Source organism: Amblyomma maculatum, chromosome 10, assembly GCF_055883805.1.
Source record: "Amblyomma maculatum isolate TAMU_Amacu chromosome 10, ASM5588380v1, whole genome shotgun sequence".
Lineage (NCBI taxonomy): Eukaryota > Metazoa > Arthropoda > Arachnida > Ixodida > Ixodidae > Amblyomma > Amblyomma maculatum.
Genome location: NC_139353.1, coordinates 84561839 through 84633927, shown reverse-complemented (window position 1 = coordinate 84633927; position 72089 = coordinate 84561839). Strand labels below are relative to the sequence as shown.

The following is a 72089-nucleotide window of genomic DNA, read 5'->3' as shown; positions in this document are numbered from 1 at the left end:
TGACAGGTTGGTCACCGCCGCTGGCGGCGGCGCCTAGCCTGTCACTGATTTTTATCTGTTGTAGGCCGTCGTTGCACCCGCCACCGATTGGGTGGTAGTGGGCGACGGCTGTTGTTGCGGCGCGCGTCTTTCTCTCCCTCCTCTTTTTTTTCCTTGTCTATTGTCTCTTCTGTCCGCACGAGGCAGCGAAGGTGGCACAGCTACAGAGCCAGTAGCAGGCCCGTGCAGTTCCTTTTCTTTTCTCCTACAGCCACAACTACAACAACCCTTTTTTAGGGTGGTGCCAGCCTTTTTAAGGGTCAGTGCCGCCGCCCGCTAGATCGCCGATAAAAACCAGCGTTGCTAACATATGCAGTCCCCATTTTGTTTCTTACGTCTCACAAGTCAGCTTCCCCTTGAGGCAGGAATTGATACACGAAGACGACACAACCTGACTGAGGGATAATATTTAGGTGCAGTGCATGCATCCACTACAGTTCACTCTGCTGCGGATGTAGTTCCCGTCGCACAGGCCATTGTGAGAGAACAGGTTTCCGGGCATTCTTAACGCGGGAATAAAGGGGGAAGCTTTGTCACCCTGGTGGTGAGGAAAGAAGATTAAGAAAAGGGGACCCTAACCGGATAAGGTAATAGTGGGGTGAAAATGCGCACGCGCGGAATACTGCGACGAATGGACGAGGGCGCGGGCAATACCCTACCCGCCAGACAACGTTCCAGCACTGCACCCAACTATTACCCCAAATTAAGTCTATGCCACCATTTTGCAGGAATTTCTGCCGCACAGGGAAGCTGACTTGTAGGTTTTGCAAAACCCATACCCGTAGTAGTTGTCGCTGCTTGTGTTTCTTCTGCTTGTTGTGTTCAGTTGCCCACTACACGCTTCGGTTGACATTCAACAGTATACTTACGTCCCACGTCGCGAAAGCAAGTGCAATGGTCTTTCAACATACGAAACTATGCCTGCCGCGCCGCCTGTGTCTGCTGTCGGGCTGAGGAAGCACTACGCTGAGGACACAGCACATCAGCGTGCGCGCACCTTGACATCAGGAAGATATCACCAGGCGCTGCGTTCCGCAAAGCACCAACAACGGCCCGGAAAGGTTGTAGAATGTACCGCATTACAGAGCCCTTCCCGAAGAAAGCACTGACTGGTTCAAATGAAATTAGATGGAGGCCGTCGACATCGTCGTGTGTCTGCAATGTCAGTAATAACCTCGCAGCCTGAACTCAGCGCTACATATCTTTTTTTTTGTGACAGCTTAAAGCGGTATTCCCGACGTGTATTTGTACATGGACATGCACAAACGTGTGGCATATCCATACCATCTACCAGGCGATATAAAAATGCTCGGAATATAACCAGCTCTTATACATAGTATTCATTGATTACGAAAAAGCATTTGTCTCAGTTAAAACCTCGGCGGTGATGCAGGTATTGCGAAATCAGGGGGTAGACGAGCCGTACGTAAAAGTGCTGGACGATATAATATAGTGGCTGCACAGCAACCATAGTTCTGCATAAAGAAAGTAACAAAATTCCAATAAAGAAAGGTGTTCGGCAAGGGGACACAATCTCGCCAATACTATTCACTGCTTGCTTAGAGGAAGTATTCAGAGACGTGGAATGAGAGCAGTTAGGGATAAGTGTAGATAGAGAATACCTGAGCAATCTGCGATTTGCTGATGACATTGCCTTGCTAAGTAACTCGGGGATGAACTGCGAATAACGATGACCTAGACAGGAAACGTAGAAAGGTAGGCTTAAAAATGAATCGGGAAGGAACAGCGAATTACTGGAAGTAGTAGGCGAATATGTCTATTTAGGACAGGTAGTAACCGCAGATCCGGACCATGAAAAGAAAATAACAAGAAGAATAAGATTGGGATGGAGCGCATTTGGTAAGCCCTCGCAAATTGTGACTATCAGCTTACCGATATCGCTAAAGAGGAAGGTATACAACAGTTGCATCTTACCTGTACTCACCTATGGGGCTAAAACGTGGAGGCTAACCAAGTGGGTTCTACTTAAGTTGAAGACACCTCAGAGGGCTATGGAACGAAAACTAGTAGGGGTAACATTAAGATATACGAAGCGTGCAGAGTGGGTCAGAGAAATAACTCAAGTTACTGACATTCTAATGGAAATTAAGAAGAAATGGGCATGGGTAGTACATTTAGTGCGAAGAGAGTATAACCGATGGTCGCTTAGGGTAACAAACTGGATTCCATGAAGGAAAGAAGCCAACAGTCGGCGAGGCCAAGGAAAGCGTAGGGGATGTTACTTTATGTATAGTGTTCTAGAATTGAGAAGTGTGCCGTCTGCCGCCGGCAAGCTGGTCGTTTCAGCGATGACAGGAGAGAGGGCGCTTTGTGCAGGAGGAGCGCAGTGAGCGCGGAGCAGACAGCTAGGTGAACCGCCTTCGTCACCGCTAGTTCAATCGGACTCCGGAGGCGCGTAGCAATAAATTGTGTCGCTTTAGCTCCCACACGCTTGTCTAAATGTATTAAAACGGTTATGTTCATGAACAAAACAACTAGTTCCCTATAAAATAAGCGGCCGTCGTCAGGGAACGGCAATACAAATACAGGCAATGTAAGATACAGATTGCCGACGAACTGACAAGCAACGGCAAAATATATTTCCTGAACGTATTGGGTGCTTTATTTCTCGAACACTAGCGGGAGGTTCAATGACAAATGTCTAACGTATTTCTATGATCATGTAAATTTTTAATATTGGATGCACCGGTTTATGCGGGCTAGACTGAAGTCACATGTACTGAAAACGCAGTGAATGGAGTTTTAGGCTAGGCTAGCGTACTTTTTGCGCCACATCTAAATAGAGGTATGCGAAGATTGCTTGAAGACAGAAATTATGCCAGCGCTTACTGATGACTTTATTTAAATGTGGGCGAATACATATGAACTGGCAGTCCTACTCAAAACGAAATGAATGAATGAGAGCACATAGCAATGAACGAAACCACATAATGGACGACGTGAAAAAAAAAATCGCGACTTAGTGCAAGAATATGGCACAAACGTATAAAACTGTACAGAACACTATGACAATATTAATGAGCTGTTCTAGGCCGTGAATAAATTAGGCTGCTAAATTCGAAAACACACAAGAGAAAGGCAGAATGATTAAAATCCTCAAACACGATTACTTGCGCCTCCTCAGCTTTAGGTGCTTTACCTGCTCTGCTTTAGAGGTCTGCTCTTGGTTTAGCGACTTGGCATAAACACGCAATCGCATGAGGAAGTAGAACTTCACTATGTTAAGTGTCATTTCTTTGTCATGAGTAGGGCAACCAAACTTGGAAACCTCTGCGCTTTGCAAAAAACAAAGCAAATTCACGCATGCTATTTGCGTTAATTTTTCTTGAACTAAAAAAAACAACCGTGAAAGACTCTTCCAGCGTGTGCACGAGCTTTGCAAGCTCCGAGGACGGATAAAGGAGACCTCCGTGGTCGAATTTTGAGATAAATTGATTTTCTTCTTTTTGTGCCGCGCACGATTTACTTGAAATAAGATAAGCGGAGCAAGTACTGCATTTTGACTTCTTCATGAACCTTCTAGCTACATATCCTGCAATATAAGCTATGAGACGGCTAGAACTGTGCCTATGTGACGTATATCTGTGGTCATCTGAAGGAAGGGAATTCAAAGTAGCTTCGACGTCCTCGAGCCTTCTCTCGTCAACCAAACGGTCAAGCTCATCAATAGAATTTGAAAGAAGCTGAGTAGGTCTCTCGCTTATACGGCTAATTCCAAGTAAGGCATTTACAATTTCAGTATTACAATTTCCTGTCTTTGGGGGCTTCGCTAAGTTGTAAAATGCCAGGGCATTAACTGTCACTAAAAATTGAGCCGGCGTGGGATGATCGTTGAAGCCATTAAATTGCCTCACGATGCTGAAGAGGTTTTCTTGTTTGTCTTGGCTTAGTCTCAATGTGATAATGTATGTAAAACCGTATTTTGCAGATAAGTATAGTCAACGAGGTCGACTGTAGACTGCAAAGTTACCCGAAGGCCTTCCGCGGTGCTGTTGCTTAGGAAACCATGCTTTGAGTCAACCATATTTTGAGTGTATTTCGAGAAGGGAAGGGTTCGAATAGGGCAGGCAGCAGAAAGAGCGCGCAATGAGCAAGAAAAAAGAAGGAAAGGCAGGAAAAGAGCATTCAGTAAAAGAAGGGGGGGGGGGGGGGGCGAAAGTCATACGAGACGGACGGAACTGTTACTGTGTTCTCTGCAAACATAGGTTTTCCTGCATGACCAATCATCGCTCTTCACTCAACAACGCGCCATAGTACAACAGCCAGAAAAGCAATGCGATGCAACAAAATTCACGCAGGAAACGAGCCGCAGAAGCAGACGCCCCAAGCGTTTCCTCTGCGGCGCGCGCGCTTGTGATGCGCTCCTACGGCTGACAGCGCCACCTACGCTTTTCATCGCTCCGGCGACCACGTCGCTTCCATTGCCGCGCGCCGAAGACGGCACACTTCCCAATTCTAGAACACTATACTTTATGTTTTTTTTATGTTTACTTGGATGAAGGCAGTGGCAAAGATTGTTCCAACTATCGCACGATCGCGCTTATTTCGCATGCTAGCAAGGTGAAGTTGAAAATCCTCCACGTCAACATTTTTTACCTCTACGTTTTGTACAAAAATAAATTTACCAGGCTATGCAATGTGCCTTTGAATATTTTAAGCAAGTGTAGCGCGCCCTGACGTGAGTGCATGGTGAACTGTTGGGTGGAGATTCTGTCAACCGCTACCGTTTTCGTTCAGAGCAAAAGAGGACCGGCGAAAATTATGGCGCGTCTTAGATTCAAAGTAAGTGTAAGGGGTTTATTGGAGCACCAAGACCGCAAGCAACGTCCGCAAACCAAAGCGACGGGGGTAGCGTTCGAATCAACAGTGCAGTGCCAACAAGGCTCCGGCTCCACTTCGTCTACCTCTTCGGGTTGGCGCGCGAGCTGATGGCGATCGAGATTACTACAATACCCCCCGGCGGAAAAGGAGCCATCCTGGCGACTCATGGTGAGGAAAGGGTAGGGGGATCATAATACGGCTTGAGGCGGTCGACATGTACAGTTTCTCGGCCGCGGCGGCGATGATCTGGAGATGGGTTCAAGGGCTCTACTACGTAATTGACGGGAGAAGATTGTTCGAGAATGCGGTAAGGTCCATGATAGCGCGATAGGAGTTTGGATGAGAGGCCGGGTGCAGAGGAAGGCACCCAGAGCCAAACGAGGGCACCTGAGGGATATGAAGGCGCTGGATTTGTAGGGTCCCGGTTATGCTTTTGTTGAGCCTGGTTCTCCGTTGTGAAGGAGCGCGCCAATTGTCGGCATTCTTCGGCAAATGTGTGCGCTTCAGACAGTAGAGTGGTCTCTGAAGCGTCGGGGTGGTAAGGCAGGATAGTATCCATGATGGACGTGGGTTCACGACCATATAAAAAAAGAAGGGGGAGAACCCAGTCGTAGTGTGCGTAGCCGTATTGTAGGCGTACGTTACGAAAGGCAGCACTTGGTCCCAATTAGAGTGAGCGCTATCAACGTACATGGCTAGCATGTCACTAAGAGTGCGATTAAATCGCTCAGTCATGCCGTTCGTTTGGGGGTGATACGCTGTGGTGCTCCGGTGAATGATCTGGCACTGTTTGAGGAGGGCTTCGACAGTGTCGGAAAGAAACGCACGTCCGCGGTCACTGATCAATTCTTTCGGTGCGCCGTGACGAAGAACGAGGCGATGCAGAATGAACGAAGCAACATCCCGTGCGGTGGCGACTGCAAGGCCGATGTTTCCACGTAACCGGTTAGGTGGTCAACGGCTACGATGACCCAGCGGTTGTTAGCCGACGTGATCGGAAGCGGGCCATACAGATCGATACCGACACGGTCAAAAGGGCGGCTGAGGCAAGGCAATGGCTGCAACGGAGCGGCTGGCTGAGGGGATGGATTCTTGCGACGTTGGCAGGCGGTACAGGATCGGATGTACTGACGGATGAAGCGGTACATGCCGCGCCAGCAATATCTCATACGCAGTCGAGAATAGGTTTTAGTGACACCTGCATGGCCGCACTGGGGATCGGCGTGGAAAGAGGCGCAGATTTCAGCACGGAGATGTCGCGGAATTACGAGAAGCCACTTTCGCCCTGTATGATGGTAATTGTGGCGGTATAAAAGTCCATCACGAGTGGCGAAGTGGTGGGCCTGACGACGAAGTGCAGGTGAAGGAGACAGCTCTGCGGGCGTAGACAGGAATGTTAAGAGGGGGGATATCCATGGATCCTTCTGCTGCTCAGATTTCATTTTGGTAATGTTGAGCGGCGACATATCGTAGGCACAAACGAAGCCAGTCGTCGAGTCGTTAGGAAGCGGTGAACGGGAAAGGGCATCTGCGTCGGTGTGCTTGCGTCCAGATCGATAGATGACGTGGATATCGTACTCCTGAAGACGTAACGCCCAGCGGGCGAGGCGGCCGGAGGGGTCTTTGAGGGAGGATAGCCAACAGAGCGCGTGGTGGTCGGTAACAACGTAGAATGGGCGACCGTAAATATAAGGACGAAACTTGGTAATGGCCCATATGATGGCCAGACACTCCTTTTCGGTCACAGAATAGTTCGATTCCGCTTTCGTGAGGGTACGACTAGCGTACGCGACGACATACTCGGAATATCCAGATTTCCGTTGAGCAAGAACAGCGCTCAGACCTACGCCGCTTGCATCAGTGTGTATTTCGGTCGAGCAGGCAGGGTCAAAATAGCGGAGTATAGGGGGAGAGACCAGTAGACGGAGTAGTGTACTGAACGCAGCATCACAGGCTGGTGACCAAGAGGAGAGGTTCGGGCCTCCGGCGAGAAGTTGCGTTAAAGGGGTGATGATACTGGCGAAGTTGCGGATAAAACGACGGAAATACGAACATAGACCGATAAAACTTCGAAGTTCTTTCAAGGTTGTGGGCTTGGGGAAGTCTGCGACGGCACGAAGTTTGGTAGGATCCGGTAGAACGCCATCCTTGGATATGACATGACCAAGAATTGTGAGCTTGGTAGCGGCAAAGTGACATTTCTTCAAGTTGAGCTGTAGGCCTGCTTCAGTAAGGCACGTAAGGACACGCTGAAGGCGCAGAAGGTGGGAAGGGAAATCTTTCAAGAAAACGACAATGTCATCTAGGAACAAAGACGTTTCCCATTTGAGCCCACTGAGAATGTAATCTATCATTCTCTCGAAGGTGGCGGGGCGTTGCACAGTCCGAACGGCATCACATTGAATTCATACAAGCTATCAGGAGTGATGAAGGCTGTGTTCGGGCGGTCAGCGGAGGCCATCGGTACTTGCCAATAGCCAGAGCGCAAATCTAGCGAAGAAAAGAACTCCGCTCCTTGCAAACAATCTAGCGCGTCGTCAATTCGTGGTAGTGGGTAAATATCTTTGCTGGTTATCTTATTCAGACGCCGGTAGTCCACACAGAAGCGGATCGTGCCATCTTTCTTCGTCACCAACACTACGGGGGAGGCCCAAGGGCTCTGAGATGGTCGTATGATGCCCCGTTGAAGCATATCGGCGACATTGTCACGAATGACGCGGAGCTCAGTGGGCGACACGCGATATGGTCACTGACGCCGGGGAGCATGAGGACCAGTGTCCATTGCATGAGAAACGGTCAAGGCGCAGCCCAAGGAAGGCTGGGACACATCAAAAGATTCACTGAAGCGCTGAAGGAGGGCGACTATTTCGTCCCGTTGGGCGGACGGAAGGTCGGTCGCGATAGCGCGATGAAGGGCGTCGACAGGAAGCTCATCACTCGTAGCAGCACAAGACGTCAGGGCAGCGATGTGAGGAAAAATTTCAGGTTCGGAGAACATGTAAGTGCGATCAGGGTCCAGCTCTTCAATGTAGCCGACGCACTCCCCGCGAAGAACACCGTCGGACAGGGAAAAGGTTTGGAAGCATAGATGACACAGCTGCCATCAGAAATCGTTAGAACGGTGAAAGGAAGAAGGAGGCGGTTATGGTGGACGGAGGCGAGTTTGGGCGTAAAGAGAACAGGACTAGGAAGGGCAGATGCCGAAATAAGGGGAACGAGAACAGAAGCAAAGGGAGGAATGTCGGTGTCTGCAGCTACAAGGAGTTTAGCAGGGCGCGGAGGCGGGTCACAGAGAGAAATATTACACACAGGGGAAAGCTCAACTTCAGCACGGGCACGATCAATCACAGCACTTTGAGTCGACAGAAAGTCGTAGCCGATGATGATGTCATGGGAGCAGGCGTAAAGCACCACCATCTCGACTAGATATGTATTGTCTTTGATGCAAACTCGTACTGTGCACGCTGCCACAGGGGTGATGCGCTCTGAACTGGCCGTACGAAGCGAAAAGGCAGAAAGCGGCATCGTGACCTTGCGAATTTTGCGGCGAAGGGCATCACTTATTACGGAAACGGCAGCACCTGTATCAACCAGCGCAAGAACGCGAAAACCTTTTACGAACACTTCAATGACGTTGGCGGGAGAAGGCGGACGACTTAACGAGTTCGTCAAACGCGCAGTTCTTGCCTCCAGAACTGCGGGATTTAGTTTTCCCCTTGCGTAGAGCCCTGTCGCCGGAGCATCGCCGAAATGGAACGTCGGCGAGGCGAAGGCGAACGGCGTGTCGAGTACAGAGCCCGAGGTGGAGACGATCCAGCCGAGACGTTGCTCAAGGGCGGCTAGGGATCGTAGTGGTACTGACGGACTGCGTTCTTAGGATGAAGCGGGCACTGACGGCAAAGGCGAGCGACGTGACCCGGGAGCCCGCAAGCATAGCAAATTGGGCGATTGTCGGCGGTTCGCCATGGGTTCGTAATGCGGCGTCGAGGTCGATGGATCGGAGACTGAGGGACCATGAAACGAGGTGGAGCATAAAATGTAGGGCAGTGCTGATAAGATGATGTAGGAAGCGGACCGCGCGTTCCTGCGGTTACTTGAGCGTAAGTGAGTGGGGCTTGCAGAGGAGCGATAAGAACACTAGAAGGCAGCGCTTCGGCGACTTTCTCCTCGATAACTTGGCGGATAGCCAGCGAGATGGATGGCGCGTTGGCCAGGCACTAATTGCAAAGTGCAGACGGTCGGCTGAACTGGATGGAAGAGGGACAGCTGGCATGCAACTTCTTCGCGGATGAAGTCTTGGATATTCTGCATAAATTGAAACTGTTCCGCAGACGACGTAGCCAGTGCCAAGACAGCAATGCTGGCAGGTGCGGCAGCCCACCGCGTAGAAGCGCGTTGCTTTCGTAGCTCGTCAAACCTCTGGCACAGGGTTATAATGTCGGATACGGAAGTAGGGTTCCTGGCCGGCATCATATAGTACGCATAATCTGTGAGATCTTTTAGAACATGTTTGACTCGGGCTCGGGCATAGACGGATTGACCCGCTTGCAGAGGTCAACCACGTCCTCAATGTAGCTGGTAAACGTTTCCTCGGGAAGTTCAAGCCGTGCATGGAGGCGTTGTTCGGCGCGGCGTTTGCGTACCGCAGGACGGCCGAAGACATCCGCGAAGTTCTTGAAGACAGACCACGTCGAAAGATCGGCTTCGTGGTTTTAAACCACAGATTTGCCACGTCCGTTAGGGAGAAGAGGACGTTGCTCAGTTTTATGGAATCGTCCCAGCGGTTGTAAGTGCTGATGCGCTCGAAAGAGGCCAGCCAGTCGTCAACGTCATGGTCGTCGTTACCACTGAAGAAAGGTGGGTCACGGAGGTGTTGTGCCCCGGGACAGAAGATGGTGGCAGGAGTGGCAGGGATGGGCGCCGATGGTTGGCTGGGAGCGTCCTGCATGGTTGTGACCGAAGGCGGTATAGCGTGCGGTACCGTAGTTCCAGGGTGAAATTTGCGAGGAGGACTGAGGCGACCACCGACACACCTCCACCAAGTGTAGGGTATTTATTGGAGCACCAAGACCGTAGGCAACGTCCGCAAACCAAAGCGACGGAGGTAGCGTTCGAACCAACAGTGCACTGCCAACAAGGCTCCGGCTCCACTTCGTCTACCTCTTCGGGTTGGCGCGCGAGCTGATGGCAATCGGGATTACTACAAAAAAATATGGACCTTCAAAGTTACACATTGTACTGCCTATTCATCAATTCATCAAAATGCGACTTGAAAATTTGCAGTCTCAAAATCTTCCTGTATGAATTGTGCACATAAGGATTTGGCCTCTCACTCCTGTCTGTCACTTTCTTGGCATAATTAATTGACACGAAGGATTCTGCAATTTTTTTCAGATACTGGAAGTGGACCTTATAACATGACTGTTGTAAATTCCTTTCGGGCAACGCAATGGTGGATTCTCAAGTGCTGACTGAATTAGGATCTTTAGTAGTTCGAGAGCATTTGTGTGTAGTAGGTGCACGGCAGCTTTTTCAAAAAAAAAGTTTGTCCAATAGGGCAACAAGCTCTGGTTTCGGATAATGCCGCCCACTAGAATATTGTCCTCGTAGAAGAGTCTACATGGGGCTGCTTCTTTCGCCAGTTTCAAGAAGAATAGCGCAAGCGTCACACCGGAAGTTGATTGACTTAACGATATATCCAGCGACGTAAGATAAACCGGAATATGTGGTAGTGGGTTGTGGGATGGCAGGAGATGCCATCACTTCCTTCAGTTCCTCGGTTACTGATTGCGGCATGGAAGAAATGATTTTTTAGGCATCGACGCAAGGTGCCTTCCTTTTGCTCTCAGATAAAACATCCGTCTTGACAATGTAGTCAAGTGCCCCTAGCTGTTATGGCCCTCGCATCTAGCACTTCGTTTAATTCCGCACCTTACCCTTACTTTTCCAAAGAGAGCCTCAATGGGGTCGCCATAATGATTAAAATGTGTCTTCAGTGAGAGTCCTCCTTTAACGCTTTAGACATTTCTTGCATACTTTCGATATAGCAGGTGAACTCATTTGTAAGCCACTGCATCGAGTATCACCTGCGTCATTTATTGGCCTCTTTTTACCACTTCCAGCACAAGTGATGTCATGAATATCAAAGCATTTTTATTGTTTGCATAATAAGCTTAATATCATGTAAAAAATTTCATTAAAAGAATGTTTATTTGAAAAGAAAATAAACATTATATTACAACACATTTGCTAATATATGAATTATAATAACATTTAAAACTCAACCTTACAACATTTACTTTGACTGCATACTAACACTTTATATCATGTAAGAATTCTGCAATTAATATTACATTTTTATAAAATTATTTTCATCTTCGGTGCTACATGGATGGTTTCGCATCTAGCGCTGAAAGACGGTTTTGCTGTTGCAGACGAGTTGCAGTCCTGTTAGCCTTGAAGAAGCTTCTATGTGATCACTGCTCATTGTTTTTTTAATCCTTATTCTTGTACAGGCTTGGGAAAAATTCGTGTTAAAAGGGATAAAAGTAGCTACCATGCCGCAATGTATGTCATATGCTTGTCAAACGTTTGCTGAGTGACAGTGTTTTTTATATAAAGGCTCCGTTCACGTGTGTAGTACGTTGACGACATGCCGCTGCATCATCTACCCTTTGTGTTCTTTCATTTTGGGGCTGCGCTCACCAAGAAACCCGCGAGCGACAGCGCGAAACCAGGCAAAAGCCACGCGCCGCCGCTGAAGCAGATGCGGAGCGAACAGTGAGCAGGTCGCGCCCCTTGCGGCGGCGGAGAGCTTGACTCAAGGAGAAACGTTCCCACTGTTCCCGCGGCGATTGAGAAGGCCGTAAGAAAGAGCGGCGCTCTCCCTCGAGACCGGCCGTGGTTCAACACAGCTTAAAGCTTTCACGAATAACATTTGGTTCGACACGTTACAGCCTTATCATTTCTGAGGGGAAATTTCACTGCAAAATCTGCAGGAAACATTTTGTATGAGAAATGTTATATTACACACTATTTCAGCTTCAATTATCGGCATAGAAAATACCTACAAAATGCCACGCAGTCAAAGACATCAGTAGGCGAAACTTGAGTACTATAGAGCATTCCCCTTTGTGTTCGAGGCCATGCCACATTCTATGTTTGGGGGTTCTAACATTGGCCCGTTTTTTCACTAACCCAAGGGAGTTCTTACATCCAGTGGTGATTGCTATGTGGAGGTAAGACGTTTCCTTGTAATTAAACGAAGCATTTTGTTTTTAATTTCTTAGCAGCAATAACTGTTAATGGCCAGAGAGAATGCATGAGCATGCCAGAATTGCTCAACTACCTAACAGCGTAAATAGAGTATTTTCTAGTAAAACAGTTTAATATAGGTATTTTACTGGGCACCGGGCTGGAAAGGTTTTTAAATAGATTGCTTAAAATTATTCTGAGAATTCTTTCACAGCCGCTGAAAGGTGCATATAACAATGGCTGGTAAATTGATGCCAACACGATGCACGCGAAGATTCTGCTTCATACTAATGACAAGTAATTCTCACATAACCTGTAAAGACACGGCGAAAGAATGCAAAAAATGACCGAGCAACTATGACAATTCAAGAATAGTATCTGAAACAGCGTTCACAAGGACGGTTTTAGATCACAAGGAAACTCGCAGGAAATAACAAACAATAACAGCGTCGAGAACGAAATTATAAAGGCTCCGTTTAGTTATTCGCAATTCACATGAATATGTGCTCCAACACACTCCGGCCTGCGATGGAAGCTTTCTGTCGTGTTGGGTGGAGCCGCTTTCTAGTTAGCCACCAATTGCTGATTCCGGATCGTGCAGGGGTAATTTTTCGGCAGAAGGCCTTTTGATTTTTATGCCAAGGAGGCTGCCCCCGCTAATGCAGAATACGGAAAACCAATTGAACTGGACCCAGTGGCAGCCTTTGGGAAGCTCGATGTAGACGTCTGTTCCGTTGTAGCTCCCGATCTCACCGACCCTGCAAACATAAAAAGCCATTTACACGTAAATCTGGAAACACTCCGCACCTGAGGTTAAAAAAGGAACTCTTACAGACTCTTCTCTCAACTGTGGAATTCTAGCCAAAACAAGTCTCAGGCTTCTCTGCCGTTTTTATATAACTGGCTTAGGCTGAAAATGTTTTCATAAAACACACAGCTAAACACGCACACACACCATTTTTAAACCTGTAACATTAACCTGCATAAATACGCGAGTTGAGAATATAGAGTTCTGCCTCTGCATATGCGAAGGTTATGCCGGTATGCATGATATCTCATAACCAGCACACGCTGTCATAACTACCTTCTACCACGGAAATATCCTTTGAAACTAGCATAGACTGGCCTGTAATCAAAACTACCTTATGAATCCGCAAACTTCAGATGACAGACGACCTCCGCAAACCTTCGAGCGCCTGAACTAGAAAGCGAAGGTTTACCCTATCACGACAACGCGATAAGCCTGAAGCTATCAAGTAAAGTCTGAGAGCGATTCTTGATGAGGGAAAGAATGTTAGAGACAAAGACATTTTGGATCAAGTTAAGGGTTTTATATTTAAGAATTCCACAAATATTAACAAGTACACAAAAATTAAGTGTCTGCAACCTACGACAAAATAATAAAGAAACATTTGTAAAGATATGTGCAGAAATCAGACAGCATTACTTCTTTGTTCTGCCGAGGTTCGTTCATTGAGGTCGTTTTCGCGAGATGATCGCAGGCTAGCCTGCCATATGAGATAAATGCTTCGTGCATAGATAAAATTATATGATGGCACAAAATTCTCTATGCCAAGATGGTTGTGTGAAAACATTAAAACCTATTTCGAAGAAGCATACTTTTTGTGGTATAGATGTCCGTTAGGAACACAGTGGCGAACCAACCTATAAATATACAAGCAAATGCATGCTATGTATGCGAAAAAATACAGCAAGAAAACAAAACGAGAAACAGCTGTATAACCCGCGCCACATGAGGCGCAAGGGGCAATGAGAAATTTTATTTCATCCTTTAGAACGCATAAAAAAGAAAGCTTGCGTCACAATGTATGTGAGCTATAATTGCAGATTCGATAAATCATATCATTGGGCTGCCTAATGATTCTGACGGCCTTCTATTTCTAAAAATAGCCTTTTATATGACGATGGCTATAGAACTGTTGCAATGACTACCATCGAGTGTACAGAACAAGACAGACGTTTATGAGTAATGGGGCTAGTGATGTCATCTTTTTAATCCGCGGAAACTTCCAGACCCTTAACAGGGAACCGAATGCCTTGGTAGACATGCATAGATGTAAAATGCCTTCGAAGCTACAGATGTTAAGAAGAAATCGAGGGCTCTGATAGTCAACGGCGATGGTAATTCTACCAGAATGCTAAAGAACTAGCGAACACTTTGTCCCACTTCGGGCAGAAACACGTTATTAAAATCCACGACCGCTTTTGCACTCTATGAAAAAGGTATTTGGCCTTCAATAATTCATAATGCAAGCACAAAAATGTCTAATTGGAGCAGTGGTGTTTTATCAGTCTTATGAAAATTAACAAGAGATAAAAGAGGAGTTCAATACAAGAAGAGGCATAAAGAGATCGACGTAAGTACCCGATCACGTCTGACCATGTATTCGAATCCGAAAGCTGCATATGTTTGCAATCAGAATACAAGACAGATAAGACAGTACTCCCTTGCTGGTGTAATATGAAGTTCGCCTCAACTGCATGCTCTTTTATAACTTTTGTCAACATAAGACTAAACCATTCTTCAACAAAAAAGCAGAAAGGTGAAGTTTGGAAAATAAATCAATATTGTTTTTGAAGCTGGTTCTTTTCTGCACATTCCTCAAAGCCGAATCATGTAAAAGAGTAATTACTATTCAGAAATAAGGTGTGTTCAATTTTTCTTACACTGATCATTAAACCAATAACACCATTACGGCAAAACAATACCAAAAGATTTTATAAATTTTAGATACATATATGCATATATAAAAGGCTTTATTAATAGAAGGCCGTTGGAGTCAATTAGCAGCCCAGTTATAGATGCAGCTTTAGCCCACGTACAGAGAGTCCAACGAGCAAGCATTTGTTCTTGAATGGTTTTGCTCGATTTGCTCTTTGGTTCAGCAAAACAACACCGGCACAAAATTTTGCAACATCTTAAACGTCTTTGTTCGGTTCGTCTTTAGGGCAATAGTAAACTGTTATGCTTTAATTGCGACAATGAGTATGCAAAAAGCAAAGTATTCAATTTATTGCTAGCACGAGGAAGAAGCGGGCAGAGCGCGTGCAGGCGCGCTTGCGCTAGGCCCGCAAACATTTCATTAAACGTCATCAAACGGTCATGGAATATCATTTCTCAGTTTTCTTTCTCCTGTGTTCACCAGCTTGCCGCCACGTAAATTTGGTTGGAGGTGCTGGGTAAGTCACCATCACCCCTCATGCTGGCCCGGAGCTTCGGCGCCCTGCTTCTTCTGGCGCAGTCGGCAGAACGTTAGTAGGCATCCTGTGGCTGATCCCCAGCTTGCCGGACCCTGCAAGACCTCGCCGTTTCTCCGCCCCGTCCTCCGTCAGACACGACGGAGAGACTGACCCGAGACGTCACCCACACGACCACAACACACTACGAGAGAACCGAAGGCCATGTGACCCGACTAACCGATGTGCAGACCAAAGACCCCACCACCCATGACGCTGATACACTCGCAGTCGTCACTCGTGCCCATGCCATGCGGTGCATGCCGGGGCCTTCACCATCGGGGCATGGCGACCTGTGGCCTTAAAGCGTCCTCGACCAGGTTTCATCCGAGAATCAACGTGGTGGCCAGCCGCCGTCTTCTTCCTTCTTCCTTTTTCTCTTCAGCCATCTGGTCACGCATATCGTCATGCCATGTACTCATCAACATCGACAAACTTCCTCGTCCGCGATCGGGACGATAACTCGGTTGCCCCGGATAATGTTATGGGCGAGGAAGAAGAGGGCAGTGGTGTGGGAAGCCGTGCTCTCGCTAGGCCCGCCAACATTTCACATCATCTCTCGGTGATCGAATATCATTTTTCTGTTCTCTTTCTCCTGTCGTCACCCACTTGCGGCACCGTAACAATATAATAAGGGATGGGATAAATTTAATTCAGATCACACTGGTCACACTGAGTTTGCCAGTAGCACTTGAGTGAACCATTTGACATTGTATGTCACAGCACACGCCGATGAAGTTGCAAATTCTACGCTTACTAAGAACCTTCATATATGATACGGCCATCACGTTAGGTACATTTTCAGTCACGATGAATGAAACATGCATCTAAAGCTTAAGTCATGTGATATCATTAAAACCAGAGAAATACCCAACGCGAATGAATAGTATTTGGTGGGAACGCAACAGGCACGGTCAATTGAGAAAATAAATAGCCCAAGTTGTTCCCTTTTAAGCACTACAAAACGTCTCCTGTAAAGCCTCTTAGAATAAGTACACTTAGTAAGGGTGAGTAGTCTCCTTACACCAGAGATTGTGAACGCTTAAGGTGCGCAATTATTCATGCAACATGCCAAAAGAAGCTACACATTGGGTTGTAAATTTCTGACAATGACTTTACGTAGCTGCGCTCCGATGAATATTTTATGGGTCTAAGATGCATGGATGTTACTACATCAGTACTATCCACATAAAACAAGGATAACTTCAAATAGGACTTGAGAGCTGTCTCAGCACATGCAGCATTGAGGACATCAGATTTGCAATAATTTTCATCGCTTCCAGTATCATATGATCTTCGATTTATGAAATGATTAACCACATCCTGGCTAAGACGAACTGTTTTGCCATAAAAAAACCAAGGTGGTCAAACTTTCCTGGAGCGCTCAACTACGGTGTCTCTCATAGCCTGAGTGACTTTGGAACGGTGAAACCCATAAGCAAAACCAAACGAAGCTTTGTTTACGCAAGACATAACGCTGGTTTTAAAATTTATTTTATTACTTCTTTCACTATGTAACAAATATGAACAGACCCTTGTGACCATTTTAGTAAACAGCCTAGCTTTTCTTTGTATTAGTAAAACTGCCAATTCCTCTACAAGAACGATTCATTGGAGGCGGTTAGATGTCTCTTTAGTGCGGTAAGTTAAATCCATTTCATACAACTCCTTCCACTCATTTCGTTCTTTTTTCTCTTTCTTACTATTTGCTCCTTTTATATTTTTATGCTCTTTTGGCAGGGGGGGTACGTTTTCTCCACAGTTGCGGCGTACACAAAAGCGGGAAGACCACGCGTTTTGACAACATTGCAGCCCGGATTTTTCTGTCTGTACAGCGGTCCTTTCTAAGCATGCATAGGGTATCCTCACTAATATATTACCAATCTTGCCTAAGCAAAATATTCAAGAGCACCGTTTCATACAGACAAATACGCCTTTTAGCTTTTCGCGCGTTCTCTATACACTTTTGCGGAGGGGTGTACGTGTCTAATTTGAAGTCTGCACACTATATCGACGCCCTTGGCTATATTAAAGTCTGTAGGGCTTTTTTGGCTCTAAATAATTATCTATTGACCTCACATCAATAAATTTTGAACATAGACACTCTTTTTCCACCTTCTACAACATACAGTCATTATTTTACTAAACAATCACTTTATTATTTTGCAATGATGGTGTGGCACCCTAAGCAGATGCTCAAATCCAGCTTTCACCCTACAACGTATTCCTTCATTACATTTCCCGTTACTTTTATGCCAAATTCCAATGACAATGAACACAGCTATGTCAAATACAATGGTGCAATTTTCCTTTCTAAGTTTCTCTGAACAATGTTCAAATTGTGGGAACTGCATCATACCAACAGTCGACATGTTGCCCCGTTGTGGGTCAAGCGATTGGAGCAAGCAAAGATGGACTTACTTGCCGCCGTCGTAAGTAAGGTACGTGAGTTCACCTGGAACAGGACGACTTGTTCTTGCCACTGCGAAGTATGCATCTGCGAAAGCACAGAAATGTTTTACTTGCCTGCTCTGCAAACAAAGTGCCTCTGATATACATTCTTGATCGCCCAAGCTTTTTGTGTTTCGAGATTGCACAATCTTGACAGGAGATTTCTAAAAATTGTATAATTATCAAATTTTAAAACACACGCTGCGAAACGTTTTCCAATGCTTATCTTTCTTCGTGCTCGACATTACTAATATACATGCTTAAGCAGTTCGTGACCTTAGAGCGATGCACGAAATGAACGTTTTCGCATTCCCAGCGCCTACTAGCTGCCATTAAAGGCAAACTAGCCTAATTCCTTAGCGGTCCTGCTCAAACTGAATGCAGTATATATTTGTGCCAATGTTCACAGCACCTGACTCTCATAAACCAATTGGCATAAACCTAAATGGCATTTTGCGCTAATATGTGAAACAGTTGCCGTATGAGAAGCTACGAGGGAAATGAGGCCGACTGAAGGCGTCATCATAAGTTGTGATTTTAACAATTTACCTTAACCACACTTCTCTTAAGATTGCCAGAAGCCAGAAATATCTGATTTACTCCCCTTTACGACCTTTTTTTCTCCTTATATCCAGCATAGTTCATATTGCTTTTCTTCAGTTGAAACTTTTTGAATAAGTCAGGCCGTCATTCATAATTACTGTTTGAGAAACGTCACTGAGATTTACTTGGTAACTCGAGTCACATTGATACTCCGCGATCTACGCAGCATGAAATGTTGAGCAGTGGATTCCCAGTAGTACAATCGTAAAAAATTCCCACTTATCAAAAACACCTTGTAATTTATTACAAAAACCGGAAAAATGAGCGGCTTTTCAAATTAATTCGGCTTATCCAATGAATAGGCGACATTCTTAGCGCTCACTTGCAATTTGAAAGTGTTCGCGGCGCACAGTACTACTCACGTGGACACTGGCCGGCGTACATGAAGCGCATGAGAATCATGGTGGCACTGTCGATGAGGACCACATCGTCAGCCCTGATGTTCGCATACTTAAATTCGGGCTTCCCCAGCCTCTGCCGCGATGGAAGACCAAAGCTGCTCTGTATCGGGACGGCGCCAAGATATGTCTGCATAAAGCATGAGCAGAAGGCCATATTTTGGGTGGCGTGTATTTCTTTGCACCAAACCAGCAGCGCACCACCCTGTGACGTTGTTCTTCAATGAAAGCAATTTTAAGATAAATTCTGAACCGCGCCAAAAATTATTGATCATTTTATTCGAACAGCTTCCAATTTTCCGCATACGTTTACATCAACACGCATAAATATGCGAAACTGTTCGTATTTTATTATGCATGCTATTAGGATTGTATCAAAAATTGCGAAACATATTCACAAGCGAATATTTTTACATAACTTATTGTGCTTATACAAATTTGAACTGTTCGTCTTACTTGTATCAGATTGGTTTCCGTTCAAAAGATTTCGCCAGCAATTCTAGTATTTGATATTGTCATTTTCTAGTTTCTCCTCAATCAAATATATAATGTCCCTACGAAATTCCCTCTCAACCCTACAAATATAGCTTAGAAATTTCGTTACTCCTTACCCTCCCCCGTGGTCTTTTCTAAAATAACGAAAATGAAGAAATGTTGACTGTAGTAACCGTAAAATCACATCACCGGTAGTAACATCAGTAATAAAGTTAACTGGATGATATTTTGTTTCCAATTCCTAATATTCACGTGCTCTTCGTTCCTCGCGTTGCTCCGAGGGTGCCGGTACTGCCAACTTTATCTCGCTCCCATGTAAAAAAAAACATAGATCTGATTGTGTCCGTAATATTGATGCGAAATTATTTGTCTCAATTCAGTTCACGCGTGCACAATTTGTTTTTATATACCTACACCCGCTTCCGCGAAGCGGGTCCTTCAATATGGATGGGAACAAACCTTACCTGGCACTATAATCTCTCCCAATTAAAAGAATGTTTGCTGGTACTACACAGCCAGTTAATTTTCCAGTAGCCATCCGTCTTAAAATATATTTTACATAAGTATCCCTGGTCACATACCAAACTTTTGCAACACGATGTTTCAACCGCACCACTGCAGACCTTTTATAACAATTATTTGTCGTCCAAAATAACCCTAAACTACATTTGGGTCCTGAGGCGCTTGACCCTAAGACTGTAAATAAAAATTAGTACATTTTTGAAAAGAAAATATTTTAGATGTTATTGTGACAAACATGCTCTCTGGTTTATTTCAGCGAAACAGATTTTTCGTTTACTCGTCAGCAACTTCTCTTGGAATTATCGGAGAAATGCTTGTCTAGAAATAAAATCAGCAAACCAAATCGTTCTAAATATGATTGTGGGAGTGTCTGGAAACTGAAAAGCAATAATATTTTTGTGCACAAATGAGCTGGCAATTTTCTATTTTAGGGAAGAAAATAGGTTCACGAAGATGAACTTTTTAAGATGGCAAACTATGCTTCCCATAGTGGTCAAACTAAATAAAATTTAAAGCTTTTCAAAAATAGTCAGAAGCTGCAAGATATTACTAGAGGTCACCATAGAGCTTAGTTAGTATTCAGCAAAAAGTTGAATGACAATTACCAGTGAAGCGGTGTTAGTGCAGAACGACCATTTTGTAATTTCTGACGCACTTGTTTCATTGGTCGTCTGAGAGGTGACCGCTTGGTGGGGCGTCGCATAGTAATCTTTTGGAGTACCTATGCAGACTTGCACACTGTACCTAGGTTCGATAGGGCCCATCAGTGATAGCCAACAAAGTTGTTGCTTAGAACGTAATCACAAAAGAACATGCTCCCCTTCTGAGCACCCAAAGGTGCACGAATGATGGCAGCTGATTTGCGCCAGCCATTTGCGTCAGCGTTGTCATATACGCTCCGTAGTATCACTCTCTAGTGACTCCCGAATAGCGGGTAACACTGGAAACACTGTCCCGTCGAAAGCTAAGGTTACTGCGCTTACTAAACTGCCGACAGAGAGCGTGAATGGTTTGGTTGGCATGGGGATACTCACATTGACGCTAGCTGAGTTGGTACTCCGAAAGAAACGTTTGCATGAAGTAACGTAATTTCACATGTCAAGTCAGTCAAAAGGTGCAAAATACGGAGTATTTAAAACGCCCCACAGTCTTTGACAAACACTTTTCATTTAACGTAAGCAATTAGGCTAGTTTGAGCGAATTGATGGTCACGAATGGAGAAAAGACAAAGACGAGGAAGAAAAGAAGCATTTTACAATCGCTTGTCAGCAACTCAATGTTTGTTAGTGAATAGAATCGGTTAAGAGCTTAAGAAGGCGAAAACAAGTGAAATAAGAAAATTGGAGTTGTAGGATGCTTCATAAGGGACTTTATAGAGACTGGGTGGCCAGCACTTTTAAAATTAAACCTCGAGAAAAGCAACCAACATCGGCACAAAAAATGCAACCACCGCCGAATAATATTGAAATGCAGGAGCTTAAGCTGTGTGGTTTCTATGTTGAATGCATTCATCGCCGGACAGGTGATGACGCGCTCTTTATACGCATTGCTTCACTTTCTTCTGAGAAACAAAGTGGAGTCCCTCTACTACCGCTTGTTCAGCAGCCATGGCCCCCGCTGATCTTCGACGAAATGGTTACCCTTTGCACCAAAGTAACGTCCTTCGGCGGCCACTGGTTCGCCTACCAGAAGGCCCTCCAAATGGTGCCGTAATTATGGTTTCGAGCAAAAAAGGTCGCCGCGGCGAGTCTGTCACACAGGCTGGGTACTAAGTTGACTAGTAATTCTCTGCTTCATATTGCCACCTGACGGTTCGAGGTAGCGCTTGAAAGACGAAGAAGTTGGAGACTCTCGCGCGCTTCGGCTAGCTAGGACTGTGGACTCTTGAGCTTGTGTCTGTGTTACCGTTTCCCGGGAACCTGTCTTGACTGTGTGTATCTGCCCTTATTGCCGATTCCCATAAATCCCTGTCTTCGTGACAGTTTTGGTGGAGCCGCTGGATAATTGTCCTCTCAATGTCGCACACCCCTCCGCGAACGAACGACACCGAGCTTTTGCCTGTGGACACGCCAGTTCATCGCGTCAGCCGGAGAAACCTGGGCCTTCCTCCCGAACACGGGCCCTTGGAGTCCACTTCAACAACGAGCCTCTGGCCAACCACGCAAAGCACTACGTCGGTCATGCAAGGTAGTCCCGTTTACTTTCAAAACCCCAGAGTGCCGAAATCGTTCCATGGCACTGCGCATGAAGACGCTGATGATTGGCTAACTCAGTTCGAACGAGTCGCATTCTTTAATCAGTGGGACGACAACTTAAAGCTACGGAACGCCATTTTCTGCCTGGAAGACCATGCTTTGACATGGTATGAGAACCGAGAAGGCACATTAACATCATGGCCTCAGTTTCGCCGTCTTATCATAGAGGCGTATGTAAGCCTCGATAGGCGCGAACAAGCAGAACGTGCTCTACAATCTCGGAAACAGATGCCAAACGAGTCCGTCATGATGTATGTTGAGGACATGACGAAACTATTTCGACGTGCGGATCTCAACATGTCTGAAGACAGAAAGCTGCGCCACCTGATGCATGGGGTTAAAGAACAGCTTTTTGCTGGTCTTGTACGTAGCCCACCGACTACACTTACCTCATTTTTAACAGAGGCAGTCACCATGAAAAAAGTCCTACACCAGCGCCGCTCGGCGGTCTACGACAGCTCAATCCTCGCTACGACTGCTGCCGAGCCTCTTACAGCTGCTGTAAGCAATGCTGAACACCTTCGAGATCTTATTCGTGCAATTGTACGCGAGGAACTGCAGAAAGTTTGTGGCACGTTCCAACCCAGGGGTGATTCTCTCGCACATATGATCCGCGAAGAGATTCAGCAAGTCACGCAGCCATCTCTGCATGTTGCTGAAGCTCAAAGTACCCCTGTTCCTGATTATTCTCGTCCGACTTACGCTGACATTCTCCGACGCCCAGTTCCCGTCCAAGGTCCGTTGTCTACGTTACCACCAACCCAGTGCATGCCCGTCCAGCAGCCAACACATTACATTCCTGCACAGCAGCCAACGCGGTACATGCGGCCACTGCGGTCAACATTCGACGAACGGACGTCTGGCGGACCCTCGGAGCCGCCGCCTTTGCTACCACTGTGGGAAACCTGGTCACATTTTCCGGTGGTGCCCTTATCGGGAACTCGGACCGGAGAGTTTTTACACCAATGCACCTAGACGCTCGTTCGGTCAACTACCTCGTGATATTGGAGACAACCTCGCACAAGAGAGCCTCTGGATGGTGCGCCGACAATCCAGGTCTCCATCCCCACGTCGGCAATCCCCTTCAACAACTGGTGACTTCCCGCGAGCACCGCCTGGTCGCTCGCCAAGCCCCCACCGGGAAAAATGAGTAGAGCGACCTCCGGGGGCGGGGCCGCTAAATGTCTGCACAAAGAAGTCCCCCCAATAAGAACAGTTATGGATTTTGGAGCAGATACGATAGCATTTGGTTCACGAGACCGGCTATCGCTGGACATTCCTGTATGCATCAATGGTCATAATGTCAGCGCTTTAGTGGATACCGGAGCAGACTTTTTGATTTTGAGTGGGAAACTGGCAGCGCACCTTAGGAAGGGTATGACACCATGGTGTAGCACGCAGATACGCATGGCTGAGGGGCATGTAATTACTCCCGTTGGACAGTGCACGGCTAGAATCCAGATTCGTACGTCAACGTTCGTTGTCAGCTGCGTCGTTCTCCGGGAATGTTCTCGTGATTTGATTCTCGGTGTGGATTTCCTGCGGGAATATGGCACCATCATCGATCTCCGACAGCGAACGGTCTCGTTCTCAACGGAGAAAGCGGCTGCCAGCCCCACCGATGGCCAGCGTACGTGCGCCCTACGAGTTTCAGCCGAGTGTGTTTAAGTGCCTCCCCGCTCCAGCGTGTTTGTGAGTGCTGTGTGCGACGGGCTTCGTGACGGGCCGATAATAGCTGAAGGCAACCGTTCGCTTTTATTTTCTCATGGCATCTGTGCAGCTCGAACCTTAATTATTCTCAGCAATGGTCACTCTGAGCTTCTCGTCACGAACTTCACGAATGCATCTCGCCACCTCTACCGCTCTACTGCCATCGCTTTCGGCGAACTGTTAAATGAAGTTTCTGAATGTTTTGCGTCTGACATTATTGATACCCCTAGTGTTCTAGACCACATCGATGTTAGCAGTGGCCTTTCTGTCTGTCAACAACGCGACATGCCTGCCTTACTGCTGGAGTACGCCCCGTGCTTTGCCTCATCATCGAAAGTCCGGCAAACTTCTATCACCAAGCATCGCATCTTAACGTCTGACTATGCCCGACCTATTCGACAGCAGCCGCACCGTATTTCGGCCAAAGAATGTGAGGCAATTCGGACACAAGTCCAGGAAATGCTTAATGATGATGTTATTCAGCCGTCTAAAAGCCCGTGGTCGTCGCCAGTCGTGTTAGTTAAGAAAAAGGATGGCACGCTGCGTTTTTGCGTTGATTACAGGAGAGTGAATGACGTCACAAAAAAGATGTATATCCGTTGCCCCGTATCGACGATTCACTCGATCGACTTCGCAACGCCAAGTTCTTTTCCTCCATTGATTTAAAAAGTGGTTATTGGCAGATAGAAGTGGATGAGCGCGATCGGGAAAAGACTGCCTTTGTGACACCCGATGGCTTATATGGATTTAAAGTATTGCCTTTCGATGGACACACAGAATGATGGACATCGTGCTTGCTGGTCTTAAATGGCGAACCTGTTTGGATTATTTGGACGACGTCATCGTGTTTTCAGAAACGTTTGAATAACATTTTAAGCTGCTGCGAACGGTATTGGACGCTCTTCGCTCGGCCGATTTGACACTCAAACCGGAAAAATGTCACTTTGGATATCAGCAGCTGACATTTCTCGGTCATGTGGTTAGCGCTGACGGTGTCCAGCCTGATCTTGATAAAACAGCCGCTGTCATGTGGTTATCGCTGACGGTGTCCAGCCTGATCTTGATAAAACAGCCGCTGTAGCCAATTTTCCCATCCCTACCACGAAGAACGCAGTCCGAGGTTTCTTGGGCCTGTGCGCGTACTATCGCCGTTTCATTGCCGATTTTGCCAAGATTGCAGAACCTTTGACGCGCCCGTATGTCTGGTCTTCCGAGCAGCAGGAGGCATTCACCGAGCTGCGCCAACGGCTGCACAACCCTTCCGTTCTTGCACACTTCGATGAGGATGCTGCCACCGAAATTCACATCGACGCCAGCAACGTCGGTCTGAGTGCTGTTCTGGCCTAGCACCAGCTAGGCGAGGAAAAAGTGATCGCTTATGCCAGCTGCAAACTTTGTCGGGCAGAATCAAACTATTCAACTTCTGAAAAGGAGTGTCTCGCCGTCGTTTGGGCCACAATAAAATTCCGACCTTACCTCTACGGCCGTGACAGACCATCATGCTTTGTGTTGGCTGGCTAGTCTTCGAGATCCATCAGGACGTCTTGCACGGTGGAGCCTTCGTATGCAGGAATTTGATTACTCTATCGTTTATAAATCCGGACGTAAACATGAAGATGCTGACACACTGTCTTGATCACCCGTGGATTTGGCCCATGACGGTACGGATGAAGACGCCCATTTTCTTGGCATTATCAGTTCCTCTGATTTAAAGGCCCGGCAACGGGCTGACCCAGATCTCAAAACTGTGATCGATCATCTGGAGGGTTTCGATTCTACAGTATCTCGACTGTTTGCTAAGAACTTGTCATCCTTCTGTACGCGCGACGGAATCCTCTACAAGAAAAGCGCCGGCAACAGTGACCGAGCCTATCTTCTAGTCATCCCTGCAGATCTCCGCGATGAAATCCTTCATGCTTGCCATGATGAACCCACCGCTGGACACTTGGGCTTTGCACGCACTCTTACGAGAGTGCGCCAGGCCTACTACTGGCCCAAACTTACCGCCACCGTTCATCGATATGTTAGAGGTTGCCGCGAGTGCCAGCGACGCAAGACACCGCCATTGAAGCCAGTGGGTTTCCTGCAGCCTATCCCCCACCGCTAGCACCATTCGACCAAATTGGTATGGACTTTCTTGGCCCTTTTCCTCTATCGTCAGCTGGCAATAAGTGGATTATCGTGGCTACAGAGTATCTGACACGTTACGCGGAAACTATGGCGGTGCCACGTGCAACATCCTTCGAAGTGGCACAATTTTTCATGACGCAGATTGTCCTCCGCCATGGCACCCCTTCATACGTCATCACTGGTCGTGGCAAGGCATTTACAGCGCGTCTTCTTGAAGAAGTTTTCCAACTAAGCCAGACACATCACCGAAAGACTAGTGCTTACCATCCTCAGTCTAATGGCCTTACTGAGCGGCTAAACAAAACAATAGCGGACATGCTCGCCGTGCATGTGGATGTCCAGCATAAAACATGGGACGAGATATCGCCTTATGTCACATTTGCATGTAACACGGCCGTCCAAGAAGCAACTCGATTCACTCCGTTTCGCCTAGTATACGGCCGTGATGTACAGACAATGCTCGACGCTATGCTGTCATGTGAGGCTGACGACCAGCTGCTTACCGCTGACGCAGAATTCACCAACTACGCTGAGGAAGCTCGCCAACTCGCCCGTAATCACATTACAAAACAGCAAGTAACAGATGCACGCCGATATAACGACCGCCATCGCTCTGTCGTGTTCCAGCCTGGTGACAACGTCTGGGTGTGGACACCTGTCCGGCGCGATAATATCATACCAACTCGCGTGCCACCAGTTCGAACATGTGCGCCAAATGTATGGGCCACAATTTTTACAGCAATGGTAGATCAAAGTGGCCCCTCACGGCACCCTTCCGGCCGGCATTTATGAGCGGAACTACAGGATAAGGGCTAACTGCTTGCCCTGTGGCCGCAAGCATGCGATGGGCGAAATTACAACGCGTTGTGGTGCTACCGTGAAGGGCACTTCTTATACCCGGAGGGCCACTGGGTGGCTTCTATCTTGGTTGGCACCACCTGACCCCGGTGCGCCTTAGGGTGGACGCCATCTTCGATTTCTAGAATGGCTAAGCATCATGGTGAACACTGCTTCGGGCTTAGAGACATTTCTAACTCAAGTCTTTGATTGTCACTTGATAAATCCTTCATCATGAATTCGAAGCCGCTGACAGTAGACAAAAGCCCCGAAACGTAAGCGCTTACACTCTAAACGTAAATACCAAGGCAGGATAAAATGTCATTCAGGAAACCTATTTCAGAAAGCGCTTCATAAACAGGTAACTATCCTGAGGGCATCACGGTTCTCTTTGGCTGTACTTTGAAGTCTATGCGAGACGCTTCCAGTCGCCTTAAAGCTGCACACTGCCACCAATAACTGCCAGCATCAAAAATGAAAGGGTACTCTATCCACATATATTATTATAACTTCACATTGCATTGGTTGAAAATGTAGATGTTGTGGTTGTTGATGTAACTTTGTCGTCCGCCATGCTTCCGTATGCAGTTGTCCAAAAATGTTTCCACGCAACACTTTGATCTCTCTTTAAATTATGTGGATCACGCATATATCGACATATATCTAGAATGATGAAAGCTTATAGTCTACAGACATCCGGCGACTTTCGGACATTGTTTCATCGGCCAAACTTTCCGGCGCCTAAATATGTGACTTACGGGGCATAAATTGTTTTATCCAAGACTGCTCTAAAGTTGCAACCCCCGTCGGAATTTCGAGCAGCCAGTACAACATAAGAGGTACACTCCTAAATTTTAAAATCACCGCTTCTTTTCACACACCAAATCCATTAGAGGTGTAGAATTTCAGACAGTAAGTGTGGCGTCGTGCGAACAGAATAAGTGATTACGAAGCATACAACCGTTTCTTGGCCCAGACAGAACCGAGCATTATTCAGCAGGTACGTGAGACCGCGAGTTATAAAGAGAAGCTGAGCACGAACCTCTACTTATAATAGCACAAGTCAGCAGATCTGAGAGCATCATTCCACTAACGCAAGGTGCAGGTATACACCCTGAATGCTGTAGGGGCTAGGTCGAACGGTCGCCCAAATGAGTGAGACCATATTTAATTGTATTTCTTGGAGATAAAAAGGCCGACTCGGAAGGAAATGGCGGCGATGAGAGAGAGTTAAAGGAGGCTGCTGTGAAAACTGGATAGGAAATCATTGGCATCATAAACACTCCTAAGTTAGTCCGCTTGAATGTCCAGAGTTAGGTTATAACAACTACGAATGTAGGAGATGTCTTACAAATACGAAATACATGAGTTTAGGTTGGCAGAGAAGTCAAATTTGAGGACCGCAGTTTTTGTGGTCTGGTTCGTCCGCGGGGAATTTTCACCAGTCAGAAAGAACGGTGCCAGGTAAAGCAGCTGGCGCGATAAAGTTTGTCACTCGCAGTGTCTGTTTGAGGAAGAAGGTTGCATGTCATTTTGGCTATCTTACTGCGGTGGCGATAGTGCACACTTATTCCATAGCTCTATTATTCCTTGACAAGCATAAGAGAAGAGACCCATGAAAAACAGAAAGTGCGATAATGTTGCTTGTCAAAATCTTGATGATCTCACATTTAATCAAGAATGTGTTTATGGAACATTCATGCTTTGGTTTGATTTGAGGGGTTTACCGTCCCAAAGAAACTAAGGCTATGAGAGACGCTGTAGTGGAGGACTCCGCGATTTCGACCACCTATGGTTCTTTAACGTGCACTGAGATCGCACCGCACACGGGCGCCTTGCTTTTCGTCGCCATCAAAAAGAGGCCGCCGAGGTACCGAGACTTGTGAATGGGACTGGCACTACCAGCGCTAGCACCGGGATTTTCCAAGAAAACTTAGATGTAAGGTACGGGCTACACAGTTGAACATTGCTGGCAGGCAGTTTAAAACGCCGCTTTATCAAAGCAAAGGGTTGTGTAGAACTGTGCCTTCCCTCTGGCCGCATTTTTGAATTAAAGGAATGGCAGCGGTAAGCGGACGTCAACGATTTGGAAGGTACAGAAAAAAGTGTGTTGCAAATTCTCAGGGTCGCAGCGAAGCACCAGAGCAAGTTGACTAGCGTGGCAGGCTTCTGATTCTGAACAGCCCGTGCCGTGCTTGCCCTCCGAGCACGCGCTGTACATCTTTATTTTCCTCTAACACGGGCTGGTAACACTGATCACAGCGCCTCCGCTTTATAGCATCGGCGGGCACTATAAGGCCCCCCGCCTAGACGGAACGGCGAAATGTACGCGCCGACGGGGCAGAGATGGGGGTGCCATGGCGGCAAGCAGGTCTGCAGATAAGCCGGAAACATCTGAGGGGACCTCCTGGGGAGGTGTCTCGAAGTACGCGGGTTTGAGGCAATCTAGAGAGACGACCTCTTCACGGCCATCCGGCAGTATTGTCGCTGACTTTGTCGTCCTGTTGAGAACGTGGTACGGGGCGTCGTATGAGGGGGTAAGAGGCGCCTTTACAGCGTCTCGCCTGAGAAACACATGCGTCGAGGAAGCAAGGTCTGGGTGCACACAGAAGGCTTGATGGGCAGATGAGCGAGGCGGCACTGGGCGCAGATGCTGAAGACAGTCTTGTAGGTGATGAAGTTATTGTAAGGGCTGGGACGAGGGAGCCGAAGGTATGAACAAGTCTCCGGGAAACCGCAGGGATATACCGAAGACGAGTTCCGCCGTCGAACCGCCAAGGTCACGACGCAGGACGACACGGAGGCCTAGGAGCACCATAGGGAGGTGGTCGACCCAGTGCTTGCGATCCAGGCGCGCAGTGAGGGCAGCCTTGAGCTGGCGATGGAGCCGCTCGACCATGCCGTTGGCACAGGGATGGTATGATGTGGTGAGGTAGTGTTTAGTGCCGAGTAGCCGTGTGAGCGAAGTGAAGAGGGCACATTCTAACTGGCGGCTGCGATCCGTGGTAACAATGCCGGGTCAGCCGAAGCGGGAAACCCACGCTGAAACGAAAGCTCTGGCAACTGCTTGCGAAGTAATGAACAGAATTTCCACGGCTTCAGGCCAACGGGTGAAGCCGTCAACCATCGTCCGAATATACTTGTAGCCCTGAGTGGGGGGAAGCGGTCCAACCAGGTCAAGGTGAATATGGTCAAAGCGCGATCCAGGAGGCAGTAAAGACTGAGGGGGAGTCATGGTATGGCATGTCACTTTGGCGGACTGGTAAGCAAGGCACGAGCGGGCCCACTGGCGAATGTCGGTGTTAATGTTCGGCCAGACGTACCGCTGGATAACGAGGCATTGCGTGGCTCGAATGCTAGGATGGCAGATGTCGTGGAGGGAATGGAAAATGGCACGACGAAAGGCCTCCAGGATGAACGGTCACGGTATAGCCCATGATATGTCGCACCAGAGCGATGCGGGTACAAATGGATGAGGCACGAGCTGCAGACCGAGGGCTCGGGGGTGCGCACGCAGGGCTTGCAGCTCAGGGTCTTCAAGCTGCGCCCGGGCCAGAGATTGTCAGTCCACAGCAGGTGAAGACACGCCGATGGTGGTAATGCTAGAAAGTGCGTCAGCTGTCTTGTTGTCGGTGCCTTTGATATGTCGAATATCGGTTGTGAACTCCGACATGTAGACCAGCTGACGAAGTTCACGGGCGACGTACGTCGAACAGTTCGCACGGAACACGTACACCAGAGGCTTATGGTCCGTAAGAACGTAAAATGGCTGGTCCTCGAAGAAATGGCGATAGTGGTGGATGATGGAGTAGATGGCGAGCAGCTCACGGCCAAATACGCTGGAGCTGGGTAGGCTGGAGCTTCCGAGAGGAAAAACCCAGTGGGTGCCACTCGGAGTCGATCTGCTTCTGGAGAACCGCACCAATGGCCACGCTAGAAGCATCCACCATGATGCGAGTGGGCGCAGAAGTCCTAGGGTGGATGAGGACGACAGAATCGATGAAGGCTTGTTTTGCTGCCGTGAAAGCGGCCTGAGCTTCTGGAGACCAGGAAATCGCGAAGGATGAGGACTTGGTGGTGCGGAGAAGGTCAGTTGGGGTGAAGAAGCTCGACGCAGTGCGGAATAAAGCGCCGTGAAAACTTCACTAGACCCAGGAACTCATGGAGCTCGCCTAGGGTAGTGGGTGCTAGAAAGTCCTTAACAGCCTGTACGTGAGAAGGCAATGGACGAATTCCCAGCGCCGAGATATGGTGGCCCAAGAACTCGAGCTCAGAAGAGCCGAAAACACAGTTCTGGGCATTGACGACCAAGCCAAACTCTTAGAGGCGTTGAACGAGTTCCCGCAGGTGACGCTCGTGATCCTGTGGAGAAGGACTCGCGACGAGGATGTCGTTGATGTAGGTAAATACCGCCGGGAGTCCACGTGTCACTCCAGCAATGAATCTTTGGAAAGTTTCAGCTGCTTTGCGTAGCCCAAATGGCATGCACACGTACTCAAGCAGTCTGAAGGGTGTAGTGATGGCCGTCTTCGGAATATCGGCCGGCTCAACAGGGATTTGTTGGTACGCCTTGATAAGGTCTACTTTACTAAAGATCTTGCAGCTTTCCAGATGTCCAGTGAAGTCTTGGATGTGTGGAAAGGGATAGCTGTCGTGGACCGTGTGAGTGTTGAGAGCCCGGTAGTCGCCGCACGGACGCCAGTCACCTGGTTCTTTCTTGGGCACCAGATGGAGTGGTGAGGCACAAGCGCTGGATGAAGGACGAATAATACCCAGCTGGAGCATGTGGTCGAATTCCAGTTTTGAAATAGCCAGACGCTCTCAGCGGAGGCGGCGCGGACGAGCTGCGACAGGTGGATCACGCGTGACATTGTGGTGGGTTGCACCATGCTTGGATGGCTGATGGAGATTACAAGGCCTCGTGACCTCGGAAAAGTCTGCGAGGACGTGGACGTGCGGGCATGACGGAATCAGTTCGGATGCCAGTGGAAGCAAAAGGCGATATAACGGCAGTGATGGAAAGGCGCGTTTTGCTGTCGCTGAGAGGATAGGAACGCATTCTGACGTCCAGATCAAAATGCGTCAGGAAGTCGGATGCGAGGATGGGTTGGTGTACATGAGCAACGATGAAGACCCATCGAAATGTGCGCCGCAGGCCAATGTCCAGAGTGAGGGATCGGAGACCGTACGTTGCGATGGAGGTTGAGTTGGCCGCACGGAAAATAGGCCCATGTGACTTGTAAACACGGTCGGCCTTGGAGTACGGCAGTACGCTGATTTCGGCACCAGTGTAGACGAGGAAGCGCATTCCAGAAATGCGGTCCATGACAATGAATAGGCGGCCAGGTTCAAGAGCGAGGTGACACGCGGCCGTCAGTGATCTTGCTCCGCGTTTCCAGACCAGTTGCATGGTGGAGTGCACTGGCGGGCGCGGTGCTGGAAAGATCGGTGATGCCAGTAGAGACGCGGACTGCGAGGAATGGACGAGTGCGGACCGCTCGACGAAGACGAACGACAGCGAGGTTTTGAGGAGACACCGTGCTGGGCATGAGAGGACGTCCTAAGGGCATTGATAGAAGCGGCCAGCTGATCGATCCGGACCTCTAACCGGGAAATGACGGAGGTCTGCGGTGGAGAAGAGAGGGTAGCGACGGAAGAAGAAGTGGCGTCGTGGACTCGATCAGCGAGCTGGGCGAGGCGGGCAAGGGTCAAATCCCCCGCAGCAGCCAAGATGAGGCGGGTGGACTGCGGCAAGCGTTGAAGGAAGAGCTGCCTCAACAGTGCGCCATTCGAGTCGGCGTTGCTTTCGCCCAGGAACTACCTCATGCTAGTGAGTAGCTGGGAGGGGCAGCGGTCTCCAAGCTCTTCGTAGGTGAGCAGCTGCTGGATTCACGCACTATCGGACACCGTGGTGCGGTCCAGAAGGCCCTGCTTTAGTCGCTGGCACGGGGCATCGCCCAATGGCCTAGCGATAATGTCCGCCACCTCTTGAGTCACTGCAGGAGGCCGGTTGGAAAGTAAATGACGAAACCGAGATTCCTCCGAGGTGATGTGGAGCAGATGGAAGATGGCTTCCACTTGGGAGAACCAAATCTCTGGACACTTGGGCCAGAATGTTGGTAGGCGGAGCTGGAGAGCTGCGACGTCCCGTTGGCGCAAGGTAGCGTCAGGCGGAAGGTCGCTTGAGGGCGGTAGGTTGCTGGGTTTTGCCATTGCTTAGGCCGGAGTCACCACTGTTGCGAATTTGCAGGATCGCAGCGGAGCACCAGAGAAAAATGACCAGCGTGGCAGGCTTCTCATTCTGAACAGCCCGCGCCGTGCTTGCGCTCCGAGCACGCGAATTACATCTTTATTTTCCTCTAACTCGGGGTGGTAACGCTGATCTCAGCGCCTCCGCTTTATAGCGTCGGCGAACGCTATAAATGTATTTCCCATGCTCGAATTTAAGAAGTAAAGTTGGTCAGCACAGATGATTTCAAGCTGCAGATTTTCTTCGTAGAAGGCCTTGGTGAACAAGTTCACACTACTGCATTAAGAAAGGGGAGATTCGTGGACACTTTGATATAATAAATTTGGCGTCATGACATGGAACGTATTACAACAGTGATTTAGCATTCGAAACAGTCGTCTCCAGGAGAGAGAAAAATGTACCGTAAAGTGTTGGGCGGAAGTGTAATCCGGCAAGCGAGATATCTTGGCCAAACAAAAATAGGGTGACTCACAGAGTGTTTAGGTTGGAAGGTCCAACGAAGAATGTCAGCGTACCAGTCAATGAGGACGAGGGCTGGCACGCCCTTTCTACGCCACGACTGCTGAATTGGCTAAGGAGTTACGCGAAGTCCCCATCAGGAGGGTATTCGTCGACGCTAGTGAAAATACATGAGCGCGACAACCAGCAAAAAAGTACAAGGGTTCAACGCTGCTGAACCAAATATTGAGCGAAAGCATTAGCTGCGGGTGACCGAGCGTTCTTCTTCTCTTTTTCTTCTTCCTCAGCCCACATATAAAGCCCCGCTTTAACCAAGCCGTTTAAACGTGCCTTAGTGGCCTATAGGGGTAGAGTGAAGGCTAGCAGGCTGATTCTGACATAAATGTCCCATGTGAAACGAGAGACCCAAGTTGGCAGCTCCTGCCAGCGCATCTGTCACGTGGGGTGTGACGTCATGCGCTATGCCATGGCAGCGACCGCGCTGCGCCGACCGCTTGAATTGGTAGCCCAGCTCTCATCCTAGTGTCACGTGGGGTGTGACGTCGCATCGTCACTTGGGTGCGACCGCGCTACGCCGACCACTTGAGTTGGTAGCCCAGCTCTCACCCCAGGGTCACGTGGGGTGTGACGTGACAGCGTTCCTTGGGTGCGGCAACGCGCAACGCTGAAGGTTCGAAACCTAGAGTAGTATTGCTTTCGCAATAATAATGAAAACGCACACAGTGCGCATGAGAAAATATTTGCAGGACCGCAATTAGCAACGCGAACTGTGATCACGAAGGTTGGGGTGTATTTTATTCAGGCGCCGGTGATGTGTAGAGTTAATTAAAACGGACAGTGTGGCGCCGGTATCAATTTAAGCACAAAACGCAGTGCTATTGAAAAAGGTACAGAGGAGGGTTTGTCTTATATGTTTAAGACGCTGTTTTGATGCTAGGTCAGCATGCAATGCAAGATGAGCTTCGGCTGTATGGAGGGACCTCTTCACGGGGCGGGTCCGGACGAAAGAAGAATCTGAGCTGCCTAGTTTTCAGAGTAGCTGACGTAGAATAGGAGACGGGATATATATTGAATGCTTAATCTCAGTATGCAAATAGACGTAAGTATAAGGTACAAGCCCTTTACGGAAAACGATACCACTATCAAGGAGAGTAGCTAGTCCAGGAACTAGCACTGGCTACTAGCACAGGCGGTTCTGTACAAGCGCCTGCATTGTCTACTATGCTGCGAGAGAGCATATTGATAAGAGAGTATTACTCATGGATAACTAATTACTGCGTGCGTAATTGATGCTCTCAACTTCGTGGCACGATCTTTTAGTAAGTAATATTATTGAATGCAGCGTACTGGTCAGCGCATGTTTCCAGCATTAAAAACAACGAAGGAGGGAGAGGGACAAGCAGCTAAAGCGAATGAAACATATTTTTCCTCTGGCGTGCGCGCCATCGATGCAAAAAAAAAATGGCAACGTCGGTAACGACACAGACTCTATAAATGTCTAGAACGATAGGACACAGTTGGCGGCCTCCTTACTCTCTATCTGAATTGTGCATTACGGCAGCTCTTATGAACGCTATGGATTGAACAACCCTCGGCTGTTTCCAGGCTTCTAGGGGTGTTTCGTGTTGTCTTAGCTGGCCTCGTTTTAGCAGCATAATTCAAGTTGTTGCAAACTATGAATTATGGTTGTTTTTACCGGATTTATCGACTCAGTACTGTAGCTATGCTGTGGCCGGAGTAGGTTCAACAATTGTAGAAGCATGGCATACCACTACAGCTATGTGCAGAGAACAACAGCATTGACTTCCTTTATTTGCCTCATTCATTGTTTTCAACAAAGCTTTCTTTTTCCAAATGTTTCAACAGTTATTGCCATTATCGGCCTGATTTCTTCCTTGTACCTCCTTTTGCTTTTTACGGTTTTGAACATCTGTTCTTTTTTCCTAACTCCAAGATGGAGAATCTCAGAGGCAAGATCTATCTGCAATTTGATAAACATTGGTTGCGGGAAATGCGCTACTCACCTTTGCTTTACTGCTGTAGATCCCCAGATTTCGATACGAAGTGATCTTGCGTGGTAGTCGCAGGTATACCGTTTTGCTGTTGTAGGCCTTGAGGGTATCGTAGCTGCAAGGGGCCGCAAGGAGAAAAAACTCAGCCATTGGGTGTCAACTCATCAGCATTGAAATGCACTACTATTGCTCGCACAGGAGTCTTTGGAAGCACCGATAAAACACGAAAAGTTTCTTCGAAGTTCTGATGGAGCTAGTATTGAGGAAGCTGAGAGTATATTTTTTTGGCGAAAGCTTTCTATTTTTCAAAGAGGCATGTTGACTGCACGGAAGTTACGCGCGAAACTTTATGAGAATTGTGGTGGTGGTGCTATCTCCCGACTGTGCCAGGATAAGCGGCGATCAGGATTTGTACGAGAGTAATAGAAAGAATAGACAGGCAACCAGTTTCCTAAGCTCCACTGTCACTTACGATGCTGTCTCGTCTTGACGGATGAACAAGGTCACCCACTAAGAGGCTGTACTAGCCTATATCTCCTTATAATTGATAAATATTACTGAACACAACAAAACACGGTATTTGGTGTCACGAGCGCGAACCACAAAAACCGACGTAAGTGAGGCTTACCAAAATAATTTTCCCGCCGCACAGATCATTAATAGATACAGATGGTTGGTTAAACTTAGGCGAATTGTTTTAGGATGTCTGTTAAAATGCATTCTAGATCACGTGTCAAGAAAATATTTCAAATAACCCGCATAGATGTGCGTTCGCAGGCAGTAAATTACACCCTCCACTCCACTCCATTCGAGGACCGAAATCCGCTTTGTGCTTCCCCGAATATGCAGAGGTTCTTGTTGAGTCCGACATGCCATCACGGACTATGCTTTCTCTCCCCGGTACTGTTGCTTCATTGATGCAAAGCAGAATATTGAAATCCTCGGATAAAACAGTAATAACAATACTGAAATCGCGAAGAAAGGCAGAGGACCAACATCATAATTTCGAATATAAATACGCCGATGCAAGAGACGAAGACCAATCGTTATCACCTGCCCCTTACGAGATTCAATTCAAATTCAAATTCAGATCCTTTCAGCCCCTTTTGCATCAATACTGGGGGTCAAAACGGCTTGATGAGGTCTACGACCCCATGCACTTGACATAGGCCTACAGAAAAACCATGTATAAACCATGACCTTACACTTTCCCACCTACACTTACACAGTAAAGAACTTACGGTTTCTAATTAGGTAGGAAATAAAAGAAAGAGAAACAAACAAAATGAAAATATATTAAAGATATGAAGAACAAAAAGAAAGAAGAAACATAGGTCAATGCGGAGAAATCAGCTTGGAAAACGGCATTAATAACTGAGACGAAGAAAACGTAGCATTTGCTTTCTATAGTTGGTGCGAGTACGCGAAACGTCCTATTATTGCAACATGCGAGTGTTACGTGCCCTTATTCCTTTTTTTTAGATAGAAAACAATACTAAAAATAGTCATTACGCTTAGTGCCTTTTTTATACCGCTTAAGAAATTTCATGTTATGGTGGTCCGGTACTGAGGGCAAACCGAGGTCGTTATAGAGGGGTTCTGTGTGACAAGCCTGTGGAGAGTTGCACGAATCGCGTTCTTTTGAATTTATGACGATTTTTAATGTTGGCGAAAGTAGTTGCTGTCCACAGCGAATTGCAATATTTCATGTAGGGCATGGAAAAACTTCTGTAAATGACGAGTTTAATGCTACTTGATAAATAAAACTAATTTTTTGAGGATGCCACGCTTGCGCGGCAATCTGGCTCGAATAAATTTAATGCGTGTTCAGGTCATATGTTCTTCAATGAGTACGCCATGATATTTCATTTGAGAGACAATTTCAATTTTTAATGTTCCGTTTTCAGTAGTAAAATATTGTCTATTTTGAGGTTTTTTTGGTCGGAACATCACGATTTTTATTTTAGTTGTATTAATTGCAAGAGTGTTTGCAATGGTTCATAAAGAAAGCCTTCCTAACCCAATATTGGCATCGTTAACACCGTCAGCAGGGTTTCGCCCCGTGGAAAAGCAGTGTAGTGTCAACCGCGCAAATAATAAATTTCGTGGCAGTATCTATGTCAACTGAATCATTTATATAAAGGAGGAAGAGTAGGAGCCCCAGTATGCTTTCTTAATGCGCACCTGCTTTTATGTTACTAAAATATGAAACATGATTGATAATTCAAACTTGCTGCTTGCGGTGTGGAAGGTATAATTGTAATAATTTATGAAACGCTCCTCGAAAGCCTATATAGTCGGATTCCTTAATGTGATTAATTCGGTCAAATGCTTTTCAGTAGTCGACAAACACGGCCAGAGTGCACTGCTCATTGTGCCAATATCTCATGGTCCCCACCATTGGCACACCATGGTACCATGGTGTGCCCAGTATTTCTTCTTTCTGTAGCAGAAGTGCACGTTCTGTAGAAAGGCTTTTCATAAATCCAAACTGCGAGCTTGTTATTACATGCTGTTTACTTAAAAACGAGGTCATGCGTGTATGTATTAATTTTTCTATACCTTTTGAATAGACAGGAAATATGAATATTGGCCGAAAATTGAGAAACAAATTTATAACAACTTTTGTGCATTATCACCGCATTTGTGTATAGCAACAGCTCTACATGACGGATTTTAAAATGCAGTGCTAGCTATTGCGTCTATAAACACAACGATTGTGTTATTGGACATATAGAGCATTTAACTGCATGTCGGACTGCGCATCGTTAATGTAGGGAACATTTCTTGAGGATGAAGGATTGATGCAAGAGAATGGCCGGTCTGCTCCTAAGCCGAGGGCTCTGTTCCTGAAGGCTACTGGGCAGGGTCGTTACATAAAGGATCGATCATTCTTGAAGAAGCGGCTTGCCCAAGTTCCCTCTCGTGCAGCTGATGAAACCATTTTGTCTACTCTGATAGAATATTTGCGGGAATTACACATTAGGAGTGTGTCTAAATTTAAAACATACTGTAGTGAACTACGCGAGGATATTACGAAGACGAGGATGAACTACACGAGAATATCACGAAGACGAGGATAAGGACGACGAAGTGCCGCTGCGCTGATCGAGCTCGCTTGTGGAGGCCTAGACTGGCTGTGTTCTTGTGTGGTTCGCTGTGCAACTTCGAGAGGGCTATTAATCCTGTTAAAACACACGCCTGCGTATGCCACAGAACAGCGTTCGTATACAACCCATCGCTCTCCTTCTCCGCGTCGCCGGTCACTGTCACCAATGCGCCGGCGACCACCACCTGCTGACGAGGGAAACTAAACTCCGCGGTATCTGAAGCAAGAACTGCGTGCTCTGCGAAAAGCTCAAGGCCTCATATTTCGCCCACGAACGTTATAATGATCTTTATCGATGGTCTGTCCGTATATGCGCTGGTCGATACGGGTGCTGCAGTGTCAGTGATTCATGAGCAACTCTGCCGACGATTACGAAAAGTTACGACGTCATTTAACGGTTTGTCACTCCGCACTGCCAGTGAAGAGAGGATTGCACCTTTAGCAGCATGTACAGCGCGTGTCGTCATTGAAGGTCTGTACAGTGCCGAGTTCATAGTTTTGTCATCTTGTTCCCACGACGTGATCCTCGGATGGGACTTCTTGTCTAAAAATAACACCGTGATCGATTGCGCCCGTGCTGAAGTAGAATTTTCTGCACTGTGCGACGCACTGCCCAACGACAACCGTTCGGTGTGTCCTCAAAAGCTCACCATCGCTGAAGATGACGTAGCACCAGAGGCTCGTGCCGTTGTGCCTTTTTCGTGTCCTGCCGTGTCAGCCGTTAGTGTTTTATGTACGCCGTCTGCATCCTTCATCCACCGCAAACACCTGCCGCTGCCATTAGCTGTTCTCGATGTTCACGGTGGCTTCACGAATCTACTCATCTACAATCCGTCTCCGCGCCCGATTACTCTGCTACGTGGGGATCTCCCGGTTCTATTCAACCAGCCCACCTTCTGTCTGACCTGGGCGCCTCCGAGACCTACCGTAGCAACTACATCGATGCTCAGCAGTCCGCTCCGACGCCTGATTTGTTGCCAGACGACGTCTTTCGAACCGCCATCGATGGCGCTCTTCCATCCACATACCGGACGCAGCTTGTGACCCTTTTACAAACATTTCGCTTCGCCTTCGACGCAGCCCACACACCTCTAGGCCGCACTTCCACAGTCGCGCATCACATTCAGACCGGCTCTAACTCGCCTTTTCGACAGCGCCCCTATCGTGTGTCAGCGGCAGAGCGTCGCGTGATCAATGAACAAGTTGAGGACATGCTACAACGTGGTGTAATCCGTCCACCTCAAAGACCCTGGTCTTCACCAGTGGTGCTAGTGAAAAAGAAAGATGGTTCGTTTCGCTTTTGTATCGATTACCGGCGCCTCAACAAAATCACCCACAAGGACAATTACCCCCTTCCGCGTATAGACGGCGCTCTTGATTGCCTCCAAGGTGCCGAGTACCTTTCGTCTCTTGAGTTACGTTCCGGTTACTGGCAAGTGCCAATGGCCGCCTGTGACAGAGAGAAGACCGCATTTGTGAAGCCGGATGGCCTCTATGAATTTAATGTGATGCCCTTCGGTCTTTGCAATGCGCCCGCCACATTCGAGAGGATGATGGATAACATCTTGTGGAAGTTCATGTGGCACATCTGCCTCTGCTACTTGTACGACATTGTTGTCTTTTCTACCGACTTCGCTACGCACCTAGAGCGCTTGCGACAAGTTTTGGTTTGTCGTACTGACGCCGGCCTGCAACTGAATCTTAAGAAGTGTCACTTCGGTGCCAGGGAGTTGACTATTTTGGGGCACATCGTCTCTAAGGAAGGTTCTCGCCCTGATCCGGCCAAGCTGCGCGCAGTGGCGGAGTTTTCCTAAGCCGGTTTCGCTCAAGCAACTTAGAAGCTTCATAGGTCTATGCGCCTATTTTCGGCGCTTCGTGCAGAATTTTGCTTCGATAATTGCACCCCTTACGAAACTACCCGGAGGAAACAGTGACTTAACTGCGTGGTCGGTCGAGTGTGACGAAGCGTTCAACGCATTGCGCCGTATTTTCACTTCGCCACCAATTCTTCGCCACTACGATCAGACAGCACCCACTGAGGTCCATACTGATGCGAGTGGCGTTGGCCTCGGAGCTGTCTTGGCACAACGGAAGAACGGTTTTCACGAATACGTCGTCGCGTACGCGAGTCGTATTCTCTCTAAAGCTGAATGCAACTACTCAGATACGGAAAAGGAGGGTTTGGCAATTGTGTGGGCATTAACGAAATTCCGACCCTACCTTTACGGTCGCCAGTTTGACGTCCTCACGGACCACCACGCGTTATATTGGCTGTCCCTTCTTAAAGACCCGTCCGGCCGCCTAGCACAATGGGCTCTCCGCTTTCAAGAATTTTACATCCGCGTTATATATCGCTCTGGCCGTAAACACATGGACGCTGACGCTCTGTCTCGTTCTCCCCTCTGCAACGAACCTGCTTGCTCCACGGCGGCTGATCCCGTCCTCTCCTCTCTAACCGTCGCTAACATGCCCGCGGAGAAGCGCAAATATTCGTGGCTCGCATCTCTTATCGACATCGTGTCCACTTCTCCTAACGCTGCTGCGCCTTCTCGGACTTTACGGCGTCAGGCACCCCACTCTGTCCTACGAGACGGTCTTCTCTACCGCTGCAATTACATGACTGATGGTCGACGGTGGCTTCTCGTCATTCCCCGCCATTTACGATATGAAATTTGCGCCTCTTTCCATGCCGACCCTCAGTGTGCCCATCCTGGTGTAGTCAAGACGTTTCAGAGAATTTCTCAACGCTACTATTGGCGCGGCATGTACGGCTATATTTGCAAATACGTCCGCTCCTGCATCGCCTGTCAGCGCCGCAAGTCACCAACACCTCGTGCTTCTGGCCCCTTACAACCACTTCCATGCCCAGCCCGCCCTTTTGGCCGCATTGGCGTGTACATTTACGGGCCACTTCCCTGCACAGTTTCTGGGAACCGGTGGATTATCGTCGGCACCGACCACCTCAACCGGTATGCCGAGACCGCCGCTACTGCCCGTGAAGTTGCCCTGTTCTTGCTACATCATTTTGTTCTTCGCCAAGGCGCGCCGCGAGAGCTGCTGAGTGACCGAGGACGCGTGTTCCTTTCCAACGTCGTTGAAGCTCTACTGGCCGAATGTCGCATCATACAAAAGCCTATCACCCTCAAACAAACGGACTGACTGAGCGCTTCAATCGTACTCTCGGAAATATGCTGACGACGTACGTTGGGGCCGCCGATCCAACTAACTTGGACGCTGTTCTTCCTTTCGTGACATACGCTTACAACACCGCCACGCAGTCAACCACTGGATATAGCCCTTTCTTCCTCCTTTATGGGAGTGAGGCGTCGTCCACGATGGACACTATTTTACCAAATCGTCCCGACTCCGCCGAGTGTAATCTCCTTTCAGACGTTGCCAAACATGCGGAGAAATGTCGCCAGTTGGCCCGGAGTTTTACATCGGAATCTCAAGACCGCCAAAAGCATTACCACGACAAAGATCAGACGCCACACGTTTTTCCTGCAGGATCCCTTGTTTGACTCTGGGTTCCTGGCACCCACCGGGATTGTCATCAAAATGTCGAACCGGGTATCACGGTCCCTACCGCATTATCCGCCAAATCTCCCCTGTGAATTACATCGTGGAGCCACTCACTCCCTCTTCGGACATGTGTCATCGCGGCCGCGAAACTGTGCACGTGAGCCGCCTCAAAACGTACTACGATCCGCTCCTCTTGCCCTCATCATAGGTCGCCAGGATGGCTCTTCCTCGCTCCGGGGGAAATTGTAGTGAATTACGTGAGGATATTGCGAAGACGAGGATGAAGTAGGAGAGAATATCACGAATACGAGGATAAGGACGACGAAGTGCCGCTGCGCTGCTCGGGCTCGCTTGTGGGGGCCTAGACTGGCTGTGTTTTTGTGTGGTTCGCTGTGCAACTTCGAGAGGGCTATTATCCCGGTTAAAACACAGTAAAAAAACCCTTTCACATACATATTTGGAAGCACTTTAACAGTAGAGTGCGTTTAAAAAGACTTAGCATACTACGTCGCATATTGTATAAAGCAGTGGACAACCTAAATATCGATCAACTCAATTTTGTCGATTAAAAGGGGTAAATATTCGTTAAATGTTTACCCGTGTTTCCTTGGCTAGTGCACCAGAAATACACATTCATACATTTTGCTGTGTTACAAAATATCTCCCTTTATAATCACCATCTCTACATTGCCAGCCTCTACCACGATGACGTTGGTTGCACTTCATAGATGATCGACTTAATAGAAACAGTATGCAATAAGAGAAATATGTTGAATCGACTGCATCAATATATTTCAATCAGCTCTATATTTACTCTTCATCGCCCGCTCCTCTCAACCTACATCAATTATCTTGCGGCATTCGAAGGCAGCTCTCTTCAGTAAACTTTGCAAAATATTCCTGAAGAAATATGTTGGAAGCTCAGGCTGGCGCCGGCGTATATTCATAGGCATGCAGTGTGAATCGTAAGCGTCAGATGTGATAGTATGGTAGAACAAAGTAGAAATCATTCCTACAGTATGAATTGAGCTCGCAAATGTGCCAGCGTTAAAAGGACAAGTATAATAAAGTATAGCTCCACAATACGATCAGCCCCTTTCGAAGCAACGGTAGAAAGCTTCCCGCTCCGAGTATGGGCATTTCAGATAGATGGACAGTTTTTGTATTAAAGTAAAGATATTAGGAAGTGCAAGTGTTCCGGTATATACAGTCTCCTCAAGCGCAACACCGAGAGTTCTGTGGCCACCATCAACAGCAACTCTAGAGGCATTACTCTCCGCAAAACGGCGTCGGCATTCGTGTAGAATAAACTACTGTATCGAATAGTTATTCTAGTGGCAGCTGATACGAATATAGCGACGTGCTGGTTCTTTTGTTAAAGGAACTGTGACATTACAAGCAGGGCTGTGATGCTGATGTCTGGCACATCTGAATACGTGGGGAAAAAAATGCAAGGTACAATGTTGAGAATACGCCTGCGCAAGACGTTATTTCATACCTCCCAGTCTCATCCGGGATTTTCTCTCCTGCCGTGTTGTTGGAGTCTCCCTGAGCAAATTCTGCCCAGAAATGAGCCGCTGCGAATGAAGAGTCAAAATGCAGCAGTTGGCGCACTCTCATGCAAGAACTAGCTGTATGTATTTATATACAGATAGCGTTCTTAAACCGCAAGACGCGTTTATAAGAATCAGGTGAAAGCACTTCCGCCGGATGCACTCGTTTGAATGCATGCATCAGTTACAGTCGAAGAGGCTAGGAGGAATGTCAGATATAACTGCATCGTGATATTGATCCGCCGTAGTTTTGAGCTTTAAGATACAATAAGGACGCCCTAAAAGGTTTCTGATGCATAGAAAATGCATGTCGCTTAATGAAGGAGGCTCAAGTGGTCAGCGTTTACTAATAGATAGATTTAGCTTACCGTGATCCGCGATCCGCCACCGTGACTCTCACGCGCGCGTAGGCGGGGCGCTCAAAGTGATTGGTCCCGACGCGGCAGGTCTGTGTGCCGACATCCAGTATGTGGCGCCATCTATCGGCGTCAAGGGGGTCTGGGCATGCGCAGTGGAACGCGCGGTGGCGAATCACGGTAGCGGATCGTGGATCACGGTCAGCTAAAACTCTCTAATGTGTTGTGATCGCCCTTTCGTTACCGGTGGACCTCCTATCTTTACTAGCTTTGGCCTCACACATGTGAAAACTACTCTTGAAATCAAGAAGTGAATGCACCAGCTTAGCGACGAAGGATCGAGCTTTAATTATAAAAAAACATTACTAATGTGATAGTGAAATTGTTGCCTGTCTAACCCTAAAAAATTGCAAAACATTTTATGCCAATGAGAGAAACATCAACGTTGCTGCCGAATTAAAAATGTACCAACGTTTAAAAATTTATCTTCGTGCGTTCTACAGGACTATCATTGTCACATTCACGCCAGCAAGAATATTTGGCTTAACACTGTACACCAAGGCATGTACATGGCGGTGAGTATTTTGTCCCCGACTACAGACACACCGGCGAAAAACGTTTGCCTATAGCAGTGGTCTGAATTAAGCTTATACTGATATTCGGGCAGCGCAAATAAAACGCCCTGTATTGCAAGCCGGGTGCCGAAAATATTAAGAGCAATGATTGAAAACAATCACTAGATAAAAATAAAAATTATGTTGGAACAAAATATTGCATTAAGAATGGAAGCAATTCTTTAGGACCACACACTCCCATTCTTCGTGAAAACGAAACGTGGCTTGTGCATGATTGTTGTAAACGCCGGAGGGGCTCATCTCAAGGATGTTTCGGAGAAGACTACAAAAAGGCTATATTAATACGGTTAATAAAAAAATTGTTGCCGATACTAACACGAAAAGAATCAAAATGCAGACTTGAAGATGGCGAGGGAGGATTCTCTGCCGCTAAGCTTTGGAACGTAGTTTATATCAATAAAAATTAATACGCAAATGCCTCTTAATTCCTCAAATGAGCGTTTACTGTGGTGAACAAGGCCATTTATTTCAGTTTATTTGCATAATGAGTTTGGTTGGAAAGTTGAATTTTCAGAATTTCTCATCCTTTCACAATAAAGGTGAACTTATTTGGGAGTAGCGGGTGGTCTCCTGCTTCGCAGTGCGTGCCGGCCTTTGCATACGGGCATGACATTGATTGCCTATAAATGGGGCTCAATTCGAGATATTTTACGGTGCAAGACTGCGTTTCTAAATGCGTGAAAAAAACCAGGGAAATAACACATCTCCAGTGGGCGCGTGTATTGCAAGCATTCGTTCTAATATAAAATTGGCATTTTTTTAAGAAAAGGAAGAGTCAATAGCGCACATTCGTCCATCCCGTCGTAGGTGAGGTAAGCGATGACAACGCTGTTTTCACTAGCGGCGTAGACGAAACCAAAGACGACATTTGACGGGGCATGAAGTCTTCCGAGAGGCTTGCCATAGTATCCACCGGGAGTGCCTGCACGAGGAAACCCGCGTACCGAGGAGGGTGGTCGGGATTAAAAATGAAATTGAGCAAGCCTACAAAATGCTATTTGCGCATTTTTTTATGAAGCAGGTACCAACAAAGATTTCCTGGTAGCGCTACACGGCAGCCATGGTTCACTTCGTGTGGAGTGTTAGCGCAAGGCAGATGTGGCTGCTATTCACATGTGGGAAAGGCTAGTGAGTTTCGGCTTTTTTTTTCTACCGCTATTGTTGACGGAACACAAATATTTTAGTATTCGGTCTAAATGTATCCTACACCTCAATATTTCCCTCGTTATCTATATTTGCCTGAAGCGTGGTACTCTAACGCGCAATATGGAATGCTTAGAGCTTTGTAAATTGTGTAATGAGCCAACGCTAGAAAAATATGTGATTAAATTCTGCGATAAATTAAAAGGGCATCATTATTCATGTCTTTGCACTAATAGTTATGATGCTTTTAATTCGGGCATAAGTATATCCGCGTTGTCTCATATCCTAAAAAAACGCGGTTAGGCTGCAGACAAGAGGATGTCTTGGTGCATGTAGCCCTGCCTAATGCCTAATCGTTGTTCGATATCTACAAATATAAATTAACAATCATAGCTGTTTGTGAGCACAAATTGAAATACTTCACGTTCTGTCCGAACACGACGGTGTGGCATTCTCTCAACACTGTGTTGTTTCTCCAAATCAAACAATGTGCCCGTTATCACCTTAAGGGTGAGCTTCATCTAAAACCTTAAGTTCTAATAATCCAATTGAATCATTATTCAGTAATCTTACGCTTGAAATCTTTAATTCAGCATAACTCCAAAGCTGATGTTTTGACTATGTTCAGTGGCAGAATAAGTAAAAGAGCAGGTTCTCGAATTGTTTCCATATGAATCGGGCAAAACGTTTAAACTCTGCGTAGTCATCACTTGCTGGCCAAAATTCGGCGCTCATTTACTAGCATTTTGTGTCTATAGTGACGGAATAGTTAATAACAAAGGGACGCGATGTCATGGAAGAAAGCAATAAATGTATAAGGGACAATAAACTACGCCTTTAACATTTTTGTTTGGTTTGGCTATTTGAGTTTATTCTCTCAAAGCGACACAGAATATGAGGCCCCATAGTGGAGTGCTCAGGATATTTTGACCACCTACTGTTCTGGCATCGCAAAGCATACAGGCACCTTGCTTTTAACCTCTGCCGAAAAGCGGCCACCGCGACCGGGATTCAACCACGCATCCTTAGGCACACTAGTCCAGCGCTTTAACCACTGCGCCACCCCGGCCCGGCTTTAAGGGCATGATGCAATATCGTATGCTACAAGCCCATATATAAAACCCTGCTCTCCCCAAGCCTCATGAAACTGTCTGCGTGGCCTATTGGGGTAACGTGAAAGCAAGGATCATGGCAGGCTGATTCTGATATCCCCTGTCTATGAAAGGAGAGGCCCGAGTTGGCAGCTCCTGCAAAACGTTTTTTCACGTAACCCGACGTCCACTTAGTGCTCGGCCATGGCAGCCGCCATGCATGCCTTCTGCAAGCGCCATGTGGGGATATTTCGCACACAATTGACTCTAACGCCAGGGCCAGTTTTTCGGTGAACAGTGTCTATACCGCTATTGGATTAGTATCACCATCATCTGCCAGACTATATTCACTGCAGTGCGAAGGCTTCTTCCGCATTCCTCCAACTAACTCGGTCATGTGCTAGCTGCATCCACCTGACTGCTGTGAACGTCTTAACCTTATCCACCCACTTTCTGCCATCCCCTGCCGCGCTTTCCTTCCCTCAGAATCCAATTTGTTACCCTAAACGACCATCGGTTATCCTATCTTCGTAGTACATGTCCTGCTCATGTCCATGCATGCAGGGTTAGAATAGTCTGGTTTTAACTTAGGTAAACCTGGCAGGACTACAGAAAGGTTCTGTGCAGAAGTGGGTTAACATGGTAGAGAATGTACCATGCACAATTCGATACTCTGTGGCCATTTAACACGTGAGGCGCATTGTCATCAGTGATGCCAATGAAACTGAGTATTCTTCTCATGGGTAATTCTCAGATTCAAACCTGCTCCTTGGTCGCTTTAAGTTTTTAAGCAATAGCCTGAAAGGGCCTTTGACCAAAACGTTAAACGGTGCCCCGGCGAGTCTTCACCGGCCGTCCGCCGGTATTATTCCCGTGAGAGAAACATTGCTAACAAGGCGTAGGAAGACGGTAGACGGGCGATCACTAACTGTGCGTAGGACTGCTTGACATTACATTGCCAGAAGCAGTAAACTAGGGTCTATTTTATCATATGGATGGGTGATATCAGAATCAGCCTGACACGACCCTGGCATTCACGTTACCCCTAGGCCAGGCAGGCATTTGTTCATACAGGTTGGTTAGCTTGGTAGTGATACTTTATATGTGGGCTTGTAGCCTACCCTATCACCTCACAGCCGTAATGCGGGAGCCTTAAGTGTGCTTCATAATTTTATTTTCATCATCTTGCTGCCGACCTCACTCAGTGATCTTGGCTGGTCTCGTTAATTAGAGCTCTCACTAAATAGAACACCGCGGTTGTCAGCACCGCTTCATGTTAATTATATGTATATGCCCCGTGCACCGCCCATAGGTGCGCCACTGAAAGCCACCTAGCGGTCGTTTTCAGTAGTCTTTCCGGGATACGAATTGCGGCTGCTCATGCGTCGCTGCGAGTATTGGCGATGTTTGCGGGGGCGATCGTTTTTTCAGCTCCAGCTGATTTCTTCGATGAAGGCCTTAAGCATAAAATTTAGGTTGGCCCTTGTGTAGAGACGAAAACATTGATGATGATGCAGTTATCAGGGAGAAACAAATTCGTGCAAGGTGTCTCGTACTGCCAGTGCTAAATGACCAGCTGCGTTTTTGAGCCCTGCTTTTCTGTGGGTATGGTGCATCGAATGGATTATTTCTTTCGCAAATACTGCCAGCTTTCGGAAGTGGAAGTGGAAATACATAGTAAGGAAAATAAAAAAAAGTGTTACAAGATACATAGAAGGAGAAAAACACAAGAATACATTGATGGTCCACTCCTAGGGCAGATAATCCCTTGAAACACAAACGTGGTTATCGCTAGAGTGTACTACTGCATCAGGAGTACAGATTCCAACTACAGTGCGAACAGGTTCACAGAAAATTCAAGATGTTCTGAAGAATCGCACAAACAAAAGCGCTTTGCTTCAACTGTTTACAGGCACTTTAGTTTCGATAGCAAAGATTTGACAGTCAGACATTTGACAGCGTCGCAAGGAAGAGCATTCCACTGGCCGATAGTTCTTAGAAAAAATTATTTTTTGAAGGCTTCTGTTCTTCTGAGCTGTATTCTTTTAATGTTTGTGAATGATATGCTCGTGTGTCTCGCCTTGTAGCAGGCTCGACCTAGATGTTCCGATCCATACCGAGTTTACGACTGGATATTAAATGCATGCATTTTATCCTCTCATAATACTATCGGAGTTGAAGATGTTCTAAATTACCTTTTCTACCAGAGCAGCTAATGAGATGCACCAGCTGTAAGGGTTATAGATGAATCGGGTGGCTTTTTTGTATTGATCAGTGTCATAAATTAAGTTCAGTATAAGGCTCCCGCACAACCGAAGCACATCAAGAGCCGGTCGTGTAAAAGTATCGTAATCGATGAGTTTTATATCTTGAGTAGACTTCTGCGGGGTCCTGCTCATGTAACCTGGCTTTTGCATAGCCTTTTTTTTAACATACGAAACATGCTCGTTTCACCTAAGGTCAGAAGAGAAAATTACACGTAAGTACTTGTTGCTTTAACGGAAGACAGAAGTTAACCAATAACGGAATTCGGAAAATTAAGAGGCTTCTTTTCGCGGATTATTGTCATTGCTGGTTTTTTTTTTTGTTTATTTTTATTTGCCACGTTATGCCCCAGTTTTCATTTTTGGAATGATAAATTAGTAGAGATTGGTGATTTCAATTTTTAATTTCTTGGTAGATGATGCAGTCATCTGCAAACGGCTTGCTTTTAAAGCACACTTCGTTGACAATATTAATAATAAAAACAAGAAGAAAAGAGGCCCAAGAACTGACCCGTGTAGAACACCTGACTTTACAAACATAAAATCTTAACACACTCCGTTATGACACACATTGCCTTCTGGAAGAAAGATATGCGGCAATCCATGTGAGCAGTGTGTCATTTTTAAGAACGTCCTGCAATTTTAATAATAACTGCGGTTTGGACACACAATCAAATGCTTTTTCTAAGTCCAAGAAGATAATCTCTATGTGGCTGTGGCTATCTATTGCTGCAGCCAAGTCACGCACTGCTTCAATAAATTGTGTGCCCGTGGACACACCCTGCGAAAACCGTGTTGCGGAGGTTCGATTAGATTGTCCTCTAACAGCAAAGCCGATATGAGTTCGAAAATGATGTGCTCCTTTATTTTATAGGCTTTGCACGAAAGCGACATTTGCCTTTACGATGTGGGAAGTGATGTGTTCTCCGCTTTCGGTATTGGTGTAACTTTCGCATACTTCCAGTCATTGGGTAGTGCTGCTTGGGATAAAGATGTCTTAAAAATGACGGATACATACTTAGAGGACCACTTTACATATATGTATAGGAAGGTTTTCGGTATCTCGTCCATTCCTAATGCCTTTTTTGTGTCAATGTTAAGTAAAAGTGATACGATGCCTTGTTCTGATATGCACACGTTATTGATAGCAGGATTGGCACTGTGGTATACAAAATCTGGGCTTTTCCCATTAGGAGATGCAAAAATGGAAGAGACGAACGTGTTAAAGCAATTTGCAATTTGTAACTTGTCTCTCAGAGCTTCTTCGTCTATATTCTTGCCGAAGAAGGAGTCCTTTCTAGGTGAAAAATGCCGCCAGAACTTGGCAGGCAGTGAAAGAAGAAAATGCTTCTTCATCGTTTCAGTGTGGCATTTGTATTTTGCCTTGGTTATGCATTTTTTTAAGATTAAGGCGATTGTGTGAAAGCTTTAACACATTAGCCGCAGAGGGATACTGGCGGATTTGTTTTCTCATTTTTTTTCCGCTTCAGGCATACAATTTCTTTGGACATCCAGAAATTAGTATTTTGCACAATTTTTAGGTTACATGGCATGAACTTATTTATATACTTGAACACAAGATTCTTTAAGATTATCCACAAGCCGTCGACCAAACATGACTCGTAAAGATATAGAAAGGAAGAAAAAAACGCATCCAAAAAGCGAATGGCATCAGCACATGACAAATTTAGAAATATACACATCTTTTTGCTGTTTTTCGAAGCAATATTCATGTTCAGGATTAAGCTTATCATCTTGTGACGTGAGATGCCTTCCAATATCTGTATTTTTGTATCAGGACGAAGCAGTTCACTAAAGAGAGGAAATAAATCTAGATTGGCCTTGAGCCATTTTGAATGCGCGTTGGGTGCCTTACTAGCTGTGTTAAATAATAGAAAAGTACGATGTCAACTAAGGGCTCTGCTTATATAGAAAGTAGTTAAGGGAGTCCGTTCTCCCATATAATTTACGGAATATTAATATCGCCCACTATAGTTAACGTTGGATGAAAATGTTTTGATCTCACATGGAAATTCAATATTTTTCCAAAAAGAGTTTCGCTGTTCTGAGGCCTATAAATTGCTCCTAAAATAAGGTTCGGGGCACTTGAAGATACCTTTTGATGCACTAAAGCACAGGCATATCAGAAATCCCGATGATATGCCGTTAATCTTTAATTAATATAGCAACTCCAACATCTCTAAAATTTCGATCTTTTCGGTAGGAGGGGTAGCCTGGTGGTGTTATTTCGAAGTCTCCAATTTCAGGGCGTAACCAAGTTTCCTTTATAATTATTACAGCAGGCTTATGTGCCATTATTATACTTTTTAGATCCTCCAGTTTCTTTACCAGATTCCGTGCGTTCAGGTTCAAGCATTCAAAGAGCAAGTGGTGGACTGTATTAGTTTATTCGCTCGGTGTTGGTTTGCCACTGTCAGGGTGTTTAGCCGCAGGGATTTGTTTATTTGCACTGTCGTCCCAATGAAACAGCTCACTATCTACTTTGTTATATCGTACACCATTTTACCTTTGCTTCCAACATTCCTGATTTCCGACGTGTTGTCCCATAGTTGATTTTCTGTCGCATTGCCTCTGAGAAGTCATCAATATCGAAATACCGTTACCTTTTAATTTAAAGCAATTCTGCATTATGCGTAACTTTCAACGGGTCTTGGTTTTCCAGGCAGCTGTCGACGGACACGATGTGTTCTTTCTGTCGAAGATGTAGTTGCGCCCAGCTTTCGTTCAATACGCACTCAAATACTCATTACGTAAGCTGCTGTAGCGTCTCATCGGCCTTTTCGGCAAGCACCAAGACTAAAGCGTTATTTCGTCAGGAACGGTCTTCCAAATCAGTGAGCTTTTATTCGAAGTTGTGAACAGTTTTTCAAAGCCAGAGACCCTAATAGCAACCTAATTTACAGCTAAAGAGATAGTCTCAATCTTACCATGTTTTGCTACAATGACGTCAATCGTTTTATTAATATTGTCTTCCACTTCAAGTATTTCGGACAGGTTTTTTTCTCTGATTGGACCTGCGTTGGATTCTACGTCCCCACAAAGCACAAGCAGAGAGAATCGATTTAGCCAGGTCCGCATGGCCACCATGCGTAATTCTATAAAAAGCAATAGTTTTTTTCTCCTATTCTTTACTTCTGTTTGTTGGATACTTTTGCCTTCTATGCTGCTGTTGTCAGGCCTGTCCGGTAAAGTGGTGCGATAGTTCTGTTTTAGGCATCTTCTTCCAACATTTCCTTTAGCGAGCCTTTTCGGGATTAATGTAACCTGGTGTAGTGATGGGCGTCTTTAGCACTATAGTCTACGTTTTCTACCATTCTTCTTTTTCTACTATTTTTTCTAGACTATACCTTTCTTTATCTTCCTCTCTGCGTTGTGTTTGATTTATGAGCACTTTCTCTCATTTTTTTCTGTTTAATTCTTCTGCTCCTTAATTATTATAGTTTTTTATCTTTCTGGATTTTTGTGAACCTTCCATTTCAGTGTCGTAGGAGACAGCCAAGCTCTATTTTCCACCCCATTTTAGCTCTACTTCATTTCTACTGGTGGCGGACTATCCTGGACTATCCTGGTTACGTATAGCGCTTCTGAAAGTTGCCCGTAGGCCGAAAGGAAGGAAGGAAAAAAGCATTTATTTAAACCCAATAACTACGCACTGGTGGTTAGCCGAAGTTGCAGCGCTATCACTCATAGGACAACTTTAGACTCCGTTCAACAAGGATAACATAGCGAGTAGAAAGACGCTACAAACATTAGGCTTATGAGATACTGTTTGCTTGGCAGCGGATTTATGCCTGTATGATGCACATTTTATTTCTACACAAACTAAAAATTAGAACAACCTGAAGATTATACAATAAATGCTGCGCCCGAATAAATGGCATGTCTATAAATTATGCTTTCCGAGTACCAGCTAGATAAAGAGGTACATATGTGGTGTGTGTAGGCGGGGGTCACTTAGCTTCAAAAAGTAATCAGTTTGAATCAACGTTCCTCCTGTTTCCACTCATTCACGCCTCCCCTCCCCATTTTTCATTCTTGGTCGGTAACGTTCCTTTAATAAATATGCAATGGATTAACAAAAAAAAAGAGGTTTTTGTACCTAATGTAACAGACCGGCAGAAACAATTCACAATATTGCTTCCGACGACACTGTTTTCTCTTGCTTCACTTTTTTTGATTGGGAATATAGTTTTCCGCATTGCTGCCACTGCCTTGTGTGCGTATGCATGTATTTGATATCCGTTTGTCACATTATTCTAATTTTAGACGTTTTAAATATCGGAGAAAGAGTACTGTCGCTCTCTAGCACAGCGAAAACATGCTGATCGTGTATTTCTGAAGCCTAATGTGGTGACATCATTTGTTGATGCATATTATACCTTAAAGTTGGTAGGATTACACAATGAAGTCACAAACCTGCAACAGCGCAAAAATGCAGAAAAGACAAGACATAAGGAAATGAGCTATGGGTATCTGGCCCTTTGATATTGAACTGGATTTCTAAAGCCTAAAATAAACGCAGAAGTAATTTCGATACAGGAGACGTGCGAACGTTACTTACAGGTCTGGATCCCTGGAGGATGTGTTGGCTTAAAAGTACGCGGGGTTGAACTTTCGTGTGGTGTAAATTCCGTGTCCGTAAAAAAGAAAGGTGTGGCATCTGTAACTGAAGCAATTTGTAGATAAAATAAAGCGTCTCCACTGACAGAAACAAGCCGAAAACGTCGCTATACAGAATGCACTCAACACAGCTTCCTTGCTGGACATTTCGTTTTCAAGCTGACAATTTATCATTGTTCTATTGAGGAGTATAAGGTCAGCGAGATAAACAATTAGAGGTCTTTTGCAACACTGCACTGGAAGAATGTGAAAGCGTCTGTGCTGCTGCGGCATTTTTATTAACTACCCATGGCCAACCAAATATGACTAATTAACCACAAGTAATTTTCTTGTGACTATCTTATAAGTATTCTTGTTATGAATGAATACTATCAGTATATTATATTATAGTGAATATGGTACCACTAGACTGGTAATTTTGATCGTGCATAATTTTCTTGGATATAAAAGCAAAGAGTTACGTTTCTACAATAAACTCTGCGTTCCGGTTTAGGAGTAATCAGGGAATAATGCTAGTTCAAAACAGTCACATATAGTTTATGTGATATTCGTATAGGATTCTCTCACTGTATTTTATTTCTAGACACTATGCTACATCAGGGAAAACCACCGGTTTCTTTGACAGCCATAAAGAAAAAAGACAACACACTACTTGACTGAACGGGGTGTCAATGCTTTATGAAGGTGCTGTAGCCATAAAATAGGAACACATTGAAGGCTGCATGACTACCTGCCTTCCTGAGCATCCGCGTCAAGACTCTGTCTGTATGAAAAAAAAAAAAAAAAGCTGTAACGGAAGAGTTTGCTTGATCACCTCAGTTTTGTGCGTGCCTGTAGTACATATTTTCCTCGTTGCGAAAATTCCCTCTCTTCTTTTCTTATAACACAGTTATAACAGTAATTTATTTAGACGACATAACGGTCCAGCAACAGACCCACGGTGCCAAAGAAAGAAAATAGAATTATTATTCGAAAGGAGCGATCACTGTTTTTAGCCAACGCCTCACTTGTCTGATTCTTATCTAACACTTCGCGTGTATATGATGTGATACCAACATTTTAAGACCACAAATAAACCCCAAAATTATTCCTACTATAGGGGTTCTGCAAAATACAACAGTAAGCACTGCGTTTGGCTATCGGAGGGTAATCGGTAAACGGTTTGCAAAGCACTATGCTTACCGGGTTCAACAGTAATAACAGACGGCGATTTTCTAGCCTCCGAAGGGACTGTCGCGGGGACAAGCGGCGGTATAATGAGTGTTTCATCAGTCGCTATGCTTGAGAAATCATCTCCTGGTTGAGTGGCACTGAAGTCTCTTCCGGTGTCATCGCCTCCTTTGTTTGGGAGAAAAAAAACAGTGGTCGCAAAAATGTAACAATGTGAGATTTCTCTCAACAAAACTTTTCCACACAGATGTTATCCAGAACACAGAGCAGCAAACGTAATACAAGGGAGGGCGAAGAACGTTTGATAAGATATATTGAAAATCACCAATTGCAACCTGTCACTGTCACCAAGTAAGCCATAAATATAAAATGTTCTCAACCGCGCTAATAAACGCTTTGATAGAGCGTCTTTTGTGGCATTGAAGATCTCCAGAGAAAGGCACATTAGAAGACCAGATATTCGAAACAGTCAGAGATAGTGGAGTTCCCAATAAAGAAAGCCGCCCCCTTGCCTTTCTGATTAAGTATGCATGCTGTACGGAAGCGATTTTGCAATTGCTTATAGTCTGACAACATTACACCAAAAGCAGCTAAAGAGGGCGCCAGGTATTACCAATTTGACTATTGTACTTAGGAAGTTTCTTTTATTGCCAGAGTGTTTATACGGGACGCTCATTGAGCCGTCATCTGGCTTCAGTTCTTCGACGGACAGCGATAGAGGCAGCTAGAAGAGATGAGAGCTGCAGTTGGGCGTTAAATTGGACATGAAGTGCAAGTATTAGAGGAGGCTGTATTCACCAAACAGAGAGATAGCAGTAAAAAACTCTACACCGCAGAATTTCCTCGTATCTATCGCACTGCCTGCTATCCGCGCTGTTTCTGAATTCCAATGCACACTATAGCTTTATAGCTAGCAGACTGCACTATATTTTATATCCTCGGGTGTTTCCGATGGAGACGAAACGAAGAGGCGTCCGCGTGCTGTGCGATGTATTCCTATGCGATGTAACCAAAAGGAAATGACGGGCATCTATCGAGATTTAATCACTCGTGTTCTCAGCACTGTAAGCATTCCAGTCACTCCCAAGGGATACCGCCACCATGCCACACATTCTCTCGTGGAGCACCGCCGACGCAACTGAATAGGGCGGCAGCAACTCGATATAATAATAATATAATATTTAGTCCACCGCAAAAGGGAAGGTGCAGTATATGTCATACTTATTCTCTGGACAATGAATTGCGCGAAGGAAAGGGAGGAAGGCGGAAGTGAAAATGAAAAAATGAAGAGAGCCGTATTGCAGGTCTGCTGAGTAATTTCGACCACCTGAGAATCTTTACCATGAACTGATATCGCACAGCACACGCACGCAACAGCCGTTCGATGCACGTTACGGTATTTCGAATCAAGTCAGTGAATGTGTTGCTCCATGAACTCATTGCGTTTCCCTTTTTATCAGACACTTCTATAGAAGCTTGGGGAGCACTCGAACGCGCGACATCCTACAAGCAACTAGTATAAGACCATAATTTTTTCTTGGCCCAATGCGCTATTATATAGTTGATTGATATGGTGTGAAAAGACCTTACAGTAATACCAACCACTCACCGGAAGAGGCAATGACAAGCACAGCAACGGTAGCACCAAAAACGAAGAACAAAACGACGGCCAGCATTATCACCAAGACCGGTTGTGGCCGCTCTGATTTTCTGGAAAAACAAATTAGGTTCTCAGCTTAGGAGGAAGCAACTCTTCTCTCTATGTGTTCCCAGTTTACTGCTGGTGCACACCGTTTTCCTCTGTCAGTGCAACTCTCACGAACGGGAATCTTCAGCCCAGCATACACTGTAGACAAGAAATATTTTTGATATGCAGATCTCATAATGTCTTTTCTATTTATTTTCAATTACCTTCGACCCCTTTTACAAAATAAAAATTCAATTTTCAGCGAACTACATTTTATTCTGTATTTTCTATTTCCCTGTTAACAATATAGAAACGCGCATTAACTCAACGAACTATATATTAGAGAGGCGTGTGAACGATGTTGCGTCTCTTATTTTGTGACTTGACGATCACTCTTTTTAAGCGGCCATCCGAAATTCGCCCTTACGCGTTCACTAATCTAGGAAGCAAACATTTTCTTCGCTTAAAAAATAAGGAAATCACCATGTGCCTTAAGCGAAACAGGGCAGGGCAGCTGTTTTTGGCAATTAAGAGGGCTTTTCCTGTCCCCTTTTTTCATCAATTGCTCATAAAGCGGCATCTGGGATTTTGACACCAACGTCCAGAGCCCCTACTTGTCTGCGGCTATTCACACATTGCCGGACGAAGTCGCGCGGTATTGAAAAGACGAAGAAGAGCACTCATTATCTGAAAAAATTGTATTTATCACCAGCCGTCTATTCTACATTAAGTTAATGGAACGTACCTATGCTATAAGGAACATCGATGATTGAAATTTAGCCCGAGTGAGCAAGCGGTACCGTATGACGTTTATACAAAATATTGAATGGAAATGCAAACTTTATTAATAAATATTTTTGAAGACGAGGGTAGAAAATAATTGGTTTGGACTTACACACTGCTCTTATTAAGCAGTACAGTATTTACAAGTGTTTTCCCGTGTAATATTGGTAATATACATTGTCAGCATATTATATTTAGAAGATTTCAGCGAATAACTTACCCGTCCCCGACATCTGGAATCGCAAAGTATGCAGTGTGTAAATATTTAATCTTTCTAAAGCAAACAATGTACTATCTCAGTTCAGAACAAATATTCTTCCGCTGCTTCCGCTGAGTAAATATGAAAATGGTGTTCTTAAGGACGATTTGACGTTCCACATATTAAGACCTCCCGACAGCCAATATAATTGTCCAAACCTAGAACTGTCCTATGTGCGACCCTGACGAATCAGTCCACCTCCTTCACCGCGGAACGATATTCTACCAGTGTTTACTAGATTCATTTCTTCATCGCACGTCAAGAGGAAGTGTCATCGGGATTTGGTAGCGAGGAGCTGAAAGAACCTGCAAGAAATTAAAAGGTCTATCATGCGAGTGTAAGGGCAATTCGCTTACCTCGGTTCAACAGAACTATTTCAGCTTTATCAAACTGAAGGCGAACATCTAGTAGCATTGTTGCCCACCTTCCAATTACCCTAACGGTTGGGAACAAAAGGAACATTATACATAACGTATGTGATAAATATCGCATTTAAATTCTTTGACCGATTCGCTTTCCCACCAAGCGCACTCCGGGCGAGTAGGTTCACAAGTTTCATATCAAAAAAACGTGTGAGTGTTCGGAAAAACTATTGTCACAGAAGCCAGTAAAACTGAGTAGGCAGGTTTAGTTTCACCTACGCAAAGGCACCGGCAAAAGAAGGCACGGAACCAACTGGCGGGCGAGCATCGAGAGCGAAGAAGACGAGCGCGTCACATGGCGGCGCCAGTAAAATGACATTTCGCCATTGCCTCTCCCGGTGGAAGAGGCATCGTCCCGATGCCGAGTGGCGAGGTCGAGGATAGCAGTAGTCGGCGAGGATGCCGCGTTCACGTAAAACAGTTAAAGGAAGCAAAAAACAAAAAGGCACATGTAGCTAGACCTAGTGGGAGTAGAAGGGCTTCATTCTGGCGACATGTACGACTTCCTATTGTGCTTTTCCGTAAGGTTGAGCGAACAGTTCCTTGCGGAATCACTTTGTAGGTGACATCGCTGAGTTCGCGCTGTACTTCGTACGGGCTGAAGTAGCAGCGCAGAAGCTTCTCGGAGCGACCCCGCTGGCGAACAGGTGTCCACATCCAAACCTGATCGCCAGGGTTGTAAATTACCTCCCTGTGACGAAGGTTATATCGTCGAGCATCTTTAGCGTGCTGTGTCCGGACTCTCAATCTAGCCAGTTGGCGAGCGGCCTCGGCATGCTGCACGAATTGGTCGGCACCGGCAATCGGTGGATGGGCAACAGCTGGCAGTAGCATTGCGTCCAGCGGCGACAGCTTCGCGACCGTACACCTAACGAAACGGTGCAAAGAGGGTCGTTTCCTGGACTGCGGCGTTATAAGCAAATGTTGCATACGGTAGTATTGGTCCCAGCTCTTATGATCTTCGTCGACGCACATAGAAAGCATATCGGCGATGGTCTTATTGAGTCGCTCGGTAAGGCCATTCTTCTGAGGGGGGTAAGCTGTTGTTCTGCGATAAAAACTGCCACTGAGCCGCATCACTTCCTGGCTTAGAGCTTAATTAAATGCCGTGCCTGTCTCAGTTAAAACAATCGCAGGGGCACCGTCACGAAGGACTAGAATTAAGATGAAAAAGTTCGCAATATCAGTAGACGTGCCACCGGGAAGAGCTTTTGTCTCACAATGGCGGGTAAGGTAATCAGTGGCGACTATAATGTACCGGTTGCCCAATGATGACGTAGGAAATGGCCCGAGCAAGTCCATACCGACTTCGTGAAAAGGTACTCGCGGAGGAACAATAGGCTGCAGCAGGCCGGCCGGCTTGACAGGTGGTATCTTTCGACATTGGCAATCACGGCACGTAATACCATAGCGCTGAAAATATCGGCAAGCTTGGGCCAGTAGTACTTTTGTCGTAACCGAGATGTCTGTCAGAAATCTCGTCATGGCATGCCTGCAAAACGTCTGTACGGAGCGGCGTTGGAACAACCAGCAGGTAGTGAATGTCTGTGGAAGAGTAGTTTTTCTTGTAGAGGATTCCATCACGCAAGCAGAACGACGACAGGCCAAGCGTGAAAAGGCGAGGCGGCGATGAGGCGGTACGCTCAAGGTAATCGAAGAAGGGCCGCAGTTCGGTGTCGTCAAGCTGCTGTTGAGCAATATCTGGCGCCGTGAGAGCGCAGAAAAAAACGGAGTCATCTGTTTCAATTCAAGAACACGTGATAGGGTATCAAGATAGACAGTCAGCGTCACTTGTACACAATAGGGACGTCGATTTCATATAAGCGGAGACTCCGACGGGCTAACCGGCCTGAAGGATCTTTAAGGTTCGCTAACCAACAGAGTGAGTGGTGATCGCTGACCGCTCTAAACGACCCACCATACAAATACAGCCGAAATTTTGTTACCGCCCACACAACTGAAAGGCACTCCTTTTCGGTAGCAGAATAATTTGATTCGGAACGAGACAGGGTGCAGCTGGCGTAAGCAATCAGCCGCTCAACGCCTTCTTGCCACTGAACGAGACCTGCACCGATGCCAACGTTACTGGAGTCGGTATGCAGATTTGTGTCAGCCTCCTCGTCGAAGTGGCCAAGTACGGGCGTTGTTTGGAGGCGCTTGTGAAGCCCCTCGAAGGCCCTTTGCTGCTCGTCGGCCCAGATAAAAGGCTGATCGCCCTTTGTTATGCGGGTCAATGGCGACGCTATCCGGGAAATGTCGTGCACAGATCACCTGTAATATGCGCAGAAGCCCAAAACCCGGCGAACAGAAGTTTTATCAGTGGAGGTAGGGAAAGTAGCACAACAGCCGTCTTCTCTGGATCAGGAATAATTCCATCAGCGCTCACGACGTGACTCAGAAACTTGAGCTGTTGGAATGCAAAGTGACATTTTTTTTCTGGTTTTAGTGAGAGCCCGGCCACGCGGATGGCATTTAGCACGGCCATCAATCGTTTGAGCTGCTCCTCGTAGGTCGCAGAGAAACTGACAACCTCGTCAAGGTAGACGAGGCACGTCTGCCATTTGAGGCCGGCTAGGACAGTGTCTATCATTCTTTGAAAGGTTGCGGAAGCGGACCACAAACCGATGGGAAGCACCCTAAATTCGTACAGTCCAAGAGTAGTAATAAACGCGGTTTTCTCTCGATCACGTTCATAGATTTCAATCTGCCAGTACCCACTGCATAGATCAAGCCATGAAAAGTATCGGGCGTGTCGGAGTCGGTCGAACGAGTCGTCGATTCGAGGCAATGGGTAAACGTCCTTTTTTCTAATTTCGCTGAGCCTCCTATAGTCGACGCAGAATCTGAGTGTTCCGCCCTTTTTTAGCGAGCAGCACAGCTGGTGAGGCCCATGAGCTTGTCGACGGTTGGATCACATCATCGCGGAGCATTTCATCAACCTGATCCCGAATAGCCCCTCGTTCTTTTTCTGATACTCGGTAGAAGTGTTGGCGGATAGGGCGCTCGGTGGGATCAACTATAATTTAATGTTAGGCTACTACGTCGGTTTCACTTTGGAAGTGGCGGCAAATCAGTCACGGTGAATGTCCAGAATTGCTTGAAGGCGGCTTTCCTGGGTAAGAGACAAAGCAGGATTCACGTCAGTTTACACAGTATGTCCAGTGTTCTCGGGAGGGTTCTCGTCGGACAGCGAAATGGCGCAGTGGGCGGAGGGCGCACTGACTTCGTCAAAATAAGCCATAGCTGTTGCTTGCGGTAAATGGCGGTAATCGGTGGTCATGACCATCACCATCAGCCTGACTATACCCACTGCCGGGCGAAGGCCTCTCCCATATTTCTCCAATTCACCCGGTTCTGTGCTGGCTGCATTCGCTTCACCCCTACGAACTTCTTAAATTGATTTTCTGCCACCCCCTTCTACGCTTTCCTTTCCTTGGAATCCAGTTTGTTACCCTAAGCGACCATCGGTTATCCTCTCTTCGCACTACATGTCCTTCCCATGGCCAATTCTTCTTCGTAATTTCCACTAGAATGTCAGTAACCCCAGTCGGAAAAAACTACAGAAAATTTTCTGATGTTAGGACAGAATTTCTGTGCGGTTTTTGACGGGAAACTTGTTGTGACAACAGAAGATTCTGTAGTAACGTCAGAAATTTCTGTAGTTACAACAAAAAAGTGCTACAGAACTACAGACAACAAAAATATATTACAGGAAATCTACAGAACTACAGAAAAGTACTACAGAACTACGTAAACATCTGATGGTTACGACAGAACTACAGAATATTTTGTCGTATTTTTGACACAGTTCTGTAGTTTTTTTCGACTGGGACTTGAGTTATTTCTCTGACCCACTCTGCATGCTTCTATCTCTTAATGTTACCCCAAACATTTTTTGTTCCATAGCCATCTGAGTTGTCCTCAACTTAAGTAGAGCCCCCTTGGTTAGCCCCATAAGCGAGTACAGGCAAGATGCAACTGCTGTATACTTTCCTCTTGAACGATACCGGTAAGCTGCTAGTCATACTCTGCGAGTGCTTGCCAAGTGGGGTCCATCCTAATTTATTCTTATTATTTCCTTTTCATGATCCGGATCTGCGGTTACTACCTGTCCTAAGTAGACATATTCGCCTACTACTTCCAGTTCTGCCTTATCTAACGTAAACTGCTCTTCCTTCCCGACGCTGTTAAACATTCCCTTAGTCTTCTGCATATTGATCTTTAAGCCTACCCTTCTACTTTTCCTGTCTAGGTCATCAATAATTATTTGCAGTTCATCTCCCGAGGTACATAGCAAGGCAATATCATCAGCAAATCGCAGATTACTGAGGTATTCTCCATCTATCCTTATCCCTAACTGCTCCCATTCCAAGTCTGAATACTTCCTCTAAGGAAGCTGTGAATAGTACTGGGGAGATCGTGTCTCCTTGCCTAACACCTTTCTTTATGGGAATTTTGTTACTTTCTTTATGCAGGGCTATGGTTGCTGTGCAGCCACTATATATATCTTCCAGCATTTTCACGTACGGCTGGTCTTCCCCCTGATTTCGCAATGCCTGCATCACCACCAATGTTTCAACTGAGTCAAATGCTTTTTCGTAATCAATGAATGTTATGTATTAGGGCTGGTTGTATTCCGAGCATTTTCTATCACCTGGTTGATGGTATGGATATAATCGATAGTAGAGTACCGTTTCCGAAAACTTGATCCTTTGCTTGATTGCAGTTTAAGGTTGTCCTGATTCTCTTAGCGATTACCTTAGTAAATGCCTTATATGTAACAGACAATAAGCTGATTGGTCTGTAAATTTTAATGCGGTAAAGCTCGTTAAAAGCGGTTCAGTTCGTTTATTACTCAAGGCAAAGACACCCCGAGAGACGCAGACTTCTAGGCTCAACAATAAATTCACGTTCGTTTCCGCGGGGCCTTGAAGGGCGGGAGGGATGTCGCATGGCACTGTAACAAACAAGCTGGCGCGTGGAGGTAGAGTGACATAATCGTCGTAGACTAAAAAACCAGGCCTGCCTGTGTAGTCGTCGCTGTGCTGTGTGTAGTCGTCGGAACTTGCGCGATGAGTGGGTACGTCCTCATGAAGTCATGGAGGTCGATTATTGCGCCGTTTTCTCTAAGGAAATCAAGGCCGAGAATCAGGTCCTTAGAGCACTCTGCTAGCACAACGAAGTAACACGAAAAAGTTACATGGCGAATCTCGATGCGAGCGGCGCACACTCCGAGCGGCGTTACCACATGCCCTCCGGCTGTCCTTATCGGGGCTCCGTACCAAGCTGTCAGGACTTTTCGCAGGCTGGTAGCAAGGCCATGACTCATAACGCAAAAATCAGCACCGGTATCTACAAGGGCAGTCATGTGGTGGTTATCAACGACGATTGGTATCTCGACGGAAGGCAGCACCGCCGACAAAGTGCGGCGTGTCAGGAATCGTCAGGCTGACGGGTCGTTCGTTGCGTCAAATTGCGGCGTCAAATGTAAGCCTCTCTGATCGACGGGAGGTTCTCGGACTCGTTGGTCGTGCGGTGCGTCGATTGGAGGCGTCGGAGGAAAGCGTCAACGATCGTCAAAAAGTGGTCGGACTGTTGGTCGGAGCGAAGGGTCGGAGGTCGGTCGGTAAGCAGGGGACGTTGGTCGTAGCGTTCATCGACGGCGACCCTACCCCCGAGGGCCGACGTCTTCAGTTTTCCCGGCGCGGTCTTGGGGACTGCCTGAAGGATGAATGGCGGCTGGGGGAAAACTGTCGCGGCGATGGTGACCTGGACTGATGTCGCTGGAGGGACGCAGGTGGGACGTTGTCGCTGAGGTATTGGTCGATGTCCCGAGGTCGTTGGCCATAGCGCGGCCGAGGGGCATCCGGTGAAAATCCACGCAAGCCTATCCGACGGTACGGGCAGTGGTGCAGTACGCGACTGGTTTCGCCGCAGTGAGAGCACAATGATTGATTGTCCGGCGTGCACCACGCGTGTGCTTTGCGAACGGGTGATCGAGCGTCAGGCACACCAGCCGAAACTGGATATCGGGGTGCAGGACGAGCGGGAGAAGCAGGGTTGCAGGGTTCTGATGGTTCTGGCGCAGGGGTACGCAACACGTCGCTGTACGTCATGGTGTACGGCGAAGGCGGCTGTAGTGATGGTAATGATAGCACTGCTTGGCGGAGCTCTTCACGCACAACATCCGACATACCCCCAACACGCGGGTGTTGCTCGAGAGAGGGCAGCTTCTGCATCCCTTCGCGCACAGTGCTTCGTATGAGTTTACGAAGGGCTTCACTGTCGTTCCCGGCCATCGGTAAGCGGACGTCCACAGCAGCGATGTTCGCAGAGCGATCACAATGCACAAATCGCTGATTCGGGGTACGCTCGATGCTTGTCTCTTCCTTCGTTAAATCAGCCACAGTACATGGAGGGTCACGCACAAGGCCAACCAACAGCTGCTCCTTGACGCCTCGCATAAGGTGGCGCACTTTCTTTGCCTCCGACATGGCCGGATCCGCCCGTTTGAAAAAGCGAGTCACTCCTTCGACAAACATGGCGACGCTCTCATTAGGCTGTTATGCTCGGGACTGCAGAATGAGTTCAGCCATCTATTTTCTTGCATCGTTGCCAAATGTTCCGCGCAGCTGCCGCCGGATATCCTGCCAGGTGGTAATAAAAGCCTCGTGGTTTTCGAACCACATCTTGGCGGCATCCTCAAGTGCGAAATAAACATTCAGCAACTTCCGCTGCTCGTCCCACGCATTAAACACTGCGACCCGGTCATAGCTGGTCAGCCACTCCTCAACGTCTTCAAACATGTCGCCATGGAACGGCTTGGGCATACACGGAGTATGGCAAATCAGCGGCTGGGCACTCACGGGAAGCTGAATGGTCTGGCTTGCCGCTGTAGTCATCATGGTTCGCGGTGGGGAAACAAGGGGACCACACTCGGGAGCTAAGCCTCTCAAGCGGCGGCTCGCCTTGTGTACAGGTGTCGTGTCCACGGTGTATAGATGGGCGTAGGGGGCACCCAGAGGATCCTCGTACATGGAATGTACCCGGAAACTCCCCCAAAAATGTCACAGAAGCCAGTAAAACTGGGTAGGCAGGTCTACTTTCTCCTACGCAAAGGCATCGACAAAAGAAGGCACGGAAACAACTGGCAGGCGAGCACCTAGAGCGAACAAGACGAGCGAGTGCCAGTCCACCGAGCTCGCCACCTGGCAGCGCCAGTAAGATAACATTGCAGATTTACAAAGAACGTGCTCGCATGCTTCTTAACTTCAAGAGCCTGCGAGGCATAAAGCTAAAAATGTAAAAATGAAAATAATTTTGTTGCAAGCAAATTGGGTATATGAAGTCCTCAATAAACCACTGTGATCAACGAATTAGGTTTTGCAGAACAAAGCTGAAGGTCGCCTGGTGCGTCTTGTAAGCTTCTCACCGCTTGCTTCGAACTTCATCTGCTTACACACAAGGGCGTTGACATCATTTTACATTCTCTATATTGTAAGTGGACGTCAAAAGCACTGCTGCTGCTTCATTGGGGGACTTATAATCATCAGTTGACAAAATGTTGTCGTGGAGCACCAGCAGCAGAATTACTTAACGGTTCACGCTATGTAAGAAGTATTAAATACTACTAGAACTTTATGAATATAAATATTTTCACCAAAAATACGTTGACTTGGAAGAACACAATACTAAGATAAATAGCAAGAAATACCCAGGTTAGCGCTGCCTTTTTTATCACAAAAGTGTCTCTATTAAGATCAACCGCAAACATATTCTTTCCTTGATATACGCCCTTAAAACTAGTGAAGTAAATATGCCTCCAATCAAAATCGCTTTATGAAAATTACCGTATTCCAGCATATATATTCCTTCATAAAGGTCGCACCAATATTGTTTTCAAGAAATAGCGCAAATAGGGCGAACAAGGTACAAATCACCCACAAAAGATAGAGAGAAAAAGGCAAGGAGATTAACTAGGCGATGCCCTGTTGCCGACCCTAGACGTGGGGAGGGGAATAAAGGGAGAAAAGTAAAGAGGGCGGCAACGAAATTTGTCACACGTGACATGCGCCAGGCCTGCGCCATTCCATTGCGCGGTTTCTCGTTCAGACTTTCGAGGTGTGCGGATGTGTCCCTGCTCGCCTCCCGCGATATCATCGCGCCTCGCTCCGTCGCGCCAGCTTCGCTGCCGCCGAGCACCTTCGCCTGCGCCCGCTACCGTCCGTAGCGGCAGGCGTACGTCCTCGCTCGTCGCGCGCTCTCCAGCGCCGGCGAGTTCCTTCTACTAGGAGGTCTTCCCAGCAGTCGGCCGCGTCAGCGGCCACCCGCTACCTCTCCTAGAGGCCTAGCTCGGCGGGCCGCTTCGGCGGCCGCGGCGCCCTACTCCTCGAAAAAGGATTTCCTCGGGGCCGCCGTCGTTTGCTGCGGCGGCGGCGGCCCCCTTCCTACTTCATGGACAGCAGCCTGCAGAACCGCCCGCGGCTTCCTGCAGCTCCTTGGATTTGGGACGCACCCTGGCTAACTCTCGCTGCACCCTCGTGGCGCGAGAACCCTGCCTCCCCCATCTCCACGGACCACGTGTTGCTGTGGATCCGGCGACCTACCCGCCGCGCAGCTGCTGCTGCAGCAGTTCCCGACGGCCCCCCCAGTTGCCGCCCTACTTCGTCGTCGCGGTGACTCCCTGCTGACATCTTTGTGATGCCGCAGTCCTCGCTGCGCTCGCGCTTCCAGCCAAGCCAGCATGCTTGCCACGTGCAAGCCACCCGCCGTCCTCGCAGCACCACTTGTGTGCACCGAGGCGGCTCCACCTCGCCGCCATGGACCACGTGTTCTCGTGAATCCTGGCACCCCCTCCTGCTGCTACCTGGATACTCCGGGACAGCTCCCCGTGGGCTCCCTGCTCGCGGGCCTCGGCGGGCTGTCTACTGACGGTCACCTCAGCGCCACCCGCCGCGCTGCTGCCTTGGCAGCAGTCTATCGCGGTCCCCTCCTGCTGCGGCGGTTGCTCCAATCGCCGTGGCGTCCTGCTGTCAACAGCAGTCCTTCCTGTGCGAGGCGCAGTACCAGGCTTCGTCTGAAACAACCAGAAGCGCTGCTTCACCGGAGGCTGCACACCGGACCACCGACCTGCCGATGCTCACCGGGCTATTTGCTTGGTGCGGGCCACGACGACAAGGCGATCTCCCCCCCCACCCCTCCCAACATCCCACTTCCCCACCCCCCGGACACCAAGAGTGCCGCCGCGATATTAGGCCGGCATAACCCGTGTCCGGTTCCCCCCCACCCCCCGTGAATATCCCAAAGTTCCCAACCAACCAACCAACACGTGACATGTCCACAGATCTGTAATAAAAGGGGTAGAGGGCATATATTAAAGTCTAGAAGTCACCCCAGGTCCTTTAAAAACTTAAAGAACGCCTACATTGTTTTCTTATCTGATGAAGTTGTCATCTAAGGGCCAGAATCTTAGCTTCTGTAAGAGGGCGGAAGTCCAAGCGGCGGAGTGTAGCACCAGAAAGGCAGGCTCTCACTTAAACTGAGGATAGTCATAAAGTATGTGCCAATTGTTTCATCGCACCCACACTGCTCAGACGTTTGAGAGTCTGCCATTACGATTATATGGGAATAGGCATTTCTAAAGGCCACTCCTATCCACAGGCGGCACAACATTGTAGCATCATAGCGGGGTAGGCTGAATTATATCTGCAGTTGAAGTGGTCAATGTGGTGCGGGCAGCATGGCAAGCCTCGAGGCGTGCTCTATGATTGTTTAGACACGTTTCAGGGAAGCCGTCGAAGGTGCTTATCTGTGTGGGCTCTGGTCAATGGCATCTCGGCGATTTTGGTTGTATCGTGAGCCGATCGAGCAACCTCGTCAGCTACGTCGTTGTGAACCATTTTAATATGGTCAAGTAGCCACTCAAAAGATGATTTCGTGACCCACTTTATTGACTAGTGGTGCTGATGTCCTACCACAGCAACACGTCGGTCATGGTCGCCATGCCTCAAGATAGATTTAAGAAAATGTAGGGAAGCTTTAGAATTACAGAACACAGTCCATTTTTGAGGTGTTTGTTAAGAGGTATACTTTGCAGCAGTGTGAAGTGCGGTCAGGCCTGCTGGAGTAGAGGACGTCTTATGTGACATTAAATGGTAAATTTTGCCTGTCTTGCTGGAACGACGACGGTGCAAGCATATCTAATAGGGGTTGCCAAGCCATCCGTATAGACCTGACTACGGTCACAATAGTCCTACAAACATTTTGCATGCCTGGCATCCTGGTCATTGGGCACTCGTTTCTACAGGTTTATTTTTCAGATCGTTCAGAGCAATTTTCCTTTATTCGCTGCTTAAAGGATCTCAGCTTCAAAAAGAGAGGCATTTCCACTCCCTAATAATCAGATACAGGAAAGAAAGAAATGTTACCTCAATCTTTATTCCATTTTTTGTCATTTAGCCCATTTCAGACTCTCGCATTTCTTTAAAGTTTATGAGGACTGTTTCTATACCCTTTCAGACAGCGGTAAACATCCTAGTACATATAAACAGTGATCATTGTTAACGCACGTATGGTTTAATTTTTATCCGCACGAGATATATGTCTGTGTGTTCTCTGAATACAGTGATTAAATCTAAAAGACATTTTATGCTGTTTGAGCTCGTGTTCTAGTAATTTAAGAAGGATATTTTTTCTGTCCCAGAAAAACCGACTCCACCCAAGCCCAGCCACACCACTCCGCCAGACGCAAAAATTTGTATTTTCTTATTCAGCAGTGTATTTTGAAGCCTGTGAAGTAAAAAAAAATATATTGAAAGAATTTGAGTTTTATTTCCGCTATCTTTTGGTGCCAGCCACATATCCTATTAGTAATAATAGAAACCCTTTAGAGTTTCTAATAATGAATGAATGAATGAATGAAGCCTTTATTGAAAGGAAGGGATGGCTCTCGGCCGCTGTTTGGGTTCTTGGGAAGTTAGGAGGGATGGGGGTAACTTCGTCTTAACGGTTCTTCAAGCTGTTGCTTGTTGCTTGCCATGCGGCCGATCTTCGCGCTGAAAGTCGACCTCTCTCGCACTACTCGAAGCAGGCCGCCCTCACTGCCGTATGTAGCAATGAAGTGTTGTAGTTCGGTGCTTGATATAACCTGACCTGCTAATGTGGGCATGTCGTCGTGTGGAATATGCGTAATTTTGTTTCTTCCTCGTGAACACGATGGACATTGCCATATAAGATGTTCTAGGTCTGCTGTACACTGTTCCTGACAGTGCGTGCATATATTGTGTTTGAGTGTTTCGTGTCTTCGGAGAAACCACTTGTCAAGTATGTGAAAAGAACACATCATATGTTTGAATATACGAGGCTGTGGTGCCAGTTTAATAACATCGAGCACGAGAAATGAGACCTCAAAGAGTTTCAGTAATCTACTATTGGACGAATTACATTTCCGTGCACGTTTGCGAAGAAAAATAAGAATCTGAATTCACCATTCATGTTACTGACGATTACTTTTGCACCAATTTATTGTCTATCAAAATAAAAGAATGATTAGTAATTTAAATTTTTAATCCATTAATTAATGAGCAATACTAGTTAAATAATATTCGCATTGTTGAGCCGTAACGTTTTTCGCATCAGACGGGAGCATGTCTTGGTGTTTTTAAATTAAAGTTCGCAAACAATAAACTATTTCCCTCCAAAGTTTATCTTAAAAAGGGTCGGAAGTGATAGAAAAGGGTTTACTGCAGCTCTTCTCCGAAGCAGCCATTTTCGATTGCTTCTGCACTTTAATATTACGCAGAAATGCACTTCATTATATTGGCATGAATAGCATAAATTTATTATTGTTACCCGGAGTAATCAACATTTCAATAGATGTTTTTCTTGACCCAAATCAAAAATTAAAAACCACACTTGTCCATTTTTAAATTCATGAAAAGGACCATCGATTAGGTTGGCAAACCACCCAAAATAGAGTGCTTATCCATCATAAATATTTCCTAAAAGGACACATTGTTCACACAATATGGCAAACCATCCAAAATAGAGTGCTTATCCACCATAAATATTGCCTAAAAGGACACATTGTTTACACAATATGGATTACAATATTTTGCAAGCACTGATGCTTGGGTGCTTGGATGCTTGGGGGTGGATCGAGAGAAAACTGTAATGCAGAGTTTATGCCTAACCTTCCTTAGGGGCTGACTATCAAAAAATGCGGCAATTGCTGCCACTAAGGGATATACCAGGGCATGAAAATGGCAACGAGTACGGAATTCGTCTACGTGGAAACCTGAATAAGTTAATCTAGCATCAATAGTAGTGCAACTGGAACAAATCTATCACATATTAGACGTCTTTAAAAAACAAAATATGTTTTAAATGTTTAAAAAAGAACAAAAATATGAGTTAATTCGGTTTTACAGATCGTGTTCATTCGGATTTGCATTTGAAACTTCTGACTCGCTGACAGTGACTAATACCTTGGGGCGGCACCTTTGGGTTTACATCCAGATCGGTGTCGAAGTTGGACAGAATGGCATAAAGCGTTGGTGTATTTAAGCGACCATAAACCCTGACTGCTCATTGGAGGGTCAAATTCTAAAGTTAAAGCTCAGCTACTTTGGTCATCTGATGAGAAGAGAGGAGTCGCTGGAGAAAGATTTGATGTTGGGAAAGGTTGAGGGTCGCCGGAGAAGGGGTAGGCAGCGAACGCGGTGGTTAGATGGCATCCGCGAGGCATTGCGGATGAAGCTATGTGATGTTAAGAAGATAGTGAGAGACCGGAAAGCGTGGCGTGACATGGTCCATAGGGTCACGAAGAGTCGGACACGACTGAACGCCTGAACTGAACTGTATTTAAGCGATTTTTACCAAACTCTGGATTGCTGTTTAAAGGAATTTAAATATGCTTCCTCAGAATAGGGAATATTTCTATCCCGCATTCAATGCTCTTATAGGCGTTTTCTTTTTACACTTTCTACCCCTCATTCAATGCAGTCGTTTCGAACGCAAAAATGTGTTCATCAAAAATTGCATTCTCGTTGTAGTCATAGAGATATTCAGATTTTTATATGGAAGGAGGCTTTGAAACAGCAATATACACATTGATCTTGATAAAGCATATATAGCGTTTTCGTTATTTCAGAAAACAAATTGCACATCGTTCTACATTTCCTGTGCTTCATTATTAAATTTCACGTTTCGAAAACTCGGAACTGGTCTGACTGTTTTATGTACAATAAGAGATATAATTATTTACCAGAAGGGCATGCATACAGATGAGACCTGCTGTTCACTTTTTGTTTTTTTGTTTTTTTTTGTTTTTTTGCATTGCAACGTGAGCATTGGTGGTAACAGCCGTTGCATTCCAAAGAAATAGTTTAGTTGTATCAAGACCTTGTTATAACCAAATATGGCTGTGACATTTTTTATATTCCAAGAGCAAAGCCACTGCATTCATTACCATAAGTAAGGCCACGTTTGTGTCTACTAACCCAAATACTAATGCTCTCTCAGTACACCGCCATATCATGCCTTAGTGGACAGCCCCACATACGGCGTCCCTGTTTGCCTTGATTTTCGATTGCACTCTCAACGTTTCCCTACACCTGTTAAATTATCTCGCGATTGTCAATGGATACTGTAATTATTTCTTCGGAGAAGGAAGTCGATGTATGTGTTAGTGCGTACTTTTTTCGTGACGTATACTCTACAGAGTTCTTAAGCGTCGTTGCAGCTCTCCTCATTTTAATTGAGTCAAAGGAAGGGATTTTTAAAATTGTTATACATGGTTAATTGAGCCCAAGACTATGTGGCTTGTTTATGACCCGCTATCAATACTACTTGACCTTTTGAGAAGTTTTTTTTTTGAGGGAGGAAGTGAATGCCTGCTGCTGAATAACATTCTCCACATCAAAGCGCGGATGCACAACAC

At 46.6% G+C, this 72089-nt stretch overlaps 1 protein-coding gene and 1 long non-coding RNA gene across 2 annotated transcripts; both read right to left on the bottom strand.

Moving 5' to 3' along the window:
- Positions 1 to 12439: 12439 nt before the first annotated feature.
- LOC146176924 (protein Skeletor, isoforms B/C-like) lies at positions 12440 to 47384 on the bottom strand. The gene is made up of 8 exons (XM_084581424.1): positions 47375 to 47384; positions 45478 to 45612; positions 43645 to 43723; positions 35528 to 35630; positions 18810 to 18975; positions 17815 to 17890; positions 12806 to 12893; positions 12440 to 12448 (listed from the first exon to the last, which is right to left on the bottom strand). The coding sequence occupies exons 1-8, from the start codon at positions 47382 to 47384 to the stop codon at positions 12440 to 12442; spliced, it is 666 nt and encodes a 221-aa protein (XP_084437550.1).
- A 6387-nt stretch (positions 47385 to 53771) lies between these two features.
- LOC146176923 (uncharacterized) lies at positions 53772 to 56711 on the bottom strand. Its single transcript, XR_014701234.1, has 3 exons — positions 56609 to 56711; positions 55012 to 55167; positions 53772 to 53875 (listed from the first exon to the last, which is right to left on the bottom strand). It is a non-coding gene; the product is annotated as an uncharacterized LOC146176923 (long non-coding RNA).
- Positions 56712 to 72089: the final 15378 nt, after the last annotated feature.

Bases quoted from the DNA above. Each gene is read 5' to 3' on its own strand.
- LOC146176924 (XM_084581424.1), bottom strand. The intron at 43,724-45,477 runs GTGCGCTATTGA...CTTCATTCGCAG, and splicing joins CTACGACGGGATGGACGAAT to CGGCTCATTTCTGGGCAGAA. The intron at 12,894-17,814 runs GTAAGTCCATCT...TTATGTTTGCAG, and splicing joins CTTACTTACGACGGCGGCAA to GGTCGGTGAGATCGGGAGCT.